The sequence below is a fragment of the Trichosurus vulpecula genome, chromosome 1, assembly GCF_011100635.1.
Source record: "Trichosurus vulpecula isolate mTriVul1 chromosome 1, mTriVul1.pri, whole genome shotgun sequence".
Taxonomy (NCBI): domain Eukaryota; kingdom Metazoa; phylum Chordata; class Mammalia; order Diprotodontia; family Phalangeridae; genus Trichosurus; species Trichosurus vulpecula.
In genome coordinates, this window is record NC_050573.1 from 5,070,530 (window position 1) to 5,139,872 (window position 69,343).

At 40.5% G+C, this 69,343-nt stretch overlaps 1 protein-coding gene and 1 gene segment (V, D, J or C); both read left to right on the forward strand.

The window, feature by feature from the left end:
• Positions 1-9,912: 9,912 nt before the first annotated feature.
• LOC118844775 lies at positions 9,913-10,490 on the forward strand. The segment is given in 2 exon segments: positions 9,913-9,958; positions 10,102-10,490. Coding segments are annotated over 2 exon segments (435 nt in total).
• Positions 10,491-18,245: 7,755 nt separating this feature from the next.
• On the forward strand, positions 18,246-54,692 carry LOC118833478 (vomeronasal type-2 receptor 26-like). Its single transcript, XM_036740832.1, is given in 7 exon segments — positions 18,246-18,463; positions 37,666-37,957; positions 40,591-41,394; positions 46,852-47,079; positions 49,059-49,182; positions 53,783-54,169; positions 54,172-54,692. Coding segments are annotated over 7 exon segments (2,574 nt in total).
• The last annotated feature ends 14,651 nt before the right edge of the window (positions 54,693-69,343 follow it).

Genomic DNA, 69,343 nt, shown 5'->3' on the forward strand with positions numbered 1-69,343 from the left:
TTGTACCTCCTGTATGGAAATTAATACAATGTAGTACAATGGAGAAAGTATTGGTTCTAGAAACAAATGATCTGGGTTAAAATCCTGCCTCTTTGATGATGATCAACTATGTGACCTCTTTAGGCCTCAGTTTTTTCATATATAAAATGAGAGGATTAAATTAAATAGCTTCTGAGGTCCCTTCCAGCTCTCCAGCTATGTCCCCAGAAAATCTCCTTCAAGCCTCATGAACCATTGATCTCTCCCTTTGCCTCATTCCTTCTCAATGTACTCTCCTTCCCAGTGACCTCCACTCCCTTTTCCCCTCAATGGTCTCCCAGGCTACTGTTGGGAGATCACCCATCCCTGCTCTGACTTCACTTTCTTCTCTAACCTGTTCAACTACACACTCTGCTCTCCTCTCAAAAACTTGGCCCCCTTTCCCTATGGAAAGTCATGTCCTGCTTATCCTCAACCATGGATCAATACCTTAAGAGATGGAAGCCTAGCTATTAGTCTGGAGGCTTACAGTAAGTACTCAGCACTTAGTGGATTTTGAGTGAACTGTCATATAGTCATTATATAGGTGAAATTCCAGAATGTGATTGATTAGAATAAATATTTACTTTTTAAATTAATGACCATATGCTCTCTCTTGCTTATTTTTAAAATTTATTTGTTCTTAGTTTTCAACATTCATTTCCATAAGATTTTGAGTTCTAAATTTCCTCCCTATCTCTCTCCGACTCCCACCCCAAGATGGTGTGCAAATTGATATAGGCTCAACATGTACATTTATATTAAACCTATTGTCACATTAGTCATGTTGTAAAGAAGAATTAGAACCAGTGGGAGAAACGACGAGAAAGAAAAAAAATAAAAAAGGAGAGAGAGCGCAAATAATATCCTTCTATCTGCATCCAGACTCCATAGTTCTTTTTCTGGATGTGGACAGCATTTTCCATCATGAGTCTTTTAGAGCTGTCTTAGATCCTTGCATTGCTAAGAAGAGATAAGTCTATCAAAGTTAGTCATTGCACAATGCGACTGTTACTGTGTACACTGTTCTCCTGGTTCTGCTCACTTCGTTCAGCATCAGTTCATATAAGTCTTTCCAGGGTTTTCTGAAGTCTGCCTGCTCATCATTTCTTATAGCATAATAGTATTTCATTACATTCACATACCACAACTTGTTCAGCCATTCCCCAACTGATGGGCATCCTCTCAATTTCCAATTCTTGGCACCCACAAAAAGAGCTGTTATAAATATTTTGTACATGTAGATCCTTTTCCCATTTGTATGATCTCTTTGGGATACAGCCCTAGAAGTGTTTTTGCTGGGTCAAAGTGTATGCACATTGTTATAGCCCTTTGGGCATAGTTCCAAATTGCTCTCCAGAATGGTTGGATCAGTTCACAATTCCACCAACAATGAATTAGTGTTCCAATTTTCCCACATCTTCTCCAGTATTTATCATTTTCCTGTTTTGTCATGTTATCCAATCTGATAGGTGTGATGTGGTACCTCAGAGTTGTTTTGATTTGCATTTCTCTAATCAATAGTGATTTAGAGCGTTTTTTATATGACTATGGATAGCATTAATTTCTTCTGAAAATTGCCTGTTCATATCTTTTGCCATTTTTCAATTTGGGAATGGCTTATATTCTTATCAATTTGATTCAGTTCTCTTTATATTTTAGAAATAAGGCCTTTATTAGAGACACTGGCTGTAAAAATTCTTTCCCAGTGTTTTGCTTCCCTCCTAATCTTGGTTGCATTGGCTTTGTGCAAAAATTTAAATTTGATATAATTAAAATTATCCATTTTGTATTTCATAATGTTCTCTATCTCTTGTTTGGTCATAAATTCTTCTGTTCTTCATAACATGGCAGGCAAACTGTTCCTGTCTCTCCCAGTTGCCTTATACAGGATGTCCCTAAAGTCTGGACACATAGGCAAAAATGCATAGCCCTCTTAGCCCCCTTGACTTCTTTTTCTGGGGTATGCTAAAGGCGAAGGTGTACTTAATGAAAATCACAGGTGCAATACACTTGATTGAACGCATAAAGAGTGAATGTGCTAAAATTGACAGCAATGTGGAGTTATTGCATCGAGTTCACGTGAATCTTGCAAAGCGTATCAACAAATAAAATGTTGTTGAAAGTTTCATTCATTTCATTTCTTGAAAATATGCATTTTTGCCTATGTGTCCAGACTTTAGGAACTGTATCAGTAATTAAGGTAGGACTTTCTTTTACTGGTTTCTCTGGGTTAATCAAGTGCCCTTGAAGAGTCTGGCCTTTGTTTCTTTGATTAGATTGGGAGTCTTTGATGACCTGCTTGCCTCAAGGGAAAGCCTAGTTTACGTGGGTTTGAGTCATATGTTTGTGACACCAGATGCTTTTAGGCCACTTGGGTTTGAGTCACATGTTCTGACACCCTTTGACCCTGAACAGGATATATAAACTCAGCGTTTGGCCTTTTTAACTTGGGGCTCTCACTCACTGGAAGAGTGTCATGTGACAGGAAGAGACTCTGGGCAGTCGTTGTTAAGAGCCCCTGGCTGGTAAACCCAGATGTTGATGCTTTCCTTGTAACTGAATTGAGATTTGAATCAGACAAGGTCTGTCTGTTGATGCCTGTAATTCATTTGTATTTGCTCTGAAGTTCAAGTTGCTGGCTTTTCCCCCTGAACTAAGTGAATGATATTTGCATGTTGGATTAAAGTGAGATTGTTAACCCCTTACAGTTACTTTCCTTAGAAAAACAGATCAAAGAACCTGTGCCGGCAGCTCTTGTTGCTGCTAGCTGAATTGTTGTTACAGGATCACCCTGTAGTATCAGTCTTTATATCTAAATTGTGTGCATATTTTGACTATTTTGGTATATGGTATGAGATGTTGGTCTATGCCCAGTTTCTGCCATACTATTTTCCAGTTTCCCCAGCAGTTTTTGTCAAATAGTGAGTTCTCATCCCAGAAGCTGGATTCTTTGGGTTTATCAAACAGTAGATTACTGTAGTCATTGACTACTGTGTCTTGTGTATCTAACCTATTTCACTGATCCACCACTCTATTTCTTACCCAGTACCAACTCGTTTTCATGACTGTCACTTCGTAATAACAATTTAAGGTCTGGTATGGCTAGGCCACCTTCCCTAGCATTTCTTTTCATTGACTCCCTTGATATTCTGGACCTTTTGTTCTTCCAGATGAATTTTGTTATTATTTTTCTAGCTCTATAAAATAAAATTTTGGGTAGATTGATTCGTATGGCACAGAATAAGTAAATTAATTTGGGTAGAATTGTCATTTTTATTATGTTAGCTCAGCCTATCCATGAGCAACTGATGTTTTGCCATTTATTTAGATCTGGCTTTATTTGTGTGAAAAGCGTTTCATGGTTGTGTTCATATTGTTCCTGGTTTTGTCTTGGCAGATAGACTCCCAAATATTTTATAGTGTCTACAGTAACTTTAAATGGAATTTCTCTTTCTATCTCTTGCTGTTGGGCTTTCTTATTATTATATAGAAGTGCCAATGATTTATGTGGGTTAATAAAGAGATTTTAAAAGGCCTTTTTCTAAAAAAAAAACCCCAAATGGAAAAAAAAACACTTTTCTCACCCATTTAGTAATTATCATTTTTTCTTTTAAAGCAAAATATACCCAATTAAATATTTGATTGGTTTCAACATTGTGACAATAACTTTTTATAATAAATAATTTCATAGTATCCAGATCAAAAGTGCTAAATGATACAGATTCATCATTCCCTTAACAGTATCTCTTATGCAGTGGTTTTCCCAAATTCATAATACAAGACAATTTAGGAATGCAGTAATAGCACATGCAAATACGATGGACTTAAATGACATCAATTCAGTTGAAGGCATCTCCGAATTGTCTTACATATAAAATCACTTCATTTATCTCATCAGTTTGGGCCTTCTAGACTGATTTCCCTCAATACTTGTCCAGAGTAATTTTGTTTTGGGGTCGGAACGACAGTGCTGCTTGACAAGGATCAAAGTGACATCATGTTAGAGTCAAGTTACAGGGTGTGTGACTGTGGCTAATTGAACCAATATGAGCTCAGAATGCTTTGCCACAGGTCTGGCACTAATAGTCCCTCTGAACATTTGGGGCGATTCTCTAAATTTGCTTATCTTGAGTTTCTTTTGAGCTTTTTCAATTCTGCCTTGCTCCTAGAGTACAGCACCTTCTCTGACATGGGCATCCCATGCTGAGCAGTCCTGGGCCAGTGTCTCCCATGTCACACAATCAATTTCAAAGTTCATAAGAGAGACCTTGAGAGTGTCCTTGTATCACTTCTGACCACCACGTGAACACTTGCCCTGAGGGAGTTCTCCATAAAATAGTCATTTTCGGGAGCATATGTTTGACATTCAAACAACATGGTCAGCCCATCAAAGTTGGACTCTCTGCATTAGTTTGAATTCTTTACAATTTAGTTCAAGAAAAACCTCAGTGTCTAGTAAGACCAGTAGGCCTGTTCTGAACCCCTGGGTTGGGCACACAATTCCTCTCTGAGGTTAGATTGACTCTTCTCTAGCTATTTTAGAAATCTGGGAGCTGGATTCATGATCTAGGACCCTCTTCCTCTCTTCCATAGATGATGGCATAAGAGAAAAACCACCAACTTCTTAGGGGTATCCCTAGAAAAATGAGAGGGAGGTCTAGCCAGCTGTGTTCTAGAGGAACTCATTCATTGTGACTGGGAGTTGTGATGAGGAGCAGCCTGTAAAAGAATCATCTATTCTTAATGCTTTTCAAGCAATATTTCATCACTCACTCATCTACATTTAGAACACGGACAGTGCTAGGTGGAGAAGGAAACTGCATCGACAAGATGGGAGGCAAGAAAATCCAGCCATTTGAAGGCTGACTGTCCTGGGGGACCAGTGGGGACACTGCAGCTTTTGGGGAAGGGTATTCTACGTAAGCACCAGAGAAGCTATGGAAGGGCCAACATGCCTTTGGGGTGTGGCATACCACCCTTTGGTGGACAACTCAGATATTTTATTCCCTTTGAGGAATTCCCTCTTGAGGAAATTCCCCTTGAGGAAAGTGGCCTTCTGCTTATTAGTAGACTTAAAGCAGCCAGCGCACAAGATAACATGGGCTTCTGAGACTCAAGTGTCAGCTGGTGGGGTGGACACATCAAGGGACTGGGACATCACACATTCTGTCACACTGATAACCTCATGTTATGAATGCTACTGTTCAGTCACACCTAACCCATATATCCAGAGCTCAGCCACCCTCCCAACACCTACCTCCCTAGGTCCTTTTCCCACCAGAAATGCTTCTTATCCAGGAAATGGTGCTTCCTCTCTCTATGTGATCAGTCTTCACATTTTGGGGAAAGGCTTGGTCCCCCAATCCAGACTCAGAATCATCTGACCTTTGGAGAGAGAAATCAACAGATCAGCTTCCTTCCTTTGGCCCCAGAGAGTCTGAAGGGAGATCATGAAAAGCCTGGACCTGACCCATTGGTGGGCCCACTACCACATTTCTTCTCGGTGTTTGTGCCCCTGAATCTGACCTTGGCCCTGATCCTCCCTCTGACTGCAATCCCTTGCCCTTTTTCCCTTTCTCTTCCTCCACTGGATTCCCATTCTCAGACTTTCCTTCTCCTTTTTCTTCCCCTTGAGTCTTAAATCCAAATGAGAAAAAGAATACAGAACATGGCATCCAGGTCTTGGCTCCATCTGTGAGGAAGCAGGAAATCAGATTGGGCAATCAGTACAAGAGTGGGTGAAGAGACCTTAGGCACAGGGGCTGAGCAGGCAAGGATGGATTATGGGGTGCTCCTTGGGGGGCAATATCCAAATCAGTGAGACAGTGGAGACTTTTGAATGTCTGATTCTGGTATAAGAGCCTTGTTTCAAAAAATACCATAAATTATAAGGAAAAGCCCACAAAGTATTAGTACCCTGAGCTCCCAGGTTATATCAGACCATTGAACTTCCACCATTGAAGTCAGCACCCACACCAGTCTCAGGGTGATATCTGCCTGTGGGCCAGCAGGTGACACTGTGAGAATATGTTTGGGGACTGGGGAATTCTTTTCTAAACTGTCTGAGGGGCTCCACCCCGCCCCACCTCACAACACCTGCATTAAGAACAGTAGGCTGTAAGATGGCCCAGCAGCTGCTTCCTCCACAGGCCCTCCCAGGGGACACAGTCAGAGTCTCTGTACTGTTAACCATCCCTCCTCCACCCTCAGTCCTCCCCTGGCTCTACTTCCATTTTCAGCACCCTAAAGGGGTAAGAAAAAAGGAAGTAGAAGATTTGCATGAAGGGCTGGGGGAGGAATAAGAGAGACTTGGCAGAGACCAGCTGCTGTTGAGGGGCCCCAGGGAGCAGAACTCTAGGGGTATTTCCACCATGGCCTGTACTCCTGCTCGGCTTCCTCACTTTTTGCCAAGGTGCCAGCCTGAGGGGTTTCTGAGAAAGGGGGCACACAAGGCCCAGAGCGACTGTCTTCTCTTTCCCTCCTGGGTAAGGAGGGGAGAGAGAGGGTCCCTGGGCCCTGACTTACAGCTCTCTTTCTTTCTGTCTTTCCTGGTGCTTGGGCCCAGTTCGTGCTGACTCAGCCAGCATCGGTGTCTGGGTCTCTGGGGCAATCGGTCACAGTCTCCTGAACTCGAAGCGGTGGCAACATTGGTAGCAACAATGTGCACTGGTACCAACAGCACCAGGGTCAGGCCCCCAAGCTCATAGTCTATTTGTATAGTAACTATGCCTCAGGGCTCCCAGAGAGATTCTCTGGCACCAAAGACACCTCAACCAACTCTGCCTCTCTGACCATCTCTGGTCCCCGGGCTGAGGATGAAGCTGACTACTACTGTAAATCCTATTACTATAAAAGTGATTATGACACGTGCACAGTGGCCAAGGCTTATGAGGAAGTGGGCCATGCAGACTATTTGTACCTGCCCTATGGTAGAGCCTTCTGAGTTCATGTTGATATGATTAGCCATAGGGATGCTGACATCATGGTACCATTTTGGATGTCTTCAAGCATGAAGGACAACCAGCGGCAACAAACAAAAAGATGGTGTAAAGTCAATGGTGGGTAAAGCTGCTTGTGCCTTAGCACCAATCATGGCCATGGCACCAAATGTTACTGGGATTCATTGGATGTGTCAGTGCAGCAATACTCCCAGTTTTCAAAAATGCCTGTTTCCCTTCACAATGTCCTGGATGAAGCAGTAAAGATGATTCCTTGGATTCAATGTCAGCCCTTCAGCATATGTTTTTTTGCTGTTCTGAGATGAAATTGGAAGGCTGCCTAAAGCTTCTTCTGCCTCTTGAAGTACAAAGATTGTGTGGAGGAAAAGCACTTTTTTTTTAAAAAAAAAAAGTTATTTACTCTTAGTTTTTAATATTCACTTCCATAAGATTTTGAGTTCCAAATTGTGTATCCATCTCTCCTTTCTCCCCACCCAAAGATGGCATGCAATTTGATATAGACTCTACATATACGTTCACACTGAACCTATTTTCACATTAGTTATGTAGTAAATAAGAATTAGAACCAATGGTAGAAACAATGAGAAGAAACAAACAACAAAAGGAAAAAAGAGAGAGAGAGAGCTAATAATGTTCTTTGATCTGCATTCGGACTCCACAGTTTTTTTCCTGGATGTGTACAGTATTTTCCATTATGAACTTTTTGGAGTTTTCTTAGAACCTTGCATTACTGAGAAGAGCTAAATCTATCAAAGTTAGTCATTGCACAACGTGGCTTTTGCTGTGTGCAATGTTCTCCTGGTTCTGCTCACTTCATCCAGCATCAGTTCATATAAGTCTTTCCAGGCTTTTCTGAAGTCCACCTGTTCATCATTTCTTATAGCACAATAGTATTTCATTACATTCCTATACCATAACTTGTTGAGCCATTCCTCAACTGATGGGCATCCCCTCAATTTCCAATTCTTGGCACCCGAAAAAGTGCTGCTGTAAGTATTTTTGTACATGTGGTTCCTTTTCCCATTCAGCCCAAGAAGTGGTACTGCTGGGTCAGAGTATGTGTACATTTTTATAGCCCTTTGGGGATAGTTCCAAATTATGCTCCCAAATGGTTGGATCAGTTCACAACTCCACCAACAATGCATCAGTGTTCCAATTTTCCCACATCTTCTCCCCCATTTAACATGTTCCTGTTTTGTCATGTTAGCCAATCTGATAGGTGTAGTCTGGTACCTCAGAGATGTTTTGATTTGCATTTCTCTAATCAATAGTAATTTAGAGCATTTTCATATGAATATAGATATCTATAATTTCTTCTTTTGAAAATTGCCCTTCATATCCTTTGACCATTTCTCGGTTGGGGAATGACTTGTATTCTTATAAATCGGACTCAGTTTTCTCTATATTTTAGAAATGAGACCTTTATCAGAGACACTGTTTATAAAAATTCTTTCATAGTTTTCTGCTTCCCTCCTAATCTTGGTTGCATTGGCTTTGCGTAAAAACTTTAAAATTAAGTGTAATCAAAATTATCCATTTTTCATTTTATAATGTTCCCTATCTCTTGTTTGGTCATAGAGTCTTCACATCTCAACAAATCTTGATAAGTTAACTATTTTCTTCTTTCCTAGTTTGCTTACAGTATCAGCCTATGTGTCTAATATTCATGTTTCATGTACCCATTTTGACTTTATTTTAGTATAGGGTGTAAGATGTTGGTTTATGCCTAGTTTCTGCCATACTGTTTTCCAGTTTTCCCAGAAGTTTTTGCTAAATAGTGAGTTCTTATCCCAGAAGCCAGAGTCTTTGGGTTTATCAAACAGTAGATTACTATAGTCATTGACGATTCTGTCTTGTGTACCTAATGTATTCCAGTGATCCACCACTCCATTTCTTAGCCAACTGGAAGTACTTTTTTTGCTGCCTTAGCATACAATTTAAGATCTGTTATGGCGAGGCCACCTTCCCTTGCATTTCTTTTCATTAATTCCTTTGGTATTCTGGACCTTTTGTTCTTCTAGATGAATCTTGTTATTTTTTTAGCTCTATAAAATAACTTTTGGGTAGTTTGGTTGGTATGGCACTGAGTAAATAAATTAATTTAGGGTGAATAGTAATTTTAATAATTTTTTAATTCAATTTTGAGAATTTACTACTAAAACATAAGCGAAGTCTCAGATTTCAAAGTCAATCACATACATAAGTGTATAGTCCTTAGAGGAAATAGTCTAATCTTGTTGCTTTCCCCAAAATTACTACTCCATTTAATTAGAACACTTTTCCATTACATTTTTGTACAATTTGTCTAATTTTCCCTTGAAGAGGATTTCATCCCTCCATTATAATTAGACCACAAATATAGATTAAAATTGTAAGATTTTTCATACTTGCATCCTATTATGGTAACTCTGAGATGTTCCACCATCAGTCCATTAATTAATAGGTTTAGTATTACACTCACAAAACATCTACTTCTCACCTTCCCAGAATAGAGAAAATTGCAGTGAAAGGAAAAAGTTGGACAGCTAAAACAATGTCAAGATGTGAGACTACTCTGAGGGCTTCACGAGCCCTCTAAACTACCATCCCACAACATCAGCTCTTAACCCACCATTGATGTTAGCACCTGCCCTGTCCTCAGGATAACATCTGACCTTTAGCCACCAGGGGGCAGTGTGGGACTAAGTTTGGGGACTGGTGGCTTTTTCTCTAAATATTTGCTCACTGGGCTGTGTGTTGGTCCAGCAGCTGCTTCCTCCCAAGCCCCTCCCATGGGGCAGAGTCAAATTCTGTGCACTGTTAGCCATCATCCACAATCCTGCGATGGGAGACAAAGAGCAGATTTGCATGCTAAGAGAGATAAGAAAGATTTGGCAGAGTTCAGTGGCAGTTGAGGAGCCTCAGGGAGCAGAGCTCTGGAGGCATCTCCACCATGGCCTGGACTCCTCTCCTGCTTAGCCTCCTCACTCTCTGCCAAGGTGCCAGCCTGAGGGGTCTCTGAGAAAGGGGGCACTCAGGGCCCAGAGGGAATGTTTCCTTTCTCCTTCCTAGATGAGGAGGGGAGAAAGAGAGAGGGTCCCTGGCCCCTGACTCACAGCTCTCTTTCTCTCTGTCTTCCCAGGTGCTTGGGCAGAGTTGCTAACTCAGCCAGCATCAGTGTCAGGGACTCTGGGTCAGTCAGTCACAGTCTCTTGTACTCCTGTAAGCAATGTCAACATTGGTAGCAACTATGTGCACTGGTACCAACAGCACCAGGGTCAGGCCCCCAAGCTCATCGTCTATTCCTATAGTAACCACCCCTCAGAGATCCCAGAGAGATTTTTTGGCTCCAAAGATACCTCAACTAACTCTGCCTCTCTGACTATCTCTGGTCTCCAGGCTGAGGATGAAGCTGATTACTACTGTCAATCTGGTTACTCTAGAAGTGGCTACAGCACATGCACAATGGCCAAGGCTTATGAGGAAGTGGGACAAAAACCTCTGAGCTGCACTGGTCTGGTCCCTCACTGACTCAGTCACCAGCAGGGTCTGAGGGCTGCTCAGAGTCCTGTGGGCAGAGCCCTGGTCTGACCCTGAGGGAGGGAGAGGAGAAAAGGAGACAAGTCCTATACCAAGGTATAAAATAGACGCCTCCTCTATAGTAATACTTATGATGTGGTATAGTGGGGAAACCACCGATTCAAGAATCAGAGGATTGGGCTTCAAATCTTGCCTCTTTAGAGTGTTGTTGGGCAGATGTCAATTTTTCAGTTAATTTCTTCATGTCAGGTCACCTAGAAGTGTTATTGTGGGTTGGGAGACTGTGATCCTCATGTAAAACCACAAACCTCTTCAGGGGAGACTAAAGAATACTTACCAAGTATATGACCTCAGCCAAGTCCTTTAACCTCCCAAAGTTTCAGTTTCTTCATCTATAAAGGAACACGTTGGAGTTGGTGGATTTTCAGGTCCCTTCCAGCTCTCTATCTATGTTTCCATTAAGTTTCCCTCAAGCAGAAACAACCTTGCGTTATTTCATCTCTCCATTTTCCTCATTCCTCCTAAATGGGCTCTCCTTTTTCTTTCTTGTGAGCTCCATTCACTTCTCCCCTCAGTGTTCTCCCAAGCTATCCCTTTCTTCTCTTCTCCTGGCTTCACTTTCTTCTCTTCCAGTGTGGACCCTCTCTAACCTCTTTCACTTCACACCATGCTCTCCTCTCACAACCTTAGTCCCCTTTCCCTAGAGTGGTCATGCCCTGTCTATCCTCAATCCTGGATGACCCTCACGATGTCCCTTCAGTCCTCCTCACCTGCTGCTGAGCCCTTGTGGAGGAAGTCATGCATCTGAGCTGAGTAGGTCCTCTACCAATTTATGCCAACTCATCTGAACTGAGCCCTCAAAGCAGCTAAACCAACCCTTGTGAACTGTTCTTTAATAAACTGTTTCCCAAACCCCACACCATTCATCCTGTCTTCTTTTCTCTATGTTTTCCCACATCATCTCTTCCCTCCTCTCCCTTATGGCTGAGAACTTCACCTCTTCCCTGAGAAAACAGAACATTCACTGCAAATCCCGACTTGGCTTCTCTAACTCCCTTCGTGCCATACATCATTTCCTCCTTTACTCTTTCCTGAAGGGCTTGGCCAAGCCCTTTACTTAAGGATCACAACCTCTCAACACCCCATCACACTTCCAAGGTGAACTTGATGTTAAGAAATGTACTACACAACTGTCATCTCTCTAACAATACCCCAAAGAGACAAATGCTAGTGGATGCTCAAATCTCCGGTATCCGGTAACCAGACTTCAAGGTAGAGAATCTCTGCAGGTCATCCTCCCACAAAAACCAATGGTCCAATGTTCATTCCCAATGAGGCCACCACCACATGTAGCACAGGCTTGGGGGCCTTTTCAAACAACTCGCTGCCATTGACGCGTCCCTCCTGTGGCTCTCTATGACCGAGCACAGTGATTCTTGAAGTGTTGCCCATGGATTCCTGGGGTCCCCGAGACCCTTTTCAAGAATCAGTGAGGCCAAAATCCTTTTCACCATAGGAAAATATCATTTGTCATTCTCTCCTAAGTGGGCAGCGGAGATGTCCAGAGGCTCCATGACCTGGGAGTGAAAGCGTTAGCTGAGAATAGACTCTCATCTACAGCACTGGACGTTTGTCTTATGAATGGAGGAAATACAAGACGAGGCTACACTCGCTGCTGTTCTATTAATCGTGCATCAGCACCAGCCACTCATCAAGGTTATTCCTGTGAATACTTGGCCACACACACAGCTGGCTCTGCAACACTCCCAATGTTGAATAACTTGGTGGAATCTCGAGGTTTATTCTGGAAGAAGTGTGTTGATATTTGCAGTGCTGGTCCCAAATCAATGGTGGGTCAAGCATCTGGTGCTGTAGCCCCATTGAGCCACTGCCACCAAATCCTATTCGTGTTCATTGGAGGCTTCACTACAATACACTTGCAGTATTTCAAATGGCCATTTCCCTTCAGAATGTCCTGTGTGAAGCAGTGAAGATGATTCATTAGATTAAATCTCAACCTTTCAGCATCTGTCTTTTCAATATTCTGGGATGAAATGGAAAGGACACATAAAGCCTCTGCTCCCTCCTCATGGACAATGGTTTTCTGGAAGAAAGGGTTTGAGGGATGGTTTGAGGGTCAGCTGAACCAGCCCCTTTTCAAGAAACCATTTTTATGTGAAAGAATGACGGACAAATAAAGTTCTTCAGATTTTGATATTTGACAAATGTTTTCTCACAAATATCCACAGCTGATGGCACAGTGGATAGAGCACTGAGCCTGGAGTCAGGAAGACCTGAATTCAAATCTGGCCTCAGATATTTATCAGCTGTGTGACTTAGAGCAAGGAAATTCACCTCAGTTTCTGTGAAATGGGGATAATAAGAGCTCTCACTTCCCACAGTTGTTGTGAGAAATCCAATGGAATTCTCTTTGTAATGTGTTTAGCACATAGTAAATCCTGTATCAGTGTTAGCTATTGTTTGTATTATTACTAAAATTCACCAAGCCTTCCTTTTCATGTGTTCTTTGCACCAGCAAGAGAAGTCTTTTTAAGAACACAGCAATGTTACTTTTGTTGTTGTCTCATGTTTTTATGTCAACCTCATTTCTCTATGTCTCCCTCTTTCTTCACTACCAAGCTCAACAAAGACTTTTTGGAAGCAGCTCAGCAGAAGCACCAGATCCCTCAGATGAGAGTGGAAATTGAGATTCAAGTGGTTACCACATTAGCATGATCCAGGGAGAGGAGGAGAACACTGCTGAAGACCACCAGATAGCTTCTGATCACTTAAGTATTTATGGACTACCAAATATATTCAAGGCACTGTTCAAAGCTGTGAGGATGAAAGAAAAAGACAGTCCTTGCCATCACAGAAATGACATTCTATTTGAGGTCAGAGATGCAACAGACAAGCAGATAAATTTATTAAGGCTCATTTGAGAAAAGGGGGAGCATGAATGTAACAACCTCTGATGAGGCATTGTCTGGACACAAGAGTTCAGGAGCTGGGAAATGTACTTCTTTTGAGGTGGGGAAAAGATTCAAATATTAGACCTTCACATCAAACACTGGGTTGTCTTTAACCTGTCTGTGTTTTATTTCTGCTTAATTTGTTTATTGCCCTAAAGAATATATTTGAAAGGTTTAATATAATTTCTCATGAGTACTTGGGTCTGGTCCTGTCAGTGAGTCATATTTATTTAAGCCCCTACTCTGTGCTAGGTATGGTGCTAGTCACAAGAAAGTTTAAAAAGGGGAAAAACAGTCTAAGCCCTCAGGGAGCTCACATGGTGGAGCCACCATGCAAACAACTCTGTACAACATGAAATGAGCAGCATGTGGGATAAATTGGAGATAGTCAACAGAAGGAAGGCATTTGCATTGAGAGGGATCAGGGAGCCTTCTTGTGAAAGATGAGATATCAAGTAGGATTTGAAGGAAGCCAGAAGTCAGAGATGAGGAGGGAGAGAATATTGGGCACGGGGCCAATGAAAATGTTAAGAGATGACATGTCCAGTGTAATGAACAGCAAGGAGAAGAGTGTCACTGGTTGTGAAAGTAAGGTGAGGGTGGGGAGCCAAGATGGTGGAGTAGAGGAAGCACTTAGCTGAGTTCTCCCAACATTCCTTCCAAATAACTTTAAAATATTGCCTCAAATTGATTTCTGCAGTGGCAGAGCCATCAAAAGTTGAGGGTGGGACATTCTTCTAGCCCAAGACAACTTGGGAAGTTGGAAAGAGGGACCTGTGATGTGGGGGTGCAAACTGACTGAGAGCACAGATGGATAAAACAGCAAATACAAAAACACCTTACAGGTGATGAGAGGAGAAGAACAAGGAGGAGGAGGAGGAGAAGGAGGAGGAGAAGGAGAAGAAAGAGGAGGAGATTTCCTTTTTTCTGCACAATTTTCTCAGTTCCTACCGTATCAACAATCTGGCTAGCACCTACTGGGGCTGTGTAAAACCAGCAACCACCAGCACACGGAAGGCCACTAACACAGGTTCTTTTGATCTGTTTTGCTAAGGAAAGTAATTTCAAGGGGTTAACAATCCCACTGTAATCCAACAAATGAACATCATTCCCTTAGTTCAGGAGGAAAAGCCAGCAACCTGAACTTCAGAGCAAATACAAACAAATTACACACATACACAATACAAACAGACCAAATCACAACTCATAATTATCAGGAAAGCATCAGCATCTGGGTTTACAAGCCGAGGGGCTCTTAACAGCTGCCTAGATCCTCTTCAAGATGCACGCCACACTTCCAGTGAGTGAGAGCCCCAAGTGAAGACACCAACCTCTTGAGTTTATATATTCTGTTCTGGGTCAAAGGGCATCACAACATGCGACTCACCCACATGATCTAAAAGCATCATAAACATGTGACTTAAACTGCAGTGGCCTAGGCTTTCCCTTGAGGCAAGGAGGTCATCAAAGACTCCTCATTTAATCAAAGAAACAAAGGCCAGACTCTTCAAGGGCACTTGATTAAACAAGTGCTAAAAGAGAAAACAGTAAAAGAAAGGCCCACCTTAATTACCAATACACCCAGTTATCAACCTAACTGGCAGGGTTTTTTCTAGTAACTATAGTTTGGGAATCCTCAAGGAGGAATTGGGCTCCTTTCTACAGTTCCATTAAATAAGCATCTCTTTTGTGAGGAGTCATCGATATATTTTTTAAAATTCAAGTAGAACATTATCGATTACAAAAACGGGTAGGAGTCTCATATAAATTTAAGCGTAATTTCTAATTTCAAGACACACCAATTTTAAATTAATCAGTACTTCATGTTAGTTTGTAAGGCTTCCTAATTGTTTAATTAAATACTCTAATATAATCATTAATCTTTCATTATTTCCTTATCTACATATTTATTTTCTTTTTCGTGAACCAGGAAAAGGTTAATAATAGAGAGATTGTCTCTAAGTGTTGCACTTATTTCAAAGCATAAAATTGCACCTTATTTACTCACTTTGAAACTTCACTGACACCTCCATTAAACCCACTTCTTGATAATCATGCAAACATAGGCCCTTAGCAGTTAAGGGCTTAAGTTAAGCTTCAGATTCTAGGGCTAGCACCTCAGCCTACTGCAAAACATTTCAATGCACAGTCTCTTATATTTGCCTTTCTCACAGTGTGCATAAAACTTTTCTTTCAAAAGTCTCCAAACCCTTTACTTTAAAAATTCTCCCAGACCACAGCTGATGGGGTTCTCTCGGAGGGAGAGGCATCTCCTAAAGTACCACTTCCCCATTTTCTCCTCCCCCACCAACGTGCTTCCCTCCTCTTCTCCAGCTTGTGGGTCACTGGATAGATTTTAGCCCTTGGACCCTGCTGCTCCAAAAGAGATAAAAAATCTGACTTACACAATAAAAGCAAGGTTAGACTCAAGCTGAGATGGAGACAGAAGGCCTTGGGAGTCTAGTTATGAAATACATGAATGACTTGTCATGGAGCCCAGAATTAAAGAAAGAGCTTTCCTACCAAAGGCTGGGGGTTGGGCTCCTTCCCAAAGTGGGGAAGAGTTGCTGTCTCCCTAGTGCAGCCAGAGCGTCTGCTGCCCATGCCTGCCACACCTGGAATAACTGCTAAATACAATGAGCCTTATGCGTGTTTAAAAGATGAAACAAGGGCTTTATTTTATTTTACAAAATGGGGACCTTGTAATAAAACAACAACCAATTCCAAGGACAAGATACAATGATTTGGGTTCCTTGAGGGCAGGAAATCACTTCTTCTACCTTGGTGGCCTCACCATTCATGTCAGTACTTGGACGAAGGTGAAATTAGTGACATGGCCACAAGGGGGCAGTGTGGGATTGCTCTTTGGGTTTCACCAGCCCCTAGCAGCCACCCCACATTCAGCAGTGTTTAAGCCACCATTCTTGTCAGCCCCTGCAGCCCTCTCAGGGCTTTTTAGAATGGGCCACCAGGTGGCAGTGTGGGACTGGATTCTGGACCTACTGGATTTTTCTCTTACCATCCAAGGGCCTCCCAAGACCCTGCCATTTGGTCACTGTACTGTATGATGGCCCAGCAGCTGCTTCACCACACTCCTGAGTCCCTCCCATGTGGTGGAATCAGAGCCTCTTCACTGTTAGCCATCCCCTCCTCCTCCCACAGTCCTTCCCTGTCTGTACCCTGAGACTATGGGCCATGACTGGGGTGGGAGAGAACAAGCAGATTTACATGAAGAGCTGGGGAGGTATAAAAGAGATGAGAGATTTGGCAGAGTCAAGCTGGGGGCCCTCAGAGAGGAGAGGTCTGGGGGTATCTCCACCACGGCCTGGACTCCTCTCCTGCTCAACCTTCTCATTCTCTGTCAAGGTCCCAGCCTGAGGAGTCTCTGAGAAAGGGGGCACACAGATCACAGAGGAGCTGTATCCTCTTTCCCTCTTAGTCAGGGAGGGCAAAGAGAGAGAAGGTCCCTGGCCCCTCACTCACAACTCTCTTTCTCTCTGTCTTTTTAGGTGCTTGGGCCCAGTTTGTGCTGACTCAGCCAGCATCAGGGTCAGGGACTCTGAGTCAGTCAGTCACAGTATCCTGCACTCTAAGCAGTTGTAGAACCTACCTGACTCCAAACTAGGCAGATTACCTATATCATGGCACTGTGCCTGGGAACACATGCCACCTGGGATGCCCATAACCAGGAGCTACAAGGGCACTCCATGGATTCCCAACTAGTGACCTTAGGATGCCCCAGAATCACTCTCTTCCCTCTTCTTTCAACTGCATTTTCCCAAGGTGCTGGAATTCTTAATTAAGGCTCCAACGATTTCAGTGCACCCCAAGAGTTTGTGAATATGGCCCTTTTGACACAGAGAACTTGAAGCAGTGATGTGCCTCCAAGGCTGGTCTTTGTAGAAGGAAATTCTGTTTGGTACAAGTTGGACCAGGCACCTGCCATCTCTCAGCTTCTATGATCTTTAGCATAGTGAGAGAGAAGCTTTATGAGTACATCCAAAGATAGGACTTAGGGAGTGATTACTCTGGCTTCTGGGTACTTTAGCCTAGGTACACATGATCTCTTGCTCAAAGAGCATGGTGAACACTGTGGCCATGAGTGATCAGTGCTTGGTGCAGCTATCTGAACTGAAAGTGTTTGGTATTGTCTGTTCACATCGAATCCTATCTGATACAGCAAGATCCAGGAGGCCCTACCAGAATCTCCTCCCAGAAGTAGCAATATGGGCCAGACACAGAGTCCCTGCAGCCCTGTTCTCACATAGAAACACATGTGAGTTCCCCAAATTTACAAGGGGTCTTCAAGACTCCAAAGTTTCACCATCCTGTGAGCTCTGCTGGGAAATGGTAGGGAGAGGTCAAAACATGTTATTCCACTTCTGTTTTTCCCTTGGATGCAGAGATACAGCTGGAGATACCACAGGCAAGGATAGTCCCCAGAGCCCCCGGGGCGGGGGACCTACAAAGGCATCGGGAGACACAATACTGTCAAATATCCAGAGGAGCCTGATAAATTCAGCTCTTGGTCTTACATCATTGTTCTTGTCCTGGACAAGGGCCTGCCTCATGTCCCTTTGTGTTTCCTCAGCTACAGATGAAGGATTCAACTGGACATCACCAATATTTCTGTTGCTGGACAGTTCCCCATCAGTCCATGAGTGAAGCAGTTAACTTTGTTCTGGTCCAGGCAGCTCCTTGGCTCCTACCAGGTCTCGATCTTTGGCTGATGTTCAGGGAGATGTTGCCTGTCATTCAGAGAGACACTTTCTCAATGCTTTCTACCCTGGTCTTGACCCTGCTCCTGCAGCTTCCTGCTTCAGTGTGCAGGAGTGAGAAGCCCCACTGCTTTTCCAAAATCAGCCCCAGCCTCTCCAGAGATGGAGACTTGGTGATTGGAAGCTTTCTACCTCTATATTCGGTAAGAGCGAGACGTTTTACAAGAGCAGAAGTTTTTACAAGTCAGCCCAACAAGGACTGCAGGAGTTATAGGTCAGTACCTCTCTGCATGAAGGAGGTCTTTTTAATTGGTTTGATTTTTCAAAGAATTCTTAAAGAAAGGGCAAACAGGGAACACCCAGCTGCTATGCCCAGGTATACTCCCACCCTCCTCTCACTCTGCAACTCTTTTTCTCGAATCAATTTTCTTCTCTCTGATTGTCTTACCAAGCTAAAGATAGAGAGTATTCTTTCTTTCCATCTCTCTTTTCTCTGTTTTTTCTTTCTTTATCATTGTGTATTTTGTTTCTGTTTCTGTCTGTCTCTGGCTTTGTTTCTGTCTGTCTGTCTTTCTATCTCTCTCCATATACACACACATATTTGTGTGTGTGTCTATTTTTTTCTCCTTTACTTTGTTCCTCTGTCCCTCTCTCTCTGTCTCTCTCTCCTGTGCTTCTTCCTTCCACACAGATCTTGCCCCTGAGAAGCTCAAGAGATAAGAGTTACTAGGATTCACTGTAATTTATTCCTCCCATATTCTGACCCTCAGTGTCTGTACTGACACTATAAATCCAGGTCTTTGTGTTCCCGACTAGAGAACCCTAACATGGATGGCTAGGCTTCAGTGGGGAACTGGGGGATCATTACTTTTGCATTTCTTGGAATAATAGAGGTAATGTTCTGGCAGAAGCTAGAGTAAACATGAATCCTTAGGGATATAAAAACTGATGATGAAATGGGTGTCATACTTACGTATAAAGTGCTCTGTTTGCCCCTTGAGTCATGTGTGAGGGTTTGGCGTTTGTTTCTCAATTGAGGTTCTGCTGAGCTCAAAGCAGGGGGCAAACTGGAATTGGACCTTACTTCCAGAATTTTATTAAACTATAGGCGCGTAGTTCTCATGGAATGTTTTCTGGACTCTGCTCCTGTTGCATTCTGAGGAGTAAATACAGCAGGAACCCTGTGTCTAACAGTATAGCCTCAAATGTAAATATCTGTGAGTCTGCACATGATGAACCAGCGGGAGGTGGTGGGATTCAGACTCTAACACAAAGACACATACACATACATATGCACACATGCAATCACATGGACATCACACCTCCAGAATCTTTCTTTCCAGGGTCCTTCATTGTGAGGTAGATGAGGAGTTAGAGGGGAGGATAGGATTGTGGGGTAGGATTAAGGGAGGTGAATTATGGAAATTGCAAATGGTCCTTTTCAGATGGGCATTCTGACTTCTTCCTCGAAATATCTGTCTGCCTGTCTCTTCCACCTCTCTGTCTTTCTCTCACTATTGAGGCACCTTTGCATTTCTCTGTTTCACTTCGTGCCCCTCCTTCTCCTCCTTAATTACATCTCCTTTAAGTGTCCAATATTATGAAATAAATTCTGTTACTTAGTCAGAAAGATCTGAGTTAAAACCTGTCTCAAAATTTCCTAGGTTTGCGATGCAGGGCGAAACACCCAGCCTCTCTGTGCTTCTCCCTGGACAGCACGTACTTCCCAGGATTCTAGTGTGGATCAAATCAGATCTCACATATCAGGCCTCAGAAGACCTTACAGCATTCTCTGAATTCTAGCTCATATTCTTAGTCATGTCTATTTCTCCAATGCTTCAAGATGTTCAGTGTCTTTTCTCTTCCTTCATTATTCTCCACCTGACAGGGTTGATAATGGTTGTCCTTAGAGGGGGAAATGTTCCTGCCCTCTATGCAGTCTAAAACAAGGTTCTGCTGTGAATCAGATTTCCTTCTCATCTGTGTTGCCTTTGATCAACTTTCCTTGTGAGCCATGGTTCTAGATGGAGACAAAAAAGCTCATTGTGTAGTACCTCATTATAATTGCAGAGAATATGAGTGACCTAGAAAGAAATCAATCAATTCAACTGGCATTTACTATGCACCTATTTGTGCCAGGTCCTATGCTATACTCTGGGGATAAAAAGATAAGAATGTGATATTCCCTGTCCTCAAACTTCTTACATTCTAAAGGAGAGGAAAACATGTTCATATATAAATATAAACAGAATGTAACCAAAATGGATACCAGGTGTGGGGGGCACTAGCTTTGTGAGGGGCATGCCTTGGGGATTGGGGGACAGCTGATTAAAAAAAACATGGAGAGAATGGACACAGTATCTAAAATTCTCAGAGACCTGGCAGGCAACCTCCCATGGGGGAAAAAGACCTGCCTCCTGCAGGTCAAATCAGTTTGGACATGAACACAGGCGTGAAGCTACAGACTGAGGGATTCCATTCTCAGCTCCTGCCTCCCAGAAAACTGCTCTGTTGTCCGTAAAAGTAGGAGCTGACAGAGAAACATTCCCAGACTGTAAATCTCTTGGTGACTATTGGAATGAATAGGAGAGCTCTTTGCTGTGGATTTTCTGGTTAAAGACTAGTTGTAAGTGGCAGTCTTTTAGGTGACTGACTTTGTGCTCTTCTCCGTCTTTAATAGCAAAGAGAAAGCAGTGGGGGGAAAGGAATGGAGGCCTGGATGAGGTTCTAGCCTTGGAATGAAGACACATTGGGAAGGCCTGACTGCAAATGCTGTGTGTATAAATTTAGAAGGCTTCCAGTTCACCAATCTGACTCTGATCCCGTTGATGTAACTCTCTTTTCCCAGATAGGATGACGATGATGATATTTATATCAGCTCACCTGTACCTAGTGCCCACTGCTCACACTGTCTACAAAGCGCCACGTGCCGCCTTGTACTCCCATAATGTGTTCTATTATTATCCCATTTGGTCCCCAAACTGCCCTGCCACAGAGGTGCTGTTATTATCCCTATTTTACAGATGAGGAAACTGAGAGAAAGAGAGTTTAAATGGCCTGCCCAGGATCACACTGCCAGTAACAGTTTGGGACTGAATTCCAACTCAGGCCTTCCTGGCTCCTTGCCTTTATCCAAGTCCACTCTCCCACCTAGCTGCCTGCTCCCTCATGCCCATTCTGTGAGCTCCTTGAAAGTGGGAAAAAAGAAATGTTTTTATTCAGTGTGCTGTGTATCAGATGCTGTCCAATATTCTTTTCAAATATTACATCATTTTATCCCTACAAGCCTTGGTAACAATTGTGATTCCCATTTTACAGATGAAGAGACTGAGGCAGACTGAGGTTTAGGTGACTTGCTCAGGATCTGAGTCTGGATTTAAGTGCAACATGCCAGGCCCAGCAATCTATTCTTTCAGAGAGTCTCCAGGATATTTTCAGTTTTTACATTGAATTCCTACTTACTCCCTACTCCCTAATTCCTACTCCCTACTACTTCCTACTACCCTTTGCATATAGTAGATTTTTAATAAATGCCTTCCCTCCTACTCATCATTCCTATATTTTCCTCTACTAGGTGCATGTTTCCCGTGTGTTTCCCCTTGTATTAAATGTATATGAGCATTTCTTGTCTCCTGTACTGTATCAGAGAGCCGTGTGGTAACAAGGACCATCTGGATCACTGACATTATCTAGCACATCATATTTGGGCATCATTCATTAGTTGAATAAATGAGTGAGACTGGCAGGCACGTTGAAATTAGGAGGTCAAAGCAAATAGCCATGAAATCATAGGAATCACATGAGGGGAGTGGTACAGGAATGAGGGAGTCTCTCATTAATAATCATTTGGGGCAGAAAGGCGTAACAGTGGATAAAGGGACAAGCCCCAAGTCAGGGAGATGTGTTTAACCCCCCTTTCAGGCATTTACTGGCTGTGTGACCCTTAGACAAATCAATCTGTTTGCTCCAGTTTTCCATCTGTGAAATGGGGATAATAGTAACACATGTCTCCCAGGGCTGATATAAGGATTCAATGAGATAACGATTGTAAGTTGCTGAATGCAGTACCTGCACCACCTAAATGCTATTTACTAGTGTTGCTGCTGTTGTTATTATAAATGAGAAATGAGCTGGAGTGCTTAGTTTTAACGTTCATATAACTGAAGAAGCTTTCCTTCTGAAATGCATATTTTATTCAGGCTTTGTTAGTGGTTTCTGATTCTTCCCCCTCAGGTGGCTCCACAGAAACTACCAACAGGCCTTGACTATAAGATTTGCTGTGCAGGAGATCAACAAGGACCCTGCTCTGTTGCCCAACATTTCTCTGGGATTCCAGGTCTACAATGCCTACCACAGTGATGAGAGAAACTTGGAGAGCTCCCTGCAGTGGTTGACAGGAGGTGGTCAGCTAGTCCCTAACTACAGCTGCAGAGGGCAGCAGAAGTCTGTGGCTGCCATTGGAGGAGCCACATCAGCTCTGTCTGTCCAGATGGGGACCCTGCTTGAGCTTTACAACTTCCCACATGTGGGTGATATTGGGCCTCCTACGTTCTAAACCTTTATCAGGCTATTCAAACTTAGAAAAGAATGGATGGGCTTCTCATTGACCTACATCTAGGATGTACACAAAGAATAGATTTAGAGTTACCTAACTCTGTAGAGGGGTGAGGTGGGAGTAGAATTAAGCATTCAGAGAATGCCTCCTGTGTGCAAGACACTGTGTTAAACACTATTACAAATATTATCTCGTTTGATCCTCCCAACAATGTTGTGAGGCTGGTACTGTTGTTGTTGTGTTTTGTCTTTCGTTCTTGAAGAGGGCCGTGACGTCAGGGAAATGATGACCTGACTTGCAGTTGACTTTCACTTGAGTGAGGGAGGGCGTGCAAGGTCCCCAGCTTCACTTTCTCCTCCAGAGCTATCTGGGTCCAGTGGCCTGATATTTACCAGGATGACTGGAGATGGCACAGGATGCATTGTGAGACCCTGGCCCTTTTAAGCTAAGGTCTTTTCAGGTTCTCACTTCGAGTGAGGTAATTCCAATTCAGTGAATTTTCCTCTTTAAGAGGTTAATCAAGGGATGGCCCCTTTAATCAAAACACACAAAAATTCAAACTAGGAGGAGAAGACCCTCAGGATTCCTAGCCAAAAGAGCAACAGTTAATATTTACATTCACTCTTTGCTAGGACAGATCAAATCTATGAGCTTCCGAGTGAATTGGCATTAAGGCTTGATTTTTGAGAAAGAAATCTAGCCAGTAAACCCAAAGTAAAGGAAGCAGCCTTTGCCATCAAAATGGAGCAGAGAGGAGGCAGAGGCAGAGGCAGAGGCCCTGCCGTAGGTCCCTCACCTCCTCACACAGAAGGAATGTAAATATCAAATAGTAACTGTTTCTCTTTTGGCTGCTATTATTCCCAACTGAAGCACACAGCAATCACATGATTTACCCATGATCACCCAACCATTAAGTGTCTAAGGACAGATTTGAACTCAGATCTTCCTCATTTCTGATCCAATGCTCCACCCACCGCATACAAAACCTGTTTTATATATGACAAAATAAACTAAGAAGAATCAGTCATACAGGTGGCAGAAGAACCAAAAAAAATAGCTTCAGAAAAACCAAGAGAAGACAAGCTATCGAGGAGAAGAGCATGATCGCCAGTATCCGGAGATGTCAACATGGATGAAGATTTCAAAAAGTCCATCGGATTTGAAAATGAAGGTATCATAGGGGACTTTGGAGGGATCGATTTCAGATAAAGAATTTACATGGTGTATTGCAGAGAGTTTAGAAGAAAGTGAGAGGAGAAGAAAAGGAGGTATTGAAAATGGATTTTGTTAATGAATTAATCCATGATGTGGAGGAGAGGTATAGGACAATAACTACCAGGACAGGTAAGATCCAGTGAGCATTACTTCTAGGATTTGAAACAAGGGACATGAACAGATTTGTAAGTAGCTGGGAAATGGCCAGTAAATAAGGAGAGATGGCAGGTGAGTGAGAGAGTGGAAATGGCAGAAAAGGTGAACCTGGGGATGTAGATTGAATAAAATGGGATCGAGGGTGTATTCAAAGAAGTTTGCATTTACAACGACAGAGGCTAGCTCTTCACAAGATACAACAAGGGAAGACAGCTCGTTCTTTTAGTTTATGAGAAATGAAAAGGAAGCTCCTTAAAAATGTCGAGTTTTTGTAAAGTATTAGATAAGGTCATCAGTTCAGTGTGTGTGTGGAAGGAATAGTGCAAGAGACTTTAAAAAGGCTGCCATTTATACGGTATTTTAAGGTTTGAATTTTACTATGACGGTATAAGATGCCTGGCACATAGTCGGCACTACATGTTTTAGCTACTGTTTATAATACATGTGTATATATGCATTATATATATATATTATATGTATATATTATCTCATTGAATTCTCACAACAGACCCGGAAGGTAGATGCTACTGTTACACTCATTTTACAAATGAGGAAACTAAGTGAGTCACCCAAGATTTGAACTCAGGTTTGCCTGACTTGAGGGCCATTGTTCTGCTTTATTCATCGTGCCACCTAGCTGCCGTTCATTGAGAATTTTGGGAATTGTCACTTTAGCACTTCGAGAGCATAGAAATAGAAACAAGAGTGTGAATAGTGGGAGTCAGCCACAATTGGGTCCTGCCAAGGCAAAACCAGTGCTAGGATAAGGGATTTAGCAGATTGAATGCAGAGAAGATTGTGGAGTGGAATCCATTCGCCAATGAGATAAATAGAGCAGAAAGAAGAGAGTGGCCAAAGTAGGCTTGATGGACTGGGAAAGATAATCTCCATATTATTAGTGTTCTTTCTAAAATAGCATTTGTCCTTTCCAGTACAGACCACAATGCTCCAAATGTGGTCTGAGTAAGGCAGATTGTGATACTTTTCCCTATTTCTGGACACCCAGATTCTTGTGGAAGACTAAGATTTCATGAGTCTTTGTGGCTGCTCTAATGCACTGGTGACATGTTGAGTTTGTATTCCACTGTCACTGTCATATCTCTTTCATATGAAATGCTGTCCACTTAGCCCCTTTCTGTCCTTCTTGTGCTTAGGAAATTAACTTTTTTTTGAACCCACATCTAAGACTTCACATTGATCTCTGTTTTATTTCATTTATTAGATTTGGCCCACTCCCCTAGCTTATGAAGTATCTTTTTGAGCCTTCTTCCCTCTGCCATACATGTTGAAGGTAGCACTCCAGCTTTCTGTTATCTGTACATATAGTAAGTGCACTCCTAAGAGGTAATTGCCTTTAAGTGGAAAGGAGAATGTTTCCACATGATGATCTTATAACTTTGATGGGTCATAACATCTGGCTTTCTTGTCATCACTAGTAGCATTATATACCAGAGTTGATAGCAATGTCTCTGTCAAGCATTAGAAGACATTAACTTTTGCAATGGGAGAAAAAAGACACATTCATGACAAATGAGACACACAAAGAAAGAAAGCTTGAAAATTCTGTAAGGGCACTAGTCTGTGGAACTCAGCAGATGGCCACACTGAAGAGGAACTTCATGAGGACTCCACAAAGGGAGAAAAGGACTTCCAGAATCCAGGAGATGTGAATGAATCTTTTGGCCAGTTCTCTTCAGGGACCTTCAATGTAAGTGCAGGGTGTATCCCTGCTTAGGGGCAAGATTATGGTAGGAACTATTCTTTCTACACCTGCTTAGTAAATATCTATTCTGAAAGCTAGTTAAGTGTAGCTGATAATCAATGAGGGGCATAGCATTTGGGGCTCATTACTTAAAAATACTAGAAACTTACATAACACCCTGCCTTGGCGCATCCTTCTTAGCAGGAGAGAAACAGAGAGAGAATGTGTGTGTATTTAGTAGCACCCAACCTTCTGAGAACCAACTTGAGAGTTGAGTGGGAGTTGTAGAAGTGGTCTCAGAGTGGGTGCTACACACATATGATTCAGTGTGTGGTCTAGTGATTACATGATGGATTCTGATTTTGTTCCTTTTGACATTCTCTATGGTCAAAGTGTAACACCATAAAATGGAAAGAATACCATTGGCACAGCCAGTATTCCCATGGTGGTGAATTTCTTTTTCATGTTCTCTAAGATCCACGTAATTTCCATCTAACTTGGTAGCAACAGTTTGTTGAAGTGATTGCGATATTTAATCACTGCACAGACAGGTATGTCCATCTCAGACAGTATGACTAATATATCATGTTTACAAAGAAATGCTCTGAATTAGAATTTATTAAATGATATTTGAAACATCAAAATAATCACATTTGTGTATATCACAACTTTTAAATATCAAATGGAAACCATTAAATTGGTTTTATTTAATTTTATTTATAGAATAAAACAAGCATTTCTTCAAATTGGCACAATAAAAAAAATGATTGCACACGACCCTGCAAATCCACCATTTACAACTTGTGAGTGTCTTCAAACATAGAACAAAATTATATCATAAATTTCTTTTTCTCTTCCCTCCCCCATCCTTGTCATAGAGATTGCTACCTTTAGATGCAATAGGTATACATACACAAATATACACACATATATAAAGTTATTCTGTACATATATCCATATAATTTCTTTCTCATGATGCCAGTAGAGTCTTGCTTCATATGTCCTTTACAGTTAATTTGGATATTCATAATACTCACAATAACTTATTCACTAAAAGTCCTTCTTAAAACAGTATTGCTGGCACTATTCAAAATGTTTTCTTGGTACTGCTTCTTTCACTCTTCATTGTTTTGTACAGATCTTTCCATATTTTTCTAAGATGATTGAGCTCATCATTTCTTATAGCACAGTAGGATTCTATCACAATCATATACCACAATAGGCATTACTCAATTGATGGACATCCCTGCCATTTCCAATTTTTTGCCACCACAATAAGAGCTCTTGTAAACACTTTAGAACATAAAGGTTATTTTCCTTTTTACTTAATCATCTTTGGAAATAGACATTGTAGTGGTCTTGCTGGGTCAAAGTTTATAGGAAGTTTAATATCTCTTTTGGCATAATTCCAGATGGCTCTCTGAAATGGCTGGATGAGTTCACAATTCCACTGACAATGAATTAGTTTCAAACTTTCTGTTCACAGTCAGTACAAACAGATTACAGCTTTGTTAACTTTGTGCCCATTCTCCTCTTATCCCAACTTGCTTGAACTTCCTCTCTTCCTTTCTCTACACACCCCTTCGGTGTATTTTGATTAAAGCCTTTCGAAACCATACTTGTCTTGTTTCTTCATATTCTTACCCAACTCTCCTCTTTCTTCTATTTGCTTCTCTTGTTATCTTTGTTGTTGTTCAATTGTCCAATCTTTTCCAATTCTTCTTGACCCCTTGGACCATCAGACAACAGGCACTTGATGTAAAGACTGTCCAAGTTCACATTCGTTGTTTCCATGACAGTATCTATCCACCTCATCCTCTTCTGTCCCCATCTCTTTTTTCCTTCAATCTTTCCCAGCATCACAGTCTTTTCCAATGAGTCCCATCACCTCATTATTTAGCCAAAGCATTTCAGCTTCCGCTTTAATATTTAACCTTCCAGTGATTGGCATGAACTAATTTCATTGATTATTGACTAATCAGTCAATGATCTTTTTGATGTCAAAGGGATCTTCCAAAGTCTTCTCAAGCACCACAATTTGAAATCATCAGTTCTGCAGCCCTCAGCTTTTCTAATACTCCAGTGCTCAAAGTCATTCATTGCTACAAGAAAAACCATAGCTTTGACTATAGAGAACTTTTCTGGCAAGGTGGTGCCTCTGCTTTCTAATAAGCTATCCAGATTTGCCATAGTTGTCCTTCTAATTCATTTTGGGATGTGGAATAGCTATACATTCAGGGTGTATAGCCAGTGAGCATCTTTTAATTTTGTGGCAGCAGTCACCATCTGCAGTGATCTTTCTTATGTCTTTTGCTTTTTTTGCCAATCATATCCCCAATAATCTTCATTTCACTGAATATTTTTCCTTTCTCTCTGTCCCTCTCCTGTCTACCTTTTTGATATGTTGTGGTAGAAAGGGGAGAGGGAGGGGGAGAGAGAGAGAGAGAGAGAGAGAGAGAGAGAGAGAGAGAGAGAGAGAGAGAGAGAGAGAGAGAGAGAGATTGAGATTATCTCTTTTATTTTCCTTACTTTTTCTCACCTTCTCTACCTCTATACCATCTTCCAAATCTTCCCCTGTCTTACAGGTGGTGCTCTTGCTGTCTTCCCATGAGTCCTCTGCTTTAGCATTTCATTCTTCACTCTCTAGAATCACTGGGCCTTGCATTCTACCTCCCAGGCAAGCAGAACTATAGGGAGGGGTTTCTACATTTTCTTTCTTATTGGATTTCTTTCCCTAACCACCTCACCTTCCTTTCTGAAGTAAGGCACCATCAGTTCTTTCATCAAGCAGCACAAACCAGTCTGCATTTTCTGAGCATCCACTAACTTTTGCAGTGACATATAGGCACCTAACATAGTGTCGCCCTTCCCATCAATGATGTGGGTAGCCTATCCTGATTTTCCCAAGTGGAAGCCTGTCTTCAGGGCCTGGGGAAGGTGTCTTGCATTTAGGCCACTCCTCTCTCCAAGGATGCTGTAGACCACCTTGGGATTACCATGGTGTAAGCTTCTCTCCCCAAGCCAATTCTTTCAGCATTCTGCCAACTATGACAATTTTAGGGTGCTAGACCATGCAGAGGGATGATCCCTCAGTAATCAGAAAAGTTAATAAGATACTAAAAACAGAGGGGCCCATGACAGCAAGGGAGTAAATAGCTCTTATTGGCGTGAGCTTACTCACAAGGCCTCTCCTGGGTGGCAGCAGGACAATGGTAGATTTCCATGCCACACTCAGGCCAGGCCAGATATTATATAGAAAAAGAACAAAGAAGGCTCGGTGGCAAGAGATGGCCCATGCACATGGGGGTGGGTAGGTGTAGTGTTTCCCCAGGGACCTGATTTACAATTTACAATAACTGTGAGGGGATAGGTCACATTCTCAGGCTTTTGTTCCCACCATGCACCACCTTTATTTCAGGTAATAATGGAGAGGTGGCCCTTCTCCTTGTGAAGACCAGTGCTTCCACTGGTGTAGCAACAATTTGGCTAGCAGCTGTTGTGGGGGTGAAAGACCAATACAAGCCCAACAAGAGCTACCAGTATAGGTTCTTTTGATCTGCTTTACTAAGAAAAGTATTGTTAAGCGCTTAACAGTCTTACTTTAATCCAACATACAAATATCATTCACTTAGCTCGGGAGGAAAAGCCAGAAACCTGAACTACGGAGCAAATACAAACAAGTTACAAACATACACAATATAAACTGACCAGATCACAATTCATAGTTACCAAGAAACCATAAATGTCTGGGTTCACAAGCCAAACGGCTCTTAATGACAGCTGCCCAGGGTCTCCACATTAACACTCCTCCAAGAGTGAGAGCCCCAAGCAAACAACTCTTTTCTCTCTTTTTATACAGTCTTTAGATGGAATAAAACATCATCTGATCAACCAGAACTTAGGCGCATACTATTGGCTCTGGTCTTAGCAACTCTCCTTAGGGACCTGGGAGCTTCCCAAGTCTCTCAAACTAGAGAACTAGTTTGCTAACCAGCCTGGGGCTTTGAACCTAGTAAGACTCAAACAAAGACAATTAATTTAGCATTCTAAAACAGTAAAAAAGTACCACCTTAATTACCAATACAACTGGTCCCCTTGACTGCAATGATCACCTCTTATACTCAGCCCATTTATCCCCTACAACATGCTTCCCTGCAATCATCGATATTGTTTCTTTAAGTTTCAGTCTCTTCCTATTATGACTGGCTTTTCCCACTGCTTATGCACACACTCAGCTTTCTTCAGTCTTCATGAATCTCTCACCAGACCCTATCTCCCCTCATGCTACTTTAACAATAATTGTCTCCATGGACCTCTGGATATGTAGAATTGTGCCCTTCTCTCTTGTTTCTCCAGATCAGAAGGGGAGTGGGGTAAAAATTCTCCCAGACCACAGCTGATAGGGTCCTCTTGGAGGGAGAGGCCTCTCCTGGAGTACCACTTCCCCATCTCCTCCTCCTCCACCAACATGCTTCCCTACTCTTCTCCAGCTTGTGAGTCATTGGATGGATTTTAGTCCCAGGACCCTGCTGCTCCTAATGAAGTAAGAAATCTGATTTCCACTATAAAAGCAAGGTTTGACTCAAACTGAAATTGGGGGCAGAAGGCCTTGGGAGTTTAGTTATGAAATACAGGAGTGACTTAGGAAGAGTCACTGTCTTCCTAGCACTGCCAGAGTGCCTGATGCCCATGCCTGCCATATGTGATAACTGCTAAATACAATGAGCCCGATTTCCATTTAAAAAATGACACAAGGAGTTTTTTTTTTATTTTATGCAGTGGGAACCTTGTAGGAAACCAACAACCTTGAGGGCAGGAAATCACTCTTTGAACCATGATGCCCTCAACATTCATATCAGTACTTGGACAAGCCTCAGGGCGACATTAGTGACAAGGCCACCAGAGAGCAGTGTGGGACTGCTCTTTGAACTTCACTAGCACCCAGGAGCCATCCCTCTCTCAACAGTGCTTAAGCCACCATTCATGTCAGCCCCTGCAGCAGTCTCAGGGTGACATTTTAGTGTGGCCCACCAGGTGGCAGTGTGGGACTGGGTTAGGGAGCCCCTAGATTTTTCTCTTACCATCCAAGGGGCTTCCAAGACCTTGCCATTTGGTCACTGGGCTGTATAATGGCCCAGCAGCTGCATCACTACACTCCTGAGTCTCTCTTATATGGTGGGGTCAGAGCCTTTTCACTGTTAGCCATTCCCTCCTCCTTTCACAGTCCTCCCTTGTCTCTACCTCCAGAATATAGGCCATGACTGGGGCGGGGGGGGGGGGGTGAACAAGCAGATTTTCATGAAGGGCTGAAAGAGGTATAAAAGAGATGAGAGATTTGGCAGAGTGCATCTGAGGGGCCTCAGGAAGCAGTCTTGGGGAGGTCTCCACCATGACCTAGACTCCTCTCCTGTTCAGCCACCACATTCTCTGCCAAGGTTCCAACCTGAGGGGTCTCTGAGAAAGGGGGCATGCAGATCCCAGAGGGGCTGTCTCTTCTCTGCCTACTAGTCAAGGAGAGTAAAGAGAGAGGGTCCTTGGTCCCTCTTTTTCTCTCTGTCTTTTTAGGTGTTTGGGCCCAGTTTTTGCTGACTCAACCAGCAGGGACTCTTGGTCAGTTAGTCACAGTCTCCCCGAACTCTAAGCAGCTGTAGAACCTATCTGACTCCAAACTGGGCAGATTTCCTGTATCATGCCACTGGGCCTGGGGAACACATGCCACCTGGGATGACCATGACCAGGAGCTACAAGGGTACTCCATGGACTCCCAACTAGTGACCTTAGGATGCCCCAGAATCACTCTCCTTATTCTCTCAAACGTATTTCTCCAAGGTGCTGAAATTCTTAATTAAGGCTCCAGTGATTTCAGGGCATCCCAAGGATTTGTTAATATGTCCCCTTAGAGGCAGAAGAATTGAGGCAGTGATGTACCTCCATGGCTGGTCTTTGTAGAAGGAAATACTGTTTGGTACCAATGGAACTAGGCACCTGCCATCTCTAAACTTTCATAATCCTAAGCATGGTGAGAGAGGAGCTTTATGAGCATGTCCAAAGATAGGACTTAAGGAGTGATTACTCTGGATTGTAGGTACACATAATCTCTTGCTCAAAGAACATGGTAGACACTGTGGACATGAGTGATCAGTGCACAGTGCAGCTGTATGAACTGAAAGTGTTTAGTATTGTCTGTTCCCATTGAATCCTATCTGATACAACAAGAGCCAGGAGGCCCTACCAGAGCCTCCTCCCGGAAGTAGCAATGTGGGCCAGACACAGAATCCCAGTAGCCTGGTTCTCACACAGAAACACGCATGAGTTCCTCAAGTAGACAAGTGGTCATGGAGACTCCAAAGTTTCAACCATCCTGTGAGCTCTGCTGGGAAATGGTAAAGAGAGGTCAAAACATGTTATTCCACTTGTTTTTTTCCCTTGGATGCAGTGACACAGCTGGAAATGCTCCAAGCAAGCACAGTCCCTAGAGCTCCTGATGATCCCAGATGTCTCTCTGTGGGCTGGGGCAGGGAAAAGGAAGTTCTTTCCTTACATACCTACAAAGGCATTGAGAGACACAGTGCTGACAAATATCCAGAGGATCCTGATATATTCAGCTCTTGGTCTTACATCATTGTCCTTGTCCTGGACAAGGGACTGCCTCATGTTCCGTTGTATTTCCTCAGTTATAGATGGAGAATTCAACTGGCCAATCAGCAACATTTCAGATGCTGGACAGTTCCCCATCAGTCAATGATCCAAGCAGTTGACTTTGCTCTGGTCTAGGCAGCTCCTTGGCTCCTCCTAGGTTTGGGGCTTTGGCTGATGTTCAGGGAGATGGTGCTTCTCATTCAGAGAGACACTTTCTGGTTGCTTTCTATCCTGGTCTTGACCCTGTTCCTACAGCAGGAGTGAGAAGTCCCTCTGCTTTTCCAAAATCAGCCCCAGCCTCTCCAGAGATGGAGACTTGGTGATTGGAAGCTTTCTCCCTCTGTATTCAGCAAGAGTGAGTAGTTTTATGAGAGCAGAAGTTTTTATGAGTCAGCCTAACAAGGACTGCAAGAGTTATCAGTAAGTACCTCTGAGTATGAAAGAGTTAGTTTTAATTGGTTTGATTTTTTAAAGCATTCTCTTTTTAAAGAACAGGCAAACAGGGAAGCCCCAGTTGCTATGCCCATTTATACTTCCACCCTCCCCTCCCCTCTGCAACTTTTATTTTTGCAAATCAGTTTTTCATCTCTCTGATTGTCTTAGAAAGCTAAAGATAGAGAATATTCATTCCTTTTGTCTCTTTTCTCTGTTTTTCCTTTCTATATCATTGTGATTTTTGTTTGTGTTTTCTGTCTCTTTCTCTCTGGCTCTGTTTCTGTCTGTCTGCCCCCCTTCTCTCTCCATATATATATATGTATATGTATATGTATACATCTGTATATATATTCTCCTTTGCTTTGTCTCTCTGTCTCTGTCTCTGTCTCTCTCTGTCTCTCTGTCTCTGTCTCTCTCTGTCTCTCTGTCTCTCTCTCCATACATACATATACATTTTTTTCTCCTTTGCTTTATCTCTCTGTCTCTGTCTCTCTATCTTTCTCTACTGTGCTTTTTCCTTCCATAGGGGTGTCGTCTCTGAGAAGCTCCAGAGACAAGAGTTACTAGGATTCACTGTAATTTGTTCCTCCACCTCCCTAATTCTGATCCTCAGTGTCCATACTGACACTATAAATTCAGGTCTTTGTGTTCCAGACTAGAGAACCCTAACATTGCTGGCTAGGTTTCAGCTGGGAACTTGGGGATTGTTACTTTTGCATTTCTTGGGATGATAGAGGTATGTTTGGGCACCATCTAGTAAACACAAATCCTTAGGGATATAAAAAAACTGATGATGAAATGCCAGTCATACTTAGAGATATGTAAAGTGCTCTGATTTCCCCTTGAGTCATATGTGAGGGTTTGGTGTTTGTTTCTCAAGTGATGTTCTGCTGAGGTCAAAGCAGGAGGCCAATTGGAATTGGACCTTACATCCAGAATTTTATTAGACTATGGGAATGTTGTTCTCATGGCAAGGCTGAGACTGGGATGTTGTCTGGACTCTGCTCCTGTTGCATTCTGAGAAGTAAATATAGCATAAACCCCATGGCTAGCAGTGTAGCCTCAAATGTAGATATCTGTGAGCCTGCACATCGTGAACCAGGGGGAGGTGGTGGGGTCCAGACTAGAATACAAACACAGACACATACACTCACATATACATATACACATGCACACAGTAACATAGGCACATGCACATTACTTCTCCATAATCTTTCTTTCCAAGGAGCTTCACTGTCAGTTGGGTGAGGCATTAGAGGGTAGGATGGGATTGTGGGGTAGAATTAAGGGAGATGGATTATGGAAATTGCAAATGGTCTTTGTCAGATGGGTATTCTGATTTTTTACCTCTAGATCTCTGTCTGTCTGCATGTCTGTCTCTGACTATCGAGGTTTCTTTGCATTTCTCTGTTTTACTTTGTGCCCCTCCTTCTCCTCCTCCCTAATTACATCTCCTTTAATTGTCCAATATTACGAAATAAATTATGTTACTTAGTCAAAAAGATCTGAGTTAACACCTGCCTCAGACATTTGCTAGCTTTGGGATGCAGGGCAAAACACCTAGCCTCTCTGTGCCTCTCCCTGGATAGTAGCAGCACGTACTTCCCAGGATTCTAGTGTGGATCAAATCAGATCATACACGTAAGGCCTCAGAACACCTTACAGCACCCTCTGAATTCTAGCTCATATTCTTAGTCATGTCTATTTCTCCAATGCTTCGAGGTGTTCAGTGTCCTTTTCTCTTCCTTCGTTATTCTCCACCTGACAGAGTTGATGGTGGTTGTCTTTAGAGGGGGAAATGTTGCTGGCCTCTAAGCAGTCTAGAACAAGGTTCTGCTGTGAATCAGATTTGGTCTTGTCACTATGTTGCCTTTGATCAACTTTCCTTGTGAGCCATGGTTCTGGATGGAGACAAAAAAGCTCAATGTTCAGTACCTCATTAGAATTGCAGAGAATATTGCTGGCCCAGAAAGAAATCCATCAATTCAACTGGCATTTATTAGACACCTTCTTCTGCCAGGTCCTGTGCTACACTCTGGGGATACAAAGATAAGAATGTGATAGTCCCTGTCCTCAAACTTCTTACATTCTAAAGGAGAGGAGAACATGTTCATATATAAATATAAACAGAATGTAACCAAAATGAATACCAGGTGTGGGGGGCACTAGCTTTGAAGAGAGCCAAGGAAGGCTTTGTGAGGGGCATGCCTTGGGGATTGGGGGACAGCTGATTAAAAAACATGGAAAGAAGGGACATAGCATCTAAAATTCTCAGAGACCTGGCAGGCAACCTCCCATGAGGCAAAAAGGGGTGCTTCCTACAGGTCAAATCAGTTTAGACACGAACACAGGCATGAAGGCACAGACTGAGGGATTCCATTCTCAGCTACCGCTTCCCAGAAATCTGCTCTGTTGTCCTTAAAAGTAGGAGCTGACAGAGAAACATTCCAGGAGTGCAAATCTTTTGGCAACTATTAGAAAGAATAGGAGAGCTCTTTGCTGTGGATTTTCTTGTTAAAGACTAGTTGTAAGTGGCAGTCTTTTAGGTGACTGACTTTGTGCTCATCTCCATCTTTAATAGCAAAAAGAAAGCAGTGGTGAGAAAGGAATGGAGGCCTGAATGAGGTTCTAGTCTTGGAATGAAGACACATTGGGAAGGTCTGGCTGCCAATGCTGTGTGTATAAATTTAGAAGGCTTCCAGTTTCCTGGTCTGATTCTGATCCCGTTGATGTAACTCTCTTTTCCCAGATAGGATGACAATGATGATATTTATATCAGCTCACCTGTACCTAGTGCCCACTGCTCACACTGTCTACAAAGCGCCACGTGCCGCCTTCTACTCCCATAATGTGTTCTCCTATTATTATCCCATTTGGTCCCCAAACTGCCCTGCCACAGAGGTGCTGTTATTATCCTTACTTTACAGATGAGGAAACTGAGAGAAAGAGAGTTTAAATGGCCTGCCCAGCATCACACTGCCAGTAACAGTTTGGGACTGAATTCCAACTCAGGCCTTCCTGACTCCTTGCCTTTATCCATCTCCACTGTCCCACCTAGCTGTCTGCTCCCTGATGCCCATTCCATGAGCTCTTTCAAAAATGGGAAAAAAGAAGCAATGCTTATTCAGTGTATTGTATATCAAGAACTGTCCTATACTGTTTTCAAATATTACATAATTTTATCCCCACAACAGCCCTAGTAAAAATTATTATCCTCATTTTTACAGATGAAGAAACTGATGCAAACTGAGCTTTAGGTGATTTGCCCGGGGTCTAAGGCTGGACATAAGTGCAGCAGCCCAAGCCCAGAAATCTATTCTTTTAGAGAGTCTCCAGGATATTTTCAGTCTTTTCATTGAATTCCTACTACTTATTACCTACTACCTACTACATACTGTCTACTACCACCCTTTGCATATGCTAGATGATTAATAAATGCTTTCCCCCTGCCTTGGATAATTAAGATGGGTTTTTAACACTTATTCAATCAAGTGCCCTTGAAGAGTTTGGCCTTTGTTTCCTTTATTAGATTAGGAATCCTTGATGACCTCCTTGCCTCAAGGGAAAGCCTAGTTTACATGGGGTTGAGTGACATGTTTGTGACATCAGAGGCTTTTAGACCACATGGGTTTAAGTTGAATTTTTATGATGCTTTTAGGTCATGTGAGTGAGTCACATGTGTGACTCACTTTTGACCCTGAACAAGATATATAAACTCAGAGGGTGGCACTCTCCCTTGGAGCTCTGAGCCACAGGAGTGGCGCATGACTCAGGGCCAGCCGTTGTTGAGCTCCCTGGCTTGTGAACTCAGATGTTGATGCTTTTTGGTAACTATGAGTTGTGATTTGTCTGTTTCTAATGTATGTTTGTATTTGTATTTGCTCTGAAGTTCAGGTTACTGGCTTTTCCACCTGAACTAAGTGAGTTTATATGTATATGTTGGATTAAAATAAGGTTGTTAACCCCTTAACGTTGCTTTCTTTAGTAAAGCAGATCAAAAGAACCTGTGCTGGCAGCATTCTTGTTGTTGGGCTTGTGTTGGTCTTTCACTCCCACAACAGCTGGTAGCCAAATTGTTGCAACACCCCTACTCATCATTCCTACATTTTCCTCTACTATGTGCATATTTCCTCTGCTACCTTGTATTAAGTGTATGTGGCATTTCTTGTCTCCTGTACTGTGTCAGAGAGCTCTCTGGTAACAAGGACCATCTGGATCACTGACAATTATCTAGCACATCATATTTGGGCATCATTTATTAGTTGAATAAATGAGTGAGACTGGCAGGCACGTTGAAATTAGGAGGTCAAAGCAAATAGCCATGAAATCATAGGAATCACATGAGGGGAGTGGTACAGGAATGAGGGAGTTGCTTATTCATAATCATTTGGGGCAGAAAGGCATAACAGTGGATAAAGGGACAAGCCCCAAGTCAGGGAGATGTGTTTAACCCCCCTTTCAGGCATTTACTGGCTGTGTGACCCTTAGACAAATCAATCTGTTTGCTCCAGTTTTCCATCTGTGAAATGGGGATAATAGTAACACATGTCTCCCAGGTCTGATATAAGGATTCAATGAGATAACAATTGTAAGTTGCTGAATGCAGTACCTGCACCACCTAAATGCTATTTACTAGTGTTGCTGCTGTTGTTATTATAAATGAGAAATGAGCTGGAGTGCTTAGTTTTAACATTCATATAACTGAAGAAGCTTTCCTTCTGAAATGCATATTTTATTCAGACTTTGTTAGTGGTTTCTGATTCTTCCCCCTCAGGTGGCTCCACAGAAACTACCAACAGGCCTTGACTATAAGATTTGCTGTGGAGGAGATCAACAAGGACCCTGTTCTGTTGCCCAACATTTCTCTGGGATTCCAGGTCTACAATGCCTACCACAGTGATGAGAGAACCTTGGAGAGCTCCCTGCAGTGGTTGACAGGAGGTGGTCAGCTAGTCCCTAACTACAGCTGCAGAGGGCAGGACAAGTCTGTGGCTGTCATCGGAGGAGCCACATCAGCTCTGTCTGTCCAGATGGGGACCCTGCTTGAGCTCTACAACTTCCCACAGGTGGGTGATATTGGGCCTCCTACGTTCTAAACCTTTATCAGGCTATTCAAACTTAAAAAAGAATGGATGGGCTTCTCATTGACCTACATCTAGGATGTACACAAAGAATAGATTTAGAGTTACCTAACTCTGTAGAGGGGTGAGGTGGGAGTAGAATTAAGCATTTAGAGAATGTCTACTGTGTGCCAGGCACTGTGCTAAACACTATTACAAATATCATTTCACTTCATCCTCTCAAAAAATGTTGTAATACCAAAACTGCTATTATTCCCAACTGAAGGACAGAGAAATCACCTGTCTTAATCAGGATCACCCAACCAATCAGTGTCTAAGGACAGATTTGAACTCAGATCTTCCTTTTTCCTGGTCCAATGTTCTGTTCACTGGATATGAAACCTGCTTTATATGTGGCAAAAGAGACTAAGAAGAATCATTCCTACAGGTAGCAGAAGAACCAGAAGAAAACAGCAACAGAAAAACCAAGAGAAGACAAGCTATGGAGGAGAGCATGATCAATGGTATCCAAAGGTGTCAACATCGATGAAGATTTCAAAAAGTCCATTTGATTTGAAAATGAGGGGATCATAGGGGACTTTGGAGGGAGTAATTTCAGATAGAGTTTATGTGCTATATTTCAGGGGATTTAGAAGAAAGTGAGAGGAGAGGAAAAGGAAGTGTTGAAAATAGAGTTTGTTAAGGAATCAATCAGTGATGTGGAGGAGATGTATAGGACAATAGCTACCAGGGTTAGTAACATTCAGTGAGCATTACTTCTAGGATTTGAAACAAGGGACATGAACATATTTGTAAGTAAATGGGAAATAGCCAGTAAATAAGGAGAGATGGCAGGTGAGTGAGAGAGTGGAAATGATAAAGAAGGCAACCTGGTGAAGTAATTTGGTTGGATGGCATCAAGGTTTTATTCAGAGACTTTTGCCTTTGCAATGAGAGAGGCTGTCTTCATATCATATAGAAGTTAAAGAGATAGCAAGGGAAGACATCTAGTTATTTTACTTCATGAAAAGTGAAAATGACAAGGGTTTTTGTGAAGTGTGTGATAAGGTCATCAGTGAACAGTGTAGGTGGAAGGAATACTGCAGGAGACTTTAAAAAGGCCAACATTTAAATAGTATTTTAAAGTTAGTATTTTACTATAAAAGTATAATGTGCCTGGCACCTAGCTAGCAAGACACATTTTAGTTATTGTTTCTATTACATATGTTATCTCATTTAATCGTCACAACAGACCCGGAAGGTAGATGCTATTGTTATACGCGTTTTACAAACGAGGAAACTAAGCTATACAAAGGATAAGTGAGTCACCCAAAATTTGAACTCAGGTCTGCCTGACTTGAGGGCCATTGTTCTGCTTTATTCATTGTGCCACCTAGCTGCCATTCGATGAGAAATTTTGGAAAAGTCACTTTAGCAAGTAAGATAGGGAAAGAATTGGGAAGGAAAAGCAAGAGAATCCTGTCTCAGGGCCAGCAAAGAGATCACTGCAATGGCCTCTGCCACCCTGGGCCTGAGGCCAGACCACCCCCTTCAGAGTTATTCCACTGACTTTGCACAATATCTTTGGCATTTGTAGGTATAGAAGCCTGAAAACCAGCACAGCTAACCGATTCAGTGCCCTGAGGCCTGCTCTTCCTGGTCTGCTCAGGTCTGTTCTATGCTGGCATGGCCAACACTGAGCTGTGCTCCACTCCCAGCATTATGTGATGGAAACTTCCCATCCACCTTCTAGTCTGTCTTGGGCTGGAGACTTGTTTCATCCTATCATTTTGTGAGTTCTGTAGGTCTAAAATTTGTTTAGAGGGGGGTATGTGGAGGGATTTGGGAAGTCTCTGCTTTTACTCTGCCATCTTGGCTCCACTGACTTCAAAGTCGTTCTCAAAACAATATGCTGTTACTGTACACAATGTTCTCTTGGTTCTGCTCATTATTCCCTGAAACTCTTTCTAAAATCATTGATCTCATCACTTCTTATAGCATCGTAGTATGCCAACACAGTCATAAATGACTGACAACTTGCCCCTTTATTTTTACTCTTCTGTGTGCATTTCATGCCGAATTTCTGTTAGTTTTTAGAGGAAACCTAGAGAGTCTGAAAATTTCTGATCTACTCTGGCATCCTCCCAGAATACATACACAAATTGTCTGATATTAAACATAAATTTTATGTATACAAAAAGGTATACGAGTTAGCTTTTGGCCTCGAAAATATGTGCAAGACATATATGATTTATGTTTTGTTTTTTTTTGTTTACATAAAAAATAATGCCATCACATAATGGAAACCTAAGAGTTTTAATATAACTGCTAATTCTAGACAAAGAAAATATATAACAGTATATTTGGGAAAGAATGAGAAGAACTTCTACCTGAAGTAATGATGATGGAAGAATCAGAGGAGAACTCTTTAATTACCAAGCAAGTGACTGAGAGGGATAAAAATGGAGATCTCAGTTGGTTAAAATTCCCCTGCAACAACAGGGTGTGTATTCTAAAATCCAGAACATTTATGCCCACAGAGAAAGGACAGCTTCATGAGAGTTTGTAATTTCCTGCAATTCTATCATTTTTACGACATTCATAGAATTTAACTTTCCCATGTTTTTCCTACTGTACAGCTCAGCTTTGGCCCTTTTGATCCCATCCTCAGTGACAAGACCCAATTTCCTTCTCTCTACCAGATGGCTCCTAGAGACTCCTCCTTGACTCGAGGTATGGTCCAGTTACTGGTACATTTTAAATGGACCTGGGTAGTTCTGGTGACCACAGATGATCTCAGGGGTGAGGAATTCCTTCGGGAAGTGACAGGGGAGATGGCAAAGCATGATGTCTGTGCATCCCTGACAGAAAAGATTCCTGTCAGTGAGAGATCATATGAAGAATCAGAGCTGTATTTTATGCCCAAGATCATTGCATCCTCAGCTAGGGTAGTTGTGCTTCATGGAGATACAGATTCATTAATGGTTCTCAGACATTCACAAATGCCATTATTTCCAACAAATAAGTTGTGGATTACCACTTCTCACTGGGACATCACCATGCGACCCTACTTTGGTGATACTTATGCTTTCAGTGGAGCTCTCACATTTACATACATGACCCGTGAGGTTCCTGGTTTTAAGTCTTTTCTCAGGAGAGCGAACCCTAATAAAGACCCAGAAGACATCATACTTAAAGAATTCTGGCTGTCAGCTTTCGGGTGCAAGAATAAACATGAGAAGCTGGAGTTAGAGCAGTGTGCACCAAATGCTTCATTGGAGGCTTTGCCTATATTCCTTTTTGACATGACTATATCTGGCCTCAGTTACACCATCTACAATGCAATGTATGCTGTGGCTTGGGCCCTTCATGCAAAGCTTCCGATGAAATCAGAGATTGCATTTGAGGAAGGTGAAGAAAGCTGGGTGCCTCATCCTTGGCAGGTAAGTTTCCTTTAGGAGCTGGTCTTGTCCATTGCTGATTCTTAACATTTTGACCATGGAACTTACACTGAGGCCTTCTCTGAAGGAATGTATGAACACTGCAAGTGATCTGACCGGGACAGCAGACAGTGGAGCTACCACCAGACTCAGAATACAGAAACTATGTCTTTCTCCACTTGGCTTATGTTAGTTTGACCTCTTAGATACTTTCTGATCCCACTATTGACATATGTTGAAAGTTGATCAACTAAAATTCTGGATGTTTTTTAGCAGATGAACAATCATATTTCTGTTTATAATTGCCTCATCAAGACTTTTTGAACCCATGAAACAATTTCTTTTTTATGTCTATTACATTTCATGTTATTAACCGTAACTCCATTTTCTGCCTTTTGTTTCTGGGATCAAGCTGAAATCCTCTGTTTTGAATTCAAAGCCCTTCCACATCTGGCTCACACCATAATTTTCCAGGCTTCTTATATCTGAAACCCCACTCTCATGCTCTTTGAGGTTGAGTGACACTGTCCTTCTTATATTTCCTCACTCAAATCACTCCATCTCTCTACTACAAATATATTCATTGACTGTCGTACGTGTCTGATATTTTCTCTCTTCTTTTCATCTGCTGTCTTCTCTGCCTTCCTTCAAGTCCAGACTTAGCTTCCACTTTCTATGAGGAGCTTTTCCTCATCTCTCTTATTGCTGCTGACTTTCTTTGGCTATCTCCATTTCCTACTTTTCGTACCTTTTCTACATGGTCATTTGCATGTTGTCTCCCCCCTACACTGGGATCTCCTTGACAGATGGGACTGTCTTTTGCTTTACTGTGTAGCTGCATTTAATAGAGTTTCTGGAACATAGTAGGTGCATAATCAATGCTTATTGACTCTTGGCACACTGACTGATTTGAAACATCCTCTAACCTTCTAGGTCTTGGGGGTCTTGTCTCCATCATGCTAAAAGTGCATGTCCCCAGTGTTCTATCATTAGCTTTCCTCTCTTGCTTCAATAAGACATCACTTAGTAATCTCAATAAGCTCATGGTTTTAATGACCCCCTCTATCCTGATGATTTTTGAGTATCCTTAGCTAGCCCTAAACTGTGTATTACAATGAAGTTTATAAAAAATATACTGAAGAAATTCTCTGAGCAAGATAATAGTTTATATAAGTAGGTCACCGAATCTGTTGATAAATAATGGGTTAAATGGCACTGCCCCTGGCCAAAAGATCCTGATTTTAAGATCCAAATCCTTTTAAATAAATACAGGAAAGAAGAGAGAAAAAGTCATATAATTCGTTATGGGACAGGCAACATCATGTGGTTTGAAAATCATGATTGGTTACATAAAATTGGTTACATAAAAGAAAGATCATCTCTCTCTCTTGAAGGAATATCTTTGTGAATCTAAGATGTGCAGCTGCATCCTGAGATCACTGGTAGGGACCCAGATATATGGGCAAAAAAGTGCCTATGGGGTTAGTTAAGACCATCTTTCTAGTCCAGGTTCTCAATGAAACAAATCTTGTATGAGATGTGCAGCTGATATTTTATGAGAATACTGAGAACGGAAATTTTCTATAACTAACTTTGTGGAAAAGTTTACGTCTTTGATATCTAACATCAGGGAAAGAGCAAACTGAACTTTTTCAAACATGAATGTCTACACTTGGAGACAAAATAAGCTTTAGTTTGGCTACACAGAATACAGAATTTGGTTACAGAATAAAATCATTTCACAGATCAAAATCAAATATACAATACAGTATCAATAATTAATTCCCTCATCTCTCTTGACCTCCAGTTTTGCCTCTTCACCTGTCTATTGCACATCTTAAATGGGACATCCTGTGCACATCTTGAACTCCACATGACCAAAACGGAACTTATCACTATTCCCCCCAAGGATTCCTCCTTGCTAACTCCATCTCCAGGGTCATGTTCAATCCGCTTCACTGAACACTCATGGTCCACTGGGATGCATTCTTTCAAAAAACATATGTCCATGCATATAGTGAAGACAAACTCAAAGGGAAGTGGTAACATGATTCTGACCTTCAGAACTGTGAGTTTTTGTTGTTTTTTCCTCATAAAGGCCTCCCAACACTCTGTGACATATTTTATAAATGATCAACTAATAAACTGTGCTTACTCTTCCACCAAGAATATGGTGGTTCTGTTGGCTAGATCATGCTGTTGGACACTCTTGGGCTTGCTCCTTGATGCCGGCTGAATTCTTCACCACCTCCATCCCTAGCTTCAGTTGTACCCTTCTGTGTGATACTGTTCCCTTTTTTTGCTCCAGGGATTATGGGCAGAGCATGGGCTCTCTGACATTATTTACATTTGTATTAACCTCTAGCTAATCCCTGGCATAATTTGCAAAGCAAAATCCAAGTTATCAGAAGCATTCAGAGAAAAAAATTTAAAAAACTATGTTCTAGTGCCTGTTGCTAGTCAAGTACCAGAAGGAAAACTTGGTGAAATAGCAGACCTTTGCTTAGAATTTTTCTCATCCCTTGAAAGGGTGGGTACATCTAGTAAGGCCAAACAGACTCTTCTGCAGATGACCTTCCTCTGTCTCTCCCTTCTCTGCTTTATCTCAGTCCTACTTTCCCATTTATCCTTTTGCTTTGTGCTCCTGTCCTGCCAAAGCTATGTGGCTTAGCTCTTGAAGTACACATTCCTTTATCTCTCATGCCAGACCACAAAGTCTCCATGTCCCAATTTACTCAGTGGTCTTATATGGGTTGCAGGTGGTGTAACCATATCCCTTACTCTACCCAAAGAGTCTACATGACTTTGACCCTGACTTTAGAGGGACAGTATAATCAGTGCAAGCTTTGAAAGAAATGAGGTAATTAAATTACCAAAAAATCATTTTTAATAATTAGAAAAAATAATAAAATTCATTTGGAAGAACAAGAATAGAAAAAAACCTAATAAAAATGTAAAGGAAGAAGGTTTAGGAGTAGAAGACCTTAAACTGTATTACAAGCAGTGGAAATCAAAACTAACTAGCTAAGAAATGAAAAGAGATCAATGAAACAGAATAGACACAATTTACAGTAGCAAATAAATATATTAACCTTGTATTTGACAAGTATAAAATAAGATTTTTAAGTTAAGAATTCATTATTTGGTAAAAAAAAAAACTGGGAAAAAATACTGGAAAGTAGAAATTAGGCACAAGATGGTATCTTACACTATTTATCACAATATGATCAAAAGTGGATTTAATAGCTAAATTTGAAAAGAGATATTAGAAGAAAAATTGAAGAGCATGAGAAAACTTATATATCAGACTTCTGTATAGGTGATTAATGTATGCATAAAGAAATAAGGAAGTGAGGTTTAAAGTGGATAGTATCAGTACAATTAAATTCTTAAAGGTTTTGTACAAATAAAATAAATTTAGCAAAAATCAGAAGGAAAGCAGAAAATTAAGGGAAAAAATTAGAGATAATTTCTCAGATTAAGATCCCATATTAAGAATATATGAAGAACTCTGTCAAATCAAACAACGATATGAGCCATTCCCCAAATGAGAAAAGATCAAAGGATATGAACAGACAGTTTTGCATTGAATAAATCAAAACAATTTATAGTCATATGAAAAATGCTCTAAATCCTTATCAGTTACAGAAATGCTAATTAAAAGAACTTGGATTGTCATTTTACACTTATCAGATTGGCAAAAATGATTGAAGGGGAAAGCGACAAAAGTAGGAAGGGTTGTGGAAAAATTGAGACACTAATTCAATGTTAGTAGAATTCTGGACTGATCCAACATTTTGGACAGTGTTCTAGAATTACACACAAAGAGTTAGTAAATTATTAAATTATACCCAAAGAGTTAGTAAACTTTCTATATGCATCGACCCAGTAGTATCACTGCTAACTCTATTTCCAAAGATGATTAAGCAAAAAAGGAAAAGAACCTATATGTTCTAAAATATTTACAACAGCTGTCTTTGTGAGTAATTGCAGGGATGTCCACCAAATGGGGAAGGAGTGAACAAGTTGTGGCATATGATTATCATGGAATGTAACTGTGCTATCAGTAACATATAATAATTTTACTGTATATTTAAAAGGAATAGCAATTTGCACACAATAGATTTGCATTTTCATGTGCAATCATCTTTTTATTATACCATGTTATAGATATGCTTATTTTATTCCATAAATTAAAGGAAATAAATATTTTTTTTAAAAAAAAATGAAGTTTAGAGGGAATGAGCTTCCTAATGGAGAAGACAAGATTTGGGAGTAAAAAGACACTGGAAAAGATGGAATGATAAAAGTTTGGGATAAGGGAAAGCTTCAGTGGATGAACATGAAAGTGGAAAATGTGAGTGATCATGACATCAAGGAACATGACCAGTTCTGTGTGTAGCTGAGGATGAGACAATGGCAAGTGAATGGACCAATGAACAGTAAGGGATGTATGAGACTATCTATAGGTATGTATCATTCTTTGTAATATGAAAAATGAAATGGAAGAAAGATGAAGACTGTAATCATGGAGCTCTTTCCTTAGGAAGAATGAGAATGTTCTGGGGTCAGGATATGACAACCAGAAAGATTTGGATTGGGTGGAAAATGTGAATATCAGGAAGGTAAAAGTAATAGTTGTTAAGGAAAGTGTTTGAGAGAGGATCTGCAAGTGACAATGGGGAGTATCCTGACTCCTACACCATGACAAGTAAACCAGGACATATAAGAGAAAATGTAGTCTGAACTGGAAGGGGTAAAAGGCATCAGTGATTTCAGAATGGATCCTTGTCTCAGTGAAGACTAGAAAAGGAAATGAATCAGAAACTAGTACGTTTGAGATGAAATTAAGTTTCATAATTATGGGACAGGCATTCCATGGGGCTCAATAGGAACTTATATTAGATAGTTTCTATTTAGTGACTTTTAAAATCTGAAATTCTGTGGACAATTAGGAGCAGGGAGAGGCATTGGAATCCAGCACAACTTAATATTCAACTTGATTATTTACAATTGATGACTAAATTGATGCTTTACCTTGTTCCTTTTGAATAAAGTATACTTCCAAGGACATACTCTAGCCATGAGCCAGATCCCACTAAGATCGTGGCATGTCTGAAAGCACCTCCTTTCTAAGAAAACAGATTACCCTACAAGAAACAATTTCCTTTTCTAATTTGTGTTGACCTCTTTTAGGTTTCATGAGGAACAAGAAAAAATCATGCTGATAGTTAATAATAGCTATCATTTTAATATCATATTAATTTAATATCATATTACCTTATGTTAGGGAGCAAGGCTGAGAGAGTATAAGTAAATTGCCACATGTATCGTCACTTGAAACTGGGGCACAAATATCATTTGGCCAGCCCAGCATCTATGGCAGAATGCACACATCTTACTTCTGGGAGAGTCTTGACCTCAGACACCAAGAAATGACAGATTTTTCTTCCCTTTCAGCTCCACTCCTTTCTGAAGGACCTTCGATTTAACAACAATGCTGGTAACCAGGTGTTTATGGATGAGAAAAGAAGCTCTGAGGCTCAATATGACATTAGGAACTATATGTCCCTCCCTAATGGCACTGAACTCCTGGTGAAAGTGGGCGAATTTATCCCCAAGGCTCTACCTGGTCAAGATTTCACAATATGTGAGGAAGCCATAGACTGGGGATGGTTAGGTTCAAAGGTCAGAGATTATTTGCACATCAACTTATATGTTCCATTATAAGAACACATCTCACTCTAATTACTGCACTTCCATATTTTTGTGTAGAAAATATCATTCATCTTCTTTTTTTATTTTGCCTTTAAAGTAAACATTTGGATAAAGAATGGAAAAATAACAATCAGATGTGTTCAAAACACATCAATACTTGGCCTCATAGGAGCTAGAAGAGGAAAGGCCTTTAAAGATCAACTTGTCTGCCCCTTTATTTGACAGATAAGAAAACTGAGGTCCAGGAAACTTTGGATTGACCTTCTGTCCCCAACTTTATCCACTTCGTCCACTTCCCTCCACCTTCATAAATGGTGTGAAACTTCCACTCGGTTCAACTGAGTTAAAATAAAATTTCATTCAGCTACTGGCCAGTTTTCTTTCTATTGAAAGGAAAATTAGTGTGCCCTAAAGTTACCCAAGTTGGCCAAACACCTGAATGTCCTCTAATAGTCTGTGTTTCCATAGCACTCTAACTCTTACAAACTTCTGAAGATTCTCATCCCAAGTCACTCTGACACTGATGGGTCAGTGTCTCTCCTGTAGGGTGATAATCTCCTTACTGGGGCTTGAGGGGTAACCTGGAGGGGTAATGGTGATGTCTTCACTATGAGTTGCTTCAAATTGCAATTTTTATGTTTTCTCCAATACAAATGACCAGGTATAAGGACCCCAGTATTGTTTGACTAATTGACATCAATTCATTTTTACAAAGGGATATTTACTGAGAATATATAGCAAAAAGAAAAGTATGAACATTTCTACCTACCCTACACTTTGGAAGAAATTCTCCTTCATGCCACCTGCATTGTATGTACATACACAAATATGTATGTACATACATATTTATGTGCCTATATGTATGTATAAATGTGTAAAGATACAGATATATATCACAAACTTAAAATAATTTCTAAAAGAATGCATTCCACCAAGTAGATCTCTAAATTCAGCATCGCTACTGGACAAATAATTGGTTCTTATACTGTTGCACTTGGGTCTTGCTTCTCAAGGTTTTGTTGGTTTCATGTCTGGTAAAAACAATAATAATTCTGGTATAGGCTATCATCCCTGGATTTATGATGGCTCACTCTCTAAACCTTGTACAATTAAAATTTCCAAAATTTCTTCAACTAAAAGCAGGACAGAAGAAATACAAAGAGGTAACACACAAGGGCCTGTGTTCATTGGCCACATGTTGCCATTGGTTGGGGAGGGCCCAAAGCCTTCAGTCACCAAAAGCATTGGAGCATGTGACTCACTCAGAAAAATAAAGCCTAAGCCAACTACTGCCTTTTAATGAATTCCCACTTCTGGCTCAGCAGCCAATCAAATAGCACCACTTTTTCACATAACAAGGGGAGTGCAAACATTGAGAATGCAAGGGGAAAGAAAACATTTTCATTACACAGTATCACCCCTTGCTGGTAGCAAGTAGTGCAGCCTCTTCCACATGGACTGCCAATAGGCAAAGCACAGTGCTTTTCCTCTGGGTCTCATTGATCAGGTACCAATTATGAGACAGTCAATTCACTCCCGCCCTACAAGCTTAGGGCATTTGCATAGCACTAAAATACTAAATGTAATTTTGGATGATTGCCAGCCTTTAGTTCAGTAACTTGGGTCATTTGCCATACAGTATTCCAGGATATATTTAGTTGTACAGAATGTAAGTGTTCTAGATCATACAGTCCAAAACTCTCATTTTATAAGTGATAAAACTCAATCCCTCAGAAGTCAAGAGTTTCAGCCAAAGTTCCACAACTGATGACAGATATAGTACTAGAAAGGAGATCTCTTGAAAATTCCATTAGTGATGTCCAGTGAAATATGTGTCAGTTATAACCATTAAAATGGTCTTAGAGGATGCACTTTTGCGGCCTACACCATCCGTCATAAATATCCCTTAAGTAAATAGTGTCCTTTCCATCCTCCTGTTAATGGCTTAGATCCCCTGTTCTGTGTGCAGTGAGAGCTGTCACCCTGGATACAAGAAGACACCCAAGGAAGAACAGCCTGTCTGCTGCTTCAGCTGTTTGCAGTGCCCAGAGGGGGAGATTTCCACTGACATTGGTAAGTGTCTAGAGGGGCTTCTTTTCTGAGTCCTTTGGTGCAGGACAGTGTGGAGTTAAGTTTTGGGCAATATATACAACCCAAAGAAACATCACTGCCCAAGAAGCAGCACAAAAGCTGCCAAGTTTGGTTGTCCTTGTTCTAGAAGAGGACCAATATGACATCACTACACTAGAGTCAAGTTACAGTCCATCGGACTGTGGCTGATCAGGCCAACTCCAGCTTGGAACGCTCTACCACAAGTCCGACACTAATAGTCCATATGAACATTTGGGGTGGAATCTCTAAACTTCTGCATCTCATGTGTCTTTTGAGCTACTTCTATTCTGCTTTGCTCATAGAGCACAGCACCTTCTTTGATGATGGCCCAGCATGTTGGGCAGTCCTGTGCCAGTGTCTCCCACATGACTCAATCAGTTCTAAAGTTCTTTGGAGAGAATTTGAGAGGGCCTTTGTATTGCTTCTTCCTACCACTATGTGAGCACTTGCCTGGTGAGGGTTCTTAGCAGCATTCCTGAAAACAGCTGCACAAAACCCCTTCTAATGGGAAGCAAAGTGGGACCTTTTGCTGTTTTTTTCTTTTGGAGTTCTTCTCAGCACTAAGGCAATCAAGTGCCTTTGATTGAGTCTTGCCTTCATTTGAATCAAGAGTCTTTGATGACCTGCTTAAGTCACAAGAAAGCCTAAGTCACATGAGTTTGAGTCACATGATTGTAACACCCTCTGACCCTGAAGAAGCATATATATATGTGTGTGTGTGTGTGTGTGTGTGTGTGTGTGTGTGTGTGTGTGTGTATGCGTATGCTCTGAGGTTAGTATTTTGCTTTGGAAGCTCACTCATTGGAAGAGTGTACTTGTGATTTGGCCAGATGAGACTCTGGGTGGCCATTAAGGAGCCCCTGAGCTTTGAAAACCCAGATGTTGGTGCTTGTCTCTCTGGTAACTATGTATACATTGCTATGGACAGACAATTGGAAGCCCTGTCTGCTAATTTGTGTCCTTCTTTTAAAAACAAGAGTTAAAAGTCAAGTAATAACAAGGGAAAATAAGAAAACTAGAGAGAAAAATTCTGATCATAGAAGGGTCCTATGGTGACAAGGAAGACCAAAATACAAAGTCAGAAGAAGATAACAAAGTCAAGGTTCTTACTTTCAAAGTCCTCCAGGAAAAATATATATTGGCCATAGGCCATGGAAGAGCTCAAAAAAGATTTGAAAATCTGGTAAAAGAGTTAGAGGAAAAATTGGGAAGAGAAATGAGAGTGATACAAGAAAACCATGAAAAATGAGTCAACAGTTTGGTAAAGGAGACTGAAGGATAAGGTAAAGGATACTGAAGAAAATAATACTTTAAAAAATGAGACTCAGAAAAATGCTAAAAGAGGTCCAAAAAGCAAGGGAGAAGAAGGATGACTTAAAAGACCAAACTGGCCAAATGGAAAAGCTTTTAGAAGCTTTTAGACCCCTAAAAGCTTCACTGAAGAAAATAATTCCTTAAAAATAAGAATGGAGCAAATGGAAGCTAATCATGATGAAAAATCAAGAAACAATAAAACAAATTCAAAAGAACTGAAAAAGAAGAAAATGTGGAATATCTCAATGGAAAAACAACTGACATGGAAAATAGATCCAGGAGAGATACTTTAAAATTTATTGAGCTGTGTGACAGCCATGGTCAAAAAAAGACCTTACATCATCTTTCAAGAAATTATGAAGAAAACTGCCCTGTTATTCTAGAACCAGAGGTTAAAATAGAAATAGAAAGAATCCGCCAATCACCTCCTAAAAGAGATTCCAAAATGAAAATTCCCAGGAATGTCAGTGCCAAATTCCAGAGTTCCCAGGTCAAGGAGAAGATATTGCAAACAGCCAGAAAGAAATAATTCAAGTATCATGGAGGCATGATCAGGAAAACACAAGATTTAGTGGCTTCAACCTTAAAGTATGAGAGGGCTTGGAGTATAATATTCTGCAAAGTAAATAAACAATGATTACAATGAAGAATCACCTACCCAGCAAAACCGAGTAAAATCCTTCAGGGGGAAAATTGGACATTCAATGAGGTATAGGACTTTCAAGCATTCTTGATGAGAAAACCAGAGATGAATAGAAATTTTGACTTTCAAATACAAGACACAAGAGAAGCATAAAAAGGGAAACAGAAATAGGAAATCAATAAGGAATTTAATAAGGTTAAACTGTTTATATTCCTACATGCGAAGATGATATTTTAACTCATAAGGCCTTTCTCATTATTAGGGTAGTTAGGAGTACATATGAATAGAAGGCACAGGAGTGAATCAAATATGAAAGGATGATATCTAAAAAATAAATTTGAGGCAGATAGGTTGTGCTGTGAATAGAGCAACAGCCATGGAGTCAGGAGGAACTGAATTCAAATCCAGCCTCAGACACTTGACACTAGCTTGTGACTTTGGGCAAGTTTCTCAATCCTGATTACCACATCGCCCTCTTCCAAAAAATAAATATAAAAAAATAAAAATAAGTAAATTACAAAATTAAGGGTTGAGAGAGGAATGTATGGGGAGAAAAGAAAGGGAGAGGTAGAATGGGTAAATTATCTCACATAAAAGAGGCAAGAAAAATATTTTAAAGTGGAAAGGAACAAGTGGGAAGGGGAGGGGGAATGAGTGAACCTTAAACTCATCAGAATTGGGTCAAAAAGTAAATAACATAAACGCTCAATTAGATATAGAAATTTAATGACCCTACAGGAAAGTAGGAGGAGAATGGGATAAGAGAAAAGTGGGTGATAGAAGGGAGGGTGAATGGATTAGGGGGTAGTCAGAAGCAAAACACTTTTGAGGAAGGACAGGCTGAAAGGAGGAAACAGAATAAACAGGGAGGATGGGAGGAAGGGGAATACAGTTAGTAATGGCAATTGTGAAAAAAAATTCAAGCAAGTTTCTTCGATAAAGGACTCTTTTCTCAAACATAAATAGAGCTGAGTCAAATTTATAAAAATAAGAGCCATTCCACAATTGAGAAATGATCAGATGATATGATTACTTCTTAGAGGAAAAAAGCTATCTATAGCCATATGAAAAAATGCTCTAACTCACTATTGAATGGATAAATGTAAATTAAAATAATTCTGATGTGCTACCTCATACATATCAGATCTGTTAATAGGAAAGAAAAGGTAAATGAAAACTGTTAGAGGGGAGGTGGGAAAAATGAGACATTAATGCACTGTTGGTGGAGTTCTGAACTAATTCAACCATTCTGCAGAGCAACTACGAACTATACACAAAGCCTACAAAAACCATGTATACCTTTCAACTAGAAATATCACTACTAGGTCTGTATCTCAAAAAAAGATAAAAAGAAAAGGAAAAGAACTTTTATGTACAAAAATATTTATAACAGCTCTTTTCAGAGGAAAAAGAATTAGGAATTGAGGGGATTATCATTAACTGGAGAATGCCTGAATGAGTTATGGCATGTGATTATGGTGGAATGATATTGTACCATAAGAAAAGATGAGCAGGATGCTCTCAGAAAAGCCTGAAGAGACTTGCATGGGCTGATGCAAAATGAAATGTACTGTGTCCAAAGTAACAGCAAGACTGTGGGATGATCAGCTATGAATGACTTAGCGATTCTCACCAAGTCAAAGATGGAAGAAAATGCTGAAGGAATTGTGGTGAAAAATGCTATCTATAGCCAGAAAAAGAACTGATGGTGTCTAAGTACAGACTGAAGCAAACTTTGTTTTACTTTATTTTTCATGAGTTTTCGGGGCTATGTTTTCTTTCAGAACATGACTATTATGGGTATGTTTTGCATGACTACAGATGTATAAGATATTGAATTGCTTCCTTTCTCAATGGGGGGAGGTAGAGAGAAATGAAAGGCAAGAATTTGGAACTCAAAATTTTAGAAACAAATGTTAAAAATTCTTTTTACAATTAACTGGGGGAAAATCAAAAGCTACTTAAAGACATAAAAACAAAAAAGAACCAAAACAACAAAAATCTTTAAAGGGTCATATACTTAAGTCTTGTGTCTGATAAAAAAAGATGTGCTTGAATATAAAAAGAAATAAATTACACAAGGAGAAAAATGAAGCAAAAATAATCTTTTCTTTGAATGCACATAACTTAATTCATGATGGACTCTCTCAGGGATTAGGACTGTAGTTATTCCCATGTTTTGTTAATAAAGCATCTAAAAGTATTTTACTGCAGTGAATCCCTTGGAACAAATGATCTCCTAAAGTCAAACCCAGATGAAACTGGTTCTAGAATACTTTGCTTATTTAGGTGATACATTATGTTAATCACAACACAAGCAACCACCAGCAAAATGTTGTGCACAAATTACAAACCGGAGAAGAAGCAGTAGGGTCTATTAAGCACATGTTAACGCCAGGCACAATGCTAAGTGTTGGGAATCCACAGAAGGACAAAAATAGTTTCTGCATTCAAGGAGTTCACCTTTTAATAGGGAACACAATATGTGAATAATAACATAATGAGAAGAAAAAGAGTAGATGGAAGGTAATCTCTGAGAAGTGAACACTAGCAGTAGCTCCTCTTGTACAAGATAGGAACAGACTGGATTTCTTTCCTCTTCAGATGTGGACCACTGTGAGAAATGTCCAGAAGATGAGTATCCAAATAAGGAGAGAGATCGCTGCTTCCCAAAGGTTGTGACCTTCCTGGATTTTGCAGAACCTTTAGGGATAACATTAGCATTTATAGCTCTTTCTTTCTCTGTCCTGACAGCTCTGGTTCTCTGGGTTTTTGTAAAGTTTCAAGACACTCCCATGGTCAAGGCCAATAACCGGACTCTCAGCTATACTCTCCTCATCTCCCTCACTTTCTGTTTCCTTTGTTCCTTGCTCTTCATTGGCCATCCCACTGCTGCCACCTGCCTCCTCAGACAAACAACTTTTGGAATTGTCTTCACTGTGGCCGTGTCCTCCATTTTGGCAAAAACCATTGTGGTGGTTCTGGCCTTTAGGTAACAAGACCAGGGAATAGAATCAGGATGTGGGTACAAGCGAGGGTGTCCAATTCTGTTGTCCTCATCTGCTCTGGCATGCAAGTGATTCTTTGTGGCATTTGGCTGGAAACATCTCCCCCCTTCCCAGACATGGACCCACACTCCGAACCTGGTCACATCATCATTCAATGTAATGAGGGCTCTGATATCGCCTTCTACTGTGTCCTAGGCTATATGGGTTTCCTAGCCCTGGGGAGCTTTACTGTGGCTTTCCTGGCCAAAAGCTTGCCTGGTACCTTCAATGAAGCCAAGTTCATTACATGCAGTATGCTGGTCTTCTGCAGTGTGTGGGTCTCCTTCCTCCCCACATACCAGAGCACCAAGGGCAAGGCCATGGTTGTTGTAGAGATCTTCTCCATCCTTGCCTCCAGTGCTGGGTTACTGGGCTGCATCTTTATTCCCAAGTGTTATGTGATTCTGCTGAAGTCAGAAAGGAACACCCAAGAAGGGATAAAGAAAAAAATGAAATCCAAGGCCTGAAACTATTCCAGGCCTTTGCCTCACAATTCCTGCCAGAGGCATAAAAGTTTCATTAATAACACACATCAGTGTAGGGAGCCTATGATTCACCACTGCATTAATATTTGAATATCATCTGGTTCTTTTTCCAAATCAGCACATGTTGTCAGAGAACCCAGCTTTGTGCTGGTACATGTTTAACTAAGAGCTCTGTGAAAATGTGCCACAAACTTTTTCATTTAATTTGCATGGTTAGCACTTTCTCCATCATTTCCTTAAGTCTAGAAATCATCAAAACAATAAATAAAGCTCTGTTGGCAGCATTTTCCAATTTCTAAGTTGTAATTGGTTTCACTGAAAATTTAACAATTAATTCTCCAGAGTCAGTGTGAACTGATTTTAGCAGAAATTTAGTGGTGCTTTGACTTTTTAGGGTCCCACACATAATTTTCTTGAAGTCACAACTGATATTACTGATTCTTCTAAAATGAAGTCTATGGCAATATCACCTTTTCCATCCTACCTTCTTCTTCAAGCACAACCTACACTTTGACCTCTGAATCAGTAAGTCAACCTTGTACATCTTCACTTAGAGGCCAGTGCTCTCTCTTCTACACTGTGCTGTTCTGTACATATTTTTTTAAATCAATGCTTTGGATACATGTAATGGAGATATCATAATGAGTTTTGGAGGTAGCACAAACCTGAGTAAGATAGCTAATATATTCAATGACGGATTCCTCAGATTGCCAAAATCCTTTTATTGGGTAGAACATCAGGCACAATTAAGTCAGATGAAATTTAATAGGGATAAAGTAAGGTATTACATATTTTTTCCAAAATCAATTTGACAAATATCTTATGGGAGAGTTACCAATATATGGCAGTTCATGAAAAAAATGAACATAAGTTTTGTGAGGTCTGATGTTATGGTATTAATGGAAAAAACAGATGCCTATTGGACAATTAAATTATTTAACAGCCAGGAAAGCTAATGTGAGCTAAGGCTGCATCACGTTTTATATCTACTACTGATTAGAGAAATGCACATTAAAACAGCTCAGAGGTACTTCCTTTCACCTATTAGACTGGCAATTATGACAAAAAAAGGAAAATGATAAACGCTGGAGAAGATGTGGGAAAATCGGAACACTAATGCATTGTTGGTGGAGTTGTGAACTAATCCAACCATTCTAAGGAGCAATTTGGATCTACACACAAAGATCTATAAAGCAATATCACTGCTATGTTTATATCTCAAAAACATCAAAAATGGGGAAAAGACCATTTATACAAAACTATTTATAAGGGCTTTCTGTAGTGGCTAAGAACTGGAAATCATGAGAATGTCCATCAATTGGGAAATGGCTAAACAAACTGTGGTATATGATTGTAAGGGGATGTGCTAATAGAAATTACAAGCAGGATTCTTTCATAATATCCTGGAAAGACTTAAGTGAACTAATGCAAAGTGAACTGAGCAAAACCGGGAGACCATTGTACATAGTAACAGCAATGTTGTATGTAGAAGGACTGTGAAAGACTTAGCTACTCTAAGCAATACAATGATCCAAGAAAATCCCAATGGATTCATAATGAATAATACTATCCACCTCCAGAGAAAGAACTGACACTTTTCTGAATACAGATGGAAATGTGCTATTGTTCTTTTTTCATTCATTCTCTGTTATTCTAGTCTTCTTGTAAAATCTAACATAGAAATGTTTTCCATGATTGCACGTCTTAAACTATACTGGATTGCTTACAGCCTCAAGGAGGGAGAGGGGAGGAATGGAGGGAGGGATAGATTTGAGAAATCAAAACTTTAAAAAAAGTTTTAAAATTAATGCAATTGGAGAAAAATAAAATATTATTTTTTAAAAGAGTTATTTGTATAGCACCAGGCAAGGGACATAATCATCACATGCTGCCTTATCCTACTGTATCTGAGTCGTTTTGTGCAATTCTGGACACAACATTTGAGAAAATACATTGGTCAATGGAACAACACTAAGAAGAAGACAACTAGTATGTCAAAGAGCCTTCAAGTTCTGCCACATGAGAGTCATCAACAGGTAGAAGGGAGATAGAGAGACAGACATATAGTTTCAAAGATGGAAAGTGAGATAATTACAAGGAAAAAATAGATGAAAGAAGGAAAGAAGGAAGGAGGGAGGGAAGGAAGGAAGGAAGGAAGGAAGGAAGGAAGGAAGGAAGGAAGGAAGGAAGGAAGGAAGGAAAAAAGAGGGCATTAATTAAGAACTTTACGTTTGCCAAGCATTGCGTTAAGTGATGGATGGGATATAATTACAAGCCAACAATACAGTCCCTTTCCTCAAGGTGCTTACTTTCTAGTAAATGAAAAATATAATGGGACACTGGAAAGCAAATGAGGGTATTCATGCTGTGGAAAGGTTGCTGGAGCAAGGCTTCTGGAAAGAAACAGTATACTTCAGGAGACTTCTTTGAGCTAAGAGTGAAGAGTCCATCACTTGGGCTATTCATTAAATGTTTGAATCTGCAAGGGACTCGCCAATCAGGAGAGGAAGCTCCAGGAAGGGCATGTTGAGGGGTCAAAGAAATTGGTGAGGAGGTAAAGGAAGAGAAAGGCTCTATGATGGGAAAATGAGGTAGTAGTACGTTTCAGGCATGAAAGAAAACCACTGCGAAAGCACAGCTATGAAAGATGGAGCACTGTGTGTGTGTATGCATGTGTGTACGTGTATGGGTGGGGAGGTCTCTATGTGTATCTATTTCTGTGTCTGTGCATATTTCTGAGGAACAGAGAAAGACCATTTGGCTGCACTGCAAAATGAGGGAGGGTAAATAGGGACCAGTGAGGCTGGAAAGATTAATGGGTGAGATCCTGGATGACAAGTAAATAAAGGAGCTTATATTTCATTTTTAGGAGATAATAAGCCTCTGCACATGATGATCAGAGGTCAGATCTATGTGCTGAATGTACTGACAGGGTAAGAGACTTGAAGTGAAAAGGCCAACTAGGAGACTGTTGCAATATCAAACTGAGAAATGAAGAGGCCCTTAACTCAAGTAAGTGTGGAACTGAACTTTTTGAGTGGAAAGAAACTATGACAAAGCCTGTGAGGAAAGAAATGGCAATATATGGCCACTGATTGCCTACACAAGCATGTAGTCTCTCAAAACAGAGATGAGTCATGTTTATGAATTCTAGAAGGGCACATCTCCATTGACCAAGTTGTGGTGTATGATTGTCATGGAACACTACTGTGCCATAAGAAATGATGAGCTCAATGATCATAGAAAAACATAGAAAGATTTGCAAGAAATAATGAAGGGTGAAATGAGAAGAACCAAGAGTACATTATGTGCCATAACAGCAGCATTGTTTTATGAACAACTTTGAGTGATTAACTTATTTTGACTATTATAATTAACTCTAAAGGACACATGAAGGAAGACACTATCGGCAAACAGAGAAAGAATTGATTAAATAAGAGTACGCATAGAACCTCTGTGTGTGTGTGTGTGTGTGCCTGTGTGTGTGTGCGCGTGTGCAAGTGCGTGTGTGTATGTGTGTGTGCATTATGGTAGCCATCTCTCAGGGAGGGCAGGGGGTAGGGAAGTAAAAACAAAGAGAAAAAGAAATTTCTCTCAGAATTCTGTTTTATGTTTGAAAGGGATAGCAAGGTATTCATGTTAGATTTGCAGTTTCCTGTTCAATCACCTTTTTATTACACTATGTTATTCAATTGCTTGCTTTATTAGAAAAATGAAAGATACATTTTTTAAAAAAAAGATTAGCAGAGAATTTCTCCAACTGGAATCCCATGGGATTCCATGAAAGGAGAAAACTTCCAGAGCCAGGAGACAGGAGGTAATGTGATGAATAAAAGCTCCATGAGATGGAGTAGTTAAATAATTAATAGTCAAATTATTAATTAGGCCACCTTATAATCAATAAATTGATAGTGATTTCCCTAGGTAACTAAAGACACCAAGGAAGACTCAAAAACACCTACATCAGAAGTGTATATTGTGACAAGGAACTCCCCAGACAGAGGAAGCTCAAGTCTGATTAGTGGGTATTTACTGAGGAGGTGGGCTTAAAGTCTTCAACTCCTTCTGCTGAGAACATGGCCTGATCATAAGACTCAGCAGTCTCCAGCATTCAGAGCAAGGGAAACCATTTTCATCTGGACCTCTCCAGCTACTTTTCTTCTTCTTGATCTGAGTCACCCTGAAATTCAATCAAAGGCATCAAGGACCATGAGGCATATTCAGGGAGAAAACATGAAGTCTAGGCTGCCTTTAGTTTATAGAGCAAATAAAAAGCAAGAACCCTACCGTTTCTTTTGTTTATTTGGTTGGTGGTGGTCCTTTGTTCTCAAAAAGGATCAAAAGTACATCACTTTATTGGGGTCAAAGCATAGTGTGTCAGATTATGTCAGAACAGTCCAATCCAAGCTCAGAAGGATCTGCCACAAGTTGGGCACAAATAACATATGAATATTTGGATTGGGGATATCTCAAAATTTGGGGGGTTTGGGGTTTCTTTTGAGATACGGTCATTCTACTTTGCTCATAGCACAGTGCCTTCTTTGATGCAGAAAAAGAGCTATTCCTCAATTGATAAATGGTGAAAAGATATAAACAGGCTGTTTTCAGACAAAGTAATGAAATCCATCTACAATCATATAAAAATGCTCTAAATCACTGTTGATGAGGGAGATGCAAATTAAAAGAACTCTGAGCAGCTACTTCACACCTGTCAGATTGGCTAACATGTCTCCCCCCTCCATTGGGAAGGCAAACAATTTGACATAGTTATACATGTGTAGTCATGTAAGACATATTTCCATGTAAGCCATTCTGTGAAAGAGAACACAGACAACCCCCCCCCCCAATAAAGAAAGTAAAGAAAAAGTATCTTTGATCTGCATTCAGGCTCTTCCAGTTCTCCTTCTGAAGATGGCCAGCACCCTTCGTAAGTCCTATACAATTGTCTTGGATCAGAGTGTTGCTGAGAATAGCTAAGTTATTCACTGTAGATCATCATACAATATTGCTGTTACTATGTACAATGTTTTCCTGGTTCTGCTCATTAAACTTTGCAGTTTATGTAAGTCTTTCCAGAAGCTCTTTTAGTGGTGGCAAAGAATTGGAAATTGAGGGGATATCCATCAATAGAAGAGAGGCTGAACAAGCTGTACATGAACTGTGAGGGGATACTGTTGTGCTTGAAGAAATGATGAACAGGATGCTCTTAGGTAAACATGGAAAGACTTACATAAACTGATGCAAAGTTTAATGAGCAGAACCAGGAAAAGATTCAAACATTAGGTCTTCAAATCAAACACTGGCCTGTCTTTAACCTATCCTTGCTTCACTTCCACTTCATTGAAATGTTTATTGAGGAAGGGATCTAGGACAAGGATTTGGTAGGTTTAATGTAATTACTCATGAGTACCTGCCCCTCATCCTGTCACTGAGTCATATTTATTTAAGCCCCTACTAACGTGCCAGATACTGGGCTAGACACAGCGAAGTTTTTAAAAGGGAAAAACAGTCTAAGCCTTAAGGGAGTTCACATACTAAAAGTGGAGACAACATGCGAACAATCATGATGGATGAATTACACATAATCAACAGAAGGAAGGCACTTGCATTGAGAGGGATCAGGGAGCCTTCTTGTGAAAGATGAGATCTCGAGTAGGATTTGAAGGAAGTCAGAAGTCAGAGATGAGGAGGGAGAGAATATCGGGCATGGGGCCAGTGAAAGTGTTAGGAATCAGGAGATGACATGTCCAGTGTAATGAACAGCAAGGAGAAGAGTGTCACTGGTTGTGAAAGTAAGGTGAGGGTGGGGAGCCAAGGTGGTGGATTAGAAGAACCACTCAGTGGTTTAAAATAAGGCCTCAAATTGATTTCTGCAGTAGCAGAGCCAACGAAAGTGAGGGTACAAAATTATTCCAGCTCAAGATACCTCAGGAGGTTAGAAAGAGGGACCTGTGATATTGAGGTGCATGCTTACTGAGAGCCCACATGGATGGAAACATCAAATACAAAACATCTTACAAGTGGTGAAGGGAGAAAAAGGAGAATCAGGAGGAAGAAAAGGAGGATAGGGAGGAGAAGAAAGAGAAGAAGGAAAGAGGAGGAGAAGAAAGAAGAAGAAGAAGAAGAAGAAGAAGAAGAAGAAGAAGAAGAAGAAGAAGAAGAAGAAGAAGAAGAAGAAGAAGAAGAAGAAGAAGAAGAAGAAGAAGAAGAAGAAGAAGAAGAAGAAGAAGAAGAAGAAGAAGAAGAAGAAGAAGGAAGAAGAAGAAGAAGAAGAAGAAATTGCAGCATACCCCAACATTTACTCAACTTTGGAGGTTGGATCTCCAGAGGACAGCTACTACTACTCTCAGATGACATGGTAGCTTGAAACTCACTCAATCTAAATTGGTTCAAAAAGGGAAATAGACATATAGACAGACTCAGTCGGGCGTTGAAATCTATCTTCCCTAACATATAAGTAGCAGGTCAAAGAGATAAGAGAAAGGAGCAGGGAGATGAAAGGGAGGAGAAATAAAGCAACAGTCAGAAGTAAAACAGATTTTAGAAGAGTGACAAGAAAAACAGAGAAAGAAGAAGAAACAGCAGAAAATAAAATGGAGAGAAATGCACAGTTAGTAAGCACACCTGCAATGTGAATGGAATGAACTCACTCATAAAAGGGAAACAGATAGCAGAATGGATTAGAAATCATAATATAACTATATGTTGCTTACAAGAAACACACTCGAAACAGAGACACACGTGCCGAGTTAAAATAAGGGTCTAGAGTAGAATATATTATGTTTTGGCTCATGTACAAAATTCATGAGTAGCAATCATGACCTCAAACAAAGCAAAAGCAAAACAAGACTAACTAAAAGAGATGAGCAAGGTATCTATATCTTGTTGGAAAGCACCATATACAATGAAATAATATTAACACTAAATACATATGTATCGAATGGCATAGCATCCAAACTCCCAAAGGAAGTATTAAACGAATGGCATAGCATCCAAACTCTCAAAGGAAGTATTAAATGAATTGCAAGAGGAAATAATTAAACTATACTGTGGGATACCTCAATATTCCCCTCTCAGAGTTGGATAAATATATATAAAGTAAGGAAGAAAGAAATTTAATAGATGAATAGAGTCTTTAAAAAAATTAGTACTGATAGACCTCTGGGGAAAAGTGAATGGGAATAAAGAGAAACATCCCTTTTTTTCAGCTGTATATGGCACCATCACCAACACTGACCATGCATTAGGGCATAAAACCAAATTCATAAAAAGAGAAGTATTAAATGCACTCTTTTCTAACCATAATGCAGTAAAAACTATATTCAATAGAGTGCCATGGAAAAACAGATTAAAAATTAATTGGAAACTAAATTATCTAATCTTAAGGAAATACTGGGTCAAAGAACAAACCATAGAAACAGTAATAATTCCATTAAAGAGAATGATAACAATGAGTCAATGTTTCAAATTTGAGATACAAACAAAGCAGTATTCAGGGAAACTTTATACTTCTAAATGTGTAAATCCGTAAGAGATAAAGGACAAATCAGTGAATTGAGCACGCACTGAAGAAAAACAACAGAAAGAACAAATTAAAAATCCCCAACTAAACACCAAGAGGGAAATCCTGGAAAATAAATGAGGTTCCTAGAATTGAAAGTAAATAAAAACTATTGAACTAATAACAAAATTAGGGAATTTTATTTTAATGCAATAAAATAGATAAATCATATTTGATTTTTAAAAAGGAAGAAGAAAATCAAATGAGCAGTATCAAAAATAAGAAGGGTAAATGCACCAGTTCTGAAGATGAAATTAAAGCAATTATTAGGAGTTATTCTACCCAAGTACATGCCAGTAAAACTGACAATCTAAGTGAAATGTATGGCTATTTTTTAAAAAGATAAAGTGCTCAGATTAAGAGAAGAGGAAATAGAATATTTGTCTTCAACAAATAAATTGAACAAGCTATCAATGAGCTCCCTAAGGAAAATAAAACCTCAGGACCAGATAGATTTACAAGTAAATGCTTCCAAATAATTAAGGAATAATTAATAGAAATGTTATATAAATTATTTGAAAAAATAGGTAAAGAAGGAGACCAACAAAATTTCTTTTATAATACAACTAAGCTGATGATACCTAAACCAGGAAAACAAAAACAGAGGAAGAAAACTAAAAATGAATTTCCTAGTGAATATTGATACAAAAGCAAAATACTACCAAAGAGATTGGAACCATATATCACCAAGACCATACACTATGAAAAGATGAGAGTTCTACCAGAAAGGATGTATGTTTCTAATATATCATGGTAATCTTTTAACTATTATCGTATTTAAGATTTTGAATTCAAATTCCTTAATGAAATTTGCTTTTAATTTTCTTTCTCTTCCTGGTTTAGGTCTCAATACCGTATTTATTTCATACAAGGAATTTGGTATGATCCCTTCTTTGACTTTTCTTCCAAATTATTTATTTAACAATGTAATTAGTTAATCTTTATATGTTTTGTAGAAAATTATTAATTTTCAATCTCTATGCTCTTCGAAGTATGCCATCATATCAACTTATTTCACAATATTGTTCTATTCCCATTTGAATAATACAATACTTTTTACTGTTATTTTATTTTTTCCAATCATATGTAAAGACAATTTTTAAGAATCATTCAAAAATTCTTCGAGTTCCAAATTTTCTCCATCTATCTTTCCACTCCTACCTCCTTAAGATGGTAAGCAATTTAAAATAGGTGATACATGTGCATTCATGTAAAATATGATTCTGTATTTGTCATGTTCTGAAAGAAGAAACACGCCTCCAAAAACCATGAAAAATAAAATGAAAACAGAATGCTTTGTTCTGCATTCAGGCTCCATCAATTCTTTCTCTGGATGTGGTTAGAACTTTCCATCAGCAGTCCTTTGGAATTGTGTTAGGTCATTGTATTGCTAAGTAGAGCTAAGTCATTCATAGTTGATCCCCTCAGGAAGAGATGACATGAAGAATCAGAGGTGGATTTCATGCCCAGGATCATGGAATCTTCATTCAGAATAGTTGGTGATTCATGGTAATACAGATTCATTAATGGTTCTGAGACATTCACAAATTCCCTTTGTCCCAAAATATAAGTTTTGGATCACTGCTTCTCGCTAAGACATCACTATGAGACCCAACTATGTTGATGGTTACAATTTCTACAGAGCTCTCACATTTACATACCAGACTAGTGAGGTTACTGGTTTTAAGTCTTTTCTCAAGACCATGAACCCAAATAAAGACCCAGAGCACATTCTGGGTGGTCAGGAATTCTGGTTGTCAGTTTTCCAGGTCCAGGATGAATATGAAAAGCTGGAACTAGGGCAGTGTGCAACAAATGCTATTTTGGACACTTTGTCTATATTCCTTTTGGACATGACCATATGTATTGACACTTAAGGTGGGACATTTTAATGTTTTACAATGCTAAAGTAATCAAATACCTTTGATAAAACCTTACTAGGTGCAAAGCCCCAGGCCCACACCCTTTTGCTAACTAGGTACAAGGCCCTGGTACAGGGTACAAAAACCCAAAGGGTATCATTTGGTCTGGGGCTCTCACTCAATGGAAGTGTTGGTGTGGAGATTCTGGATAGCCATTAAGAAGCCCCATGGCTTTGAAGAAACCCAGATGTTTTGTTTGGGGCTCCCACTCATTGGAAGAGTGGCACATAACTCTGGGCAAGCCGTTGTATCTGTCCCCTGGCTTTGCTAAGTCATATGTTGTTTTGTATTTGGTCTGTTTATAATGTATGATTGTAACTTCTTTGTATTTCTTCTGAAGTATGTGTGTTCGGTTAAAGTAAGATTGTTAACCCCTTAACGTTGCTTTCCTCAGTAAAGCAGATCCAAAGAACCTGTACTAGCAGCAGCTCTTGTTGCTGGTCTTGTTGGGTTTACACCCCACAACAGTTTCTAGCCCAATTGTTGTTACACCATGTCTGACCTTAGTTACACCATCTGTAGTGCTGTATATGCTGTGGCTTGAGCCCTTCATGAAAAGCTTTTGAAGAAATCGGGTATTGCATCTGAGGAAGCTGAAAAAAGCTGGGTGCCTCATCCTTGGCAGGTAAGGTCCCCTTAAGAATTGATACTCTCCATTACTGATTCAAGACATTTTGGATGAAACTCACAGGAGGGCCCTCTCTCACATAATCTTTGAACTCCACAAGTGAACTGACCAGGGCAGCAAACAATAGGGTATCACAAAACTCATATTCTGGATAAAATGTCTATCTCCGTTTACCTTATGTCAGGTTTAGTTCCTGGGGAATTTATGATCACCCTGTTAACATATATTAACCTCTAGTCAGTTAAACCTCTAGATATTTTTACACATTACCATTACTTAGCTATTATAATTGCTCCACACATCTTATTCTTGTGAAGATGACTTTCTGAACACATAAAACAATTTACTTTCTATTTCCATCACATTTCATTTTATTAAGCCTAACTCCAATTTCTCCCTTTTGCTTCCAGGATCAAATTGAATATCTCTGTTTTCAATTTAAAATCCTTAGTCATCTGGGTTACCCCATCATTTTGTACTTTTCTTACATCTTAAACCCAGATACCACGGACTTTGAGACCCAGTGACACTGGCCTCCTTACAATTCATCTGAAATATTCCATCTCCCTACTACAAGCTTTTTCACTGGCTGTCCCATATGTCTGAAACTCTCTCCTTACCTCTTTATATCTGCTATCCTCCCTGGCTTCCTTCAAGTTCAGTCTAAAATTCAGCTCTCTGTGGGAAGACTTTTCTAATCACTCTAAATACTGCTGACTTCCCTCTGATGATGGTTTCCATTTTTCCTTGTACATGCTTTCTTTAGTATGTGGTTGTTTACATGTTATCTCCCCAGCACTGGATGCTCCTTGAGAGATGGAACTGTCTTTTGCTTTTTTGTGTAAAACCACACTTAGCAGAATGTCAGACACATAGAAAGTGCTTAATCAATGTTTGTTGAGGGTTGGCTCACTGGCAGATTTAAACCATCTTTTAAAATTCTACAGACTGTTTTGGATCTTACTCTGTTGTGCTAACACCTTGGATGTCCCCAGAGTTCAGTCCTCAGCTTTCTTCAAACTCTCCTTCAGAAAAATTAGCTCTGATGGGATGGCCACATAGTTTGAATGCAAAATGTATTCTTGCCAAAAAGATTATTTTATGAAGATCTCACAAAAGGCAAGCTTTCATATGTCATCAGAAGAAGCGATATTAGGACACTCTCAAGGTCTCTCCTAAGAATTTTGGAATTGATATCGTCACATTGGAGATACTGGTACAGGACTGCTCGGCATGGCATGTCCACATGAGAAAAGGTGCTATGCTCTATGAGCAAAGCAGAATTGAAGCAGCTCAAAAGAAACAGGAAATACACAAGTTTAGAGAATTCAACCCATATGTTCACATGGACTATCTATGCCCCATCTAGGGTAGAACATTCCAAGCATGTGTTGGTCTGATTAGTCACAATTGGACACACTGCAATTTGACTCTAGAACAGTAGCGACATTTTGGTCTTCTTCGAGAACAAATGACAAGGACCAACAGCCTTTTCTGGATCTTGACTCTTGTGCTGACCTTGTGTGGCCCCCAGGGTTCTGTCCTCAGCTTTCCTCTCGTCTCTCCTGCAACACCTCACTTGTTAATCTCAATAAATCCCATGGTTTCAATGATCATATCCATGCAAAAGATTTTTTTAAATTTCTTCTCCATCCCTACCCTCTCTGTTGACCTCCAGTTTTGTATCTTCAGCTGTCTATTTGACAACTTGAAGTGGATGTCCTGTACATGTCTTAAACTCAACATGACCAGACTAAACTTATTATCATTCCCCTGAGACACTTCCACTTCTAAACTTCCTCTACAAAGCAGCATTCAGACTGCCTCACTGAACACTTTAGGAACACTGGCATGAATTCTCTTACAAAAACACTTTATGCCCATGGATATAGTGGATACAAATTCAAAAGACAATGCCCATGTGGCACATAGGTAGCCAATCCAACTTTCACCTTCAGAGCTGTGGGTCTCACAAATCCCTGTGACCTATTCTGTAAGTGAATTGATCAACATACAGACTGTGCCTACATTTCTCCAAGGATATGTTGGTTCTGTTGACTAGATCCTACTGTTGTACTCTCTTAGTCTTGCTCCTTGATCCTAGCTGAATTCTTCATCCTCCATCTCCAGGCTCCTCTGCTAGAGAACTGCTGGGATCTTTACAAAATTGCAAAAGCCCTTAACTTTGGATTGGTAGGAGTCTTCCAAGTTTTGCTGCCTCATGAAATTATCTCTTAGACCTGCCATCTCCCAGGCTTTTTGTTTTGACAACTCTTCCAGTAACAAATCTGGGCCTGTTCACTGAGAGACCTAAACCTAACTTACAGTGACCATCCCATTAATTTTCCAAATCCTCAATCTCTACAGGCTAAGCCATCGCCAGGCAAAGATGATTTGCCAAATAATTTATGGGCTTCAGGGTTACCCAATTTGTTTAAATTCTAGAGGGCTCCTTTTAGTCTATACGAATGAATGGCTGATGAAAAGGGCCAGTAGATATCTATGCTCTATGTTCTATTGGTAAGTTTGTTTTCTCTACTGGACTTTTCATATACAAATTAAGTAACTCAAAGTTACTTCTTAACCTTCTTAACCAGTCGATCAATCAATAACCGTTTAAGTTAAGTGCCTTCTTTGTGTCAACATTGTACTAGACTCTGGGGATACAAGTACAAAAATCAAAGAGCTGTTGCTTTCAAGTCATTCAGTCAATCAGCATTTACTAAGCATTTACTATATGCCACGAACTGTGTTAAGGCTAAGGGATACAAAGAAAGAGAACAAACTGTCCACCTCTTCAAGGAGCTAAACTTGGAATGAACAAGAAAACAAATATATCCATTTGTATATAGGCCCCATAAATATAAGTCCCTAAATACAAATATAGTACTTATAATCATGTGTTCTTTTGCCTGGGAACAATGTTATTGTCCTTTTGGACCATATCTGTCCCTTCTCTGCTGCTTTAAGGAGTTGATATTAAACTCAAACTTAAGAATACAACAACAATTGCTCTGACAACCTGTTTAGGAAAATTCATAACATTTGGATCTGAAAGTGGCGATGGGGAACAAGGAGAATTCTGACTCCCTCAGCATGACTGGAGTATCAGGAGATATGGGAGAAAAGCATAGGCAGACCTGGAAAGATTAACAAAGAAAGCAGTGTTTTCAGAACTGAGACATGCCTCAGCTAAGGGCAGAAGAAGAAATGAATGAGAAAAAAGTCAGCTTAAGGTAAAAAGAAGTTTGTTAGTTATGGAGCAGGAATTACACAGGGCACAATGGGAATTTATGTTAGATAGACACCATTCAGAGATATTTAAAATCTTAAACTTTGTGGGACACTGAGTTCCAAAGTGAGGTACCTGAAAGCAACACGACTTACTGTTCCACTTGATTACTTATAATTGGTGGGCAAAGGGAAGCTCTATCTTGTTCCTTATTAATAACCTTTCTTTTCCAAGTACATATCCTAGCTATGAGCCGGCTACCACCAAGATCGCGGCGTGTCCCAACACACCTCACTTCTCTGCACACAGATTTCCCCTCAAAGGACAAATTTCCTTTTACAATCATGTCGCCCCTGAAAGTTTCATAGAATACAGAAATGTAATGATGACAATTAAGAATAATAGCTGTCATTTTTATAGACATCCAAGGTCTACAATGGGCTTTGATATCTTATTAGGCGTTATTGTCTAGGAGGAGACAAGAGAGAGGGTAAGTAACTCGCCCAAAGATATTTAACTAATGTGTTTGAGGTAAAATTCCAGCTCATATATATCATCCCTCCAAACAGTGGCACAAACTTCACCATTCCCAGCACCTCTGGCATAGAACTGAGATCTTTCTTCTTGAAGAACCCTGATACCAACAAATGACAGAGATTTCTCTTCCCTTTCAGCTCCACTCCTCTCTGAAAGACATTCGGTTTCACAACACTGCTGGTGATCAGGTGATTATGGATGAGAAAAGAAGCTCTGAGGCTCAATATGACATTAGGAACTATGTGACCTTCCTTAATGACGCTGAATTCCTGGTGAAAGTGGGTCAATTTATCCCCAGTGCACCACCTGCTCAAGTTTTCACCATGTGTGAAGAAGCCATCTACTGGGGATGTTTAGATTCAAAGGTCAGAGATTATTTGCGTTCAACTCACTTGTTCCATCATAAGAACAAGTCTCACTCTACTTACTTCACTAAATAGCCTATATTTTTGCGTAGAAAATTTCACCCAGCCTATGCCCTAAGGGCTATATGATGTTGCATATCCTTTGATCAAGCAATACTGCTACTAGGTCTATATCCCAAAGAGATTATTAAAATTGGAAGAGGTCACACATGTACAAGAATATTGTCTCAGCAAAAATCAACTGTATCAGCAACACTGTGTCATGATCAACTATGAATGACTCAGTTCTTATCAGCAACACAATGATCCAAGACAATTCCAAAAGACTCATGATGGAAAACGCTATCGACATCCAGAGAAAGAACTAAGGAGTCTGAATGCAGATCGC